This window comes from Chionomys nivalis, chromosome 22, assembly GCF_950005125.1.
Source record: "Chionomys nivalis chromosome 22, mChiNiv1.1, whole genome shotgun sequence".
NCBI lineage: Eukaryota > Metazoa > Chordata > Mammalia > Rodentia > Cricetidae > Chionomys > Chionomys nivalis.
The window spans coordinates 41118133-41188325 of record NC_080107.1 but is presented as its reverse complement, the minus strand read 5'-3'; the positions used below and the strand labels follow the sequence as shown (position 1 = coordinate 41188325).

Here is a 70193-nt window from a genome sequence, read left to right as displayed (position 1 = left end):
CACAAGACAGGAACAAAGGAAGAAATTTTCTTGTCAACTTGTCCTAGGCTTGACAAAAATGTACAAAAATCTAATACAGAAAAGTGTTTTTTAATGAACTCAACTATACAGAGTAACTCTCTCACGTATCAGTAGCTACACAGAGTAAAACTTCATCTACGAAAAACTGCAAACAGAATAACTGTTCCACAAAACAACAACCATTAAGTAAATAAGTCAGAACAAGATGGCTCAGCAGGTAAAGGTGCCTGCTATCAAGTCTGACAGCCTGGGTTTGATCCCTAGAACTCACATGGTGGGAGGAGAGAATCAACTCCTGCAAACTGGCTCCTGACCTCCATACACCATGACACCGTGTAAGAGATTTTTTTAAGTCAAAGTCTGGCTGGGCCGTGGGGGCACACACCTCTAATCCCAGCACTCAGGAGGCAGAGGCAGGTGGATCTCTGTGAGATTCCGCCTGGTCTACAGAGTGAGTTCCAGGACAACCAGGGCTCCACAAAGAAACCCTGTCTCGGAAAACAAAAAAAACCAACCAACAAACAAAAATAAAGTTTGCTGTTTAGCGAACTAGAGAAAGCATTTGGTGACTGCATCACAGAAGGCTGCCTTTTCTCAAATATAAAGAACAGCAACAAACCAACAACAGTGTCAGGGAGTACAGAAAGATAAAGCTATGCAGAGATGCGTCAGAGGAGAGGAGCTGGTTCAAAAAGCTTTGAGGAAAATGCAAATTAAAGCTGTGCTAACATATCAGATTGGCCGGGTCTGCTTCCAAGACCATAGCAGTGGGAGGAGCCAAGGCTCACACACTGTTGCCATGGTGGTGACCTCTGCAAACAGTGATTTGGGGAATTTCCCAGCATTACCCATGCACACTCTTTGACCCCGTCCTAGGAAGGCATCCTGACACAGGGTACACTAGAGGAAAGCTCAGCACATTGCTTAGTAGTGGCTGCACAAGCCACTCTGAAACAGTCCCCAGGCAGATGCAGGAAGGCTGTCTCTGTTTGACACCATCACTGGGGAAAGAGTGGCTGTAAAACCTGCTCCAGGGAGGGCCCACAAAACCCTGTCACCTAGGCTCTTCTTGGGAGGGAAGTTTTTCTGAACCCTTTCTGGAGCACAGGAGCAGGGAAGGGAGCTGGGAAGAAACGGGCTGCTTTCCTTTGGGCTTCAGTCTGGGTCAGAGCTCTGGGTACCGAGTCAGAAGCCGGAAGAATGAAGTTTTTATTCCTTCATCAAGCACTAGTGTGCTGGGTAGACAGAGTTCAGTGCTGACCAAGAGAGCCTTGTCTTCGCAGGCTCGGCAGATGCAAGGACAAGCTACAGGTGACAAGCATTGTGTGCTGCTGTTCTGGACCAGAAGCAGAGAAAGGAACAAAAGGCCAAGGCTGGTGGCTGGTGGGCCCACTCTTCTGCTGGGGAGAGTCTCCTGGTCTGAGCTTCCACACTATATGGGGCAGGCTGAAATGGGGGCCGCACAGCCAGGCTGTCGAGATCATTGTGGCCTGAGCGTCTGCATCCTTAATGTCTCACTGAATGAAGCATTAGTGTCTAGTGAATGTTGCCAAGGCCAATGGGACTGCCTGGGCCTCCATTCTGGGGCCACCCTAGCACTGGCCAGCCCAGCAGTGTACAGCCTTCCCACATTCTGGGTCTCCTCATCACTCATGCCCGCCAGGAGGGAAGATGGAGAAGTTTACACAAGTAGGAGTGACTGAGGCCTGCTGAGCACAGGGGTCCAGGTTCTTCACTGCGCCATCTCCTAGCAACAGTCTGATCTTCCTGTTGCCTTAGTGAGTGCAGGTGTAAAATGGATAGAAGACCCCATCCTGAGAGGGGATCTAGTTTCAACCCAAGGTGTTAAGGGGGCAGGGGAGATGGGGAGGGAGGAAGAAGAACATTCTCATTAGAGATGAGCAGAGAGTTCTCTTGTGTATCTGGCCACGTGGTGTCTGCCTTACCATCTTCCTCTAGTGGACCAGATCAAGGCTCTGCAGCCCACTATGGGTGGGCTGAAGCTCTGGAGGCTGCTCTTTCACCCACTTGGTCCCACAGGATGGTAGGGAGACACCAGATGCCAAAACTTCAGAATCTAAGCGACTATAGGCAACAAGGCCCAATGACCCCAAGGGCACAACCTTGCTTCACTCCAGTACTCCGACTCTTTGTTAACTGGGATCTTGCAGGGTTGGCTGCACATTGATGCTCCTCATTCTTTGTACCCCAAGGCTGGCTCTGCTGATCCCCACTTCAGGGTACAGTTTGAGTGTGGAATTACAGCTTCTGTCTTTACATGTGACACTGGCTACGAGGGTGCATTATTGTGCTCCTGAACCAGACGAGCCAGAGGCCCTGAAATATCAGGCAGAGAGACCCAGAGCCAGTTCTCAGGGAGAGCAGCCAGACTGCTAGACATTGGCCCCAGGCTTGCAGCAGTGGGCAAGGGGCAACAAGAAGAAGGGCCTGGAGGAGCAGCATTCGCGATCGGGAACCTGCATGGGGTGATCAGCGGATAGGGGACAGGCAGGTCACAGAAGTGTGCGAAGGATGAGGCGAGAGTCTTGGGAAGCGGGAGGCCATGCAAGCAGTAAGGAGTTCAGGCTCAGTGTGCCTGCCCCTCTCCGTGACTTTACTCTGCCCTGGGAACAGGTGTTCTGTAGACAGCATAGAGGATAGGGTAAAGAGTGCCAGGTTTTGACCTTTTCTGTCTGGTGCCCAAATTCTCACAGACGACCGACAGTAGCCAGCCTAGACCAGTGCTTGGCTGGATGCCTGCAGTTGCTCTCCTTCTCTCTGTGTAGGGCGGTGCTGGCCTGGCTGACTCCTCTGGGAGCTGAACAGAGGGGGTTATTCTTGCCTGTCTCAAGAGAATGTGACCACTCTACACCCGTGGCAGATAAGAACTCAGATTCTAGTCCCGACCCAGCCATATGCCCCTAGTGTGATGCTTGACCAGTTGGCCCCTACTCTTATGCCGTTTCCTCATTGGCAAGATGGGTTTGGTGGTCGTCTGTGTGTCAAGGCTGAAGTGTGTACTCTGAGCCTGGCTATAGGGAGCAGGCTGGGCGGGCATATGGCCATGGGCTTGCCATAGGTGAGATACTCAGGGCTGGGACAGCAGGTTTTGCTGTCTGTGCATGAGGAAAACCAAGGCATGAAATAGGGACTTTCCAAGGACAGAGCCTGAGAAAGAGGGATAACAGGGTGACCTTAGGGGCTTCAGAAGCCAACTGTAGTATTGAAGAGGAAAGAGGATGAGGGGCAGCAAGGGCTGAAAGAGAGCTGCACCTCCCCCCAGGCATTCATGTTGTCACCAGAGGTCTGAGCAGTCTTGGATACCTCTGGGCCGCGGGTAGAGAGATGGACGCTGATGGCCAATGTGAGGATGCCTGCCATCACAGGCCACAGAGATTGCAGAGTAGCATTGATGGCAAGGGCCTAGGCTGACAGGACATGGCGTTACCATGGCAGGGATCCAACATGGCTACACACCCTACTCTCAAACTCTGGGGCCCAAGGATCCTCCTAGTAGGGTCTGGTCTGCACTTAGAGCTCTCAAGGGCTGTTCTAGGCTTTCTACCCCGACAGGCTGGAAACTCAACAGAGGCAGTGACCTAGAGAGAAAGAGAGCTTCCACTCTCCAAAGTCAGCAGTATGCATGTTGCAGGGGTGTTATAATATGAGCGACAGGGCTGTGTCCCCAGCACCCAGCTGCCCACATGGCTAGCTTATGCCCCAAAATAATTACATGGAAACTGTATTCTTTTGATCACTGCCTGGCCCATTAGTTCCAGCCTCAGGCTAGCTCTTACATATTGATCTAACCCATTTCTAATATTCTGCGTAGTACCACGAGCTGGCTTACCAGGAAAGATCTTAACCTGCATCTGTCTGGAGTGGGAGAATCATGGCGACTCCCTGACTCAGCTTCTTTCTCCCAGGATTCTGTCTGTTTACTCCACCCACCTAAGGGCTGGCCTATAAATGGGCCAAGGCAGTTTCTTTATTAAATGAAAGTAACTCCTCCATCATTTCCCCTTTTTTTGTTTAAACAAAAAAGAAAGCCTTTAACTTTAACATAGTAAAATTACATATAACAAAATGGTTATCAAGCAAGAATTACAGTTACAATATTTATATCTATTTTATCTCTTATCATAACTAAGGAAAGCTATAACTATCTATCCATTCTTCAACTCCATCAAAGACTCCAGAAGGATATAATATTACCTAAGTAAACAAGAAATCCAAAACTCTAGAAATGACAGAGACATCTTACTGCCTGGACAGTCACCCAAAGTTCTTTTGTACTGTTGGGGCATCCATCTTCGGCCTACAGGCCCATAGTATCCAGCAGACACATATTCATGAAGCAGGAAATTCCAAAGACAGTTCAGTCACTATCTGCTGTGTCCTGCAGAATGTCTCGCAGACTCTTTCATGAGTCAGGAACCCCGAAAGACCATCTCACCTTTAGGCAAGTTCAGCAGTCCTCTCTCTGCGGGTTCTTTGTATCCAGTTTATGCATCAGTCCATGCAAGAGCAGTTTCTTGCCCAAATGGCTATCAAACTCCTTAAGGAGCCTCTTCGGTGCCCATCTTCCTCTTGAAGTAGATTGGGCTGCCAGGAGCAGACGTGTCTCATTATCATGAAAAGCCCTAAGTTATTAAAACATTAAATGTCATATTCTGCAGTCTTTGAAAGATATGAAGAATGCCTTTCTAGCTGAAATATATCTCTATATATCTAGAAAATCTAACTAACATGACTACAAGCTTGACAATTATTGATGATTATCCATTAACAACCTATATTTCCTAATTATACATTACATTCTTAAGTGAACTACACAATCACAATACCTTAATCAAGAGCATAAATACATATACATATAACAAAATTGACCTTAAAATCCATACCAATGCAAATTATTCATACCTATATCATATCCCCCTTTAAATGTAAAAGAATATTCATAAACAATATGTGGGAACATGGGCGCAGTTTTTTCTCTCCAAACTGCTTCCTGCTGAATGGGGGCGCTGTATTCAGATCTTTCATGGTGTAACCTGTGTGTCAGGGTCATCTCAGTTGGCAGTTGAGTGAAGTAATTTTCTGAAGGTGTTCACAGCAACCTTTCAGGAGGGCGTGGTCTATCATACCATATTGGGATAGACGCAATCCACAGAGTCTCATCCTCTGTGAAAACAAAAGAAGACCCTCTCCAAAACATCACATCCTTAGACCCATATTCTGAAATCATAATACCCTTATATCCATTTTGGTTTAGCTTGGCAGCCCATATAATGAAATGTCTCTCTGCAATTAGCTCCTTTATAGTCAAAAATTTTAAAGAAAACACAATAATACAAAGAATCCAGACTCTCTGTGAATTTTCCATTTTTACGTGGCTTATTTTTCTTTATTTCTTTTAATCTACAACTATCTGTACTCTGTCTCTTTAAAAACTTTACCCTTTTTTTAAACCATTAACTTTATTTCTATATTTGTTTTTTCTCTCTCTCAAGCCTACGTACAGTCACCAACACTGTGGTCTTTTATGTCTGAATCTGTTTTATTGTGAATCTGTAATTTTTTTACTATCCAGGAGCATTTCTTAAAATGTTAAGCACTTCTTAAAAACTTAAGTTGCACCATGTAGGGGTGATACGGTACCGCCTATGTCCTGCCCAGTTGAAACCTTAACTGCGCTGTTATTATGGTAATTATGGTAGTTCCTGCCTGAGACCAGCACAGTTCAGCATGGCGGAGCTGAGCAGCTCCTGCCTCAGAGCCATTTGGTGCCCCTGAGCCACACACAGTTCCAGGCACACAGCAGTCCACATTGCCATCAAGCAAGCTGTAGCACTTTACTCCAAATGCTCCATTCAAAAACTCTGTCTCCCGCAGGAGCCAGACAGAGATTGCAATGGCGGCACAGCCGAGAAAGCCGGCATTTTAAAACAGCCAGTTTTTTCCTGCTGCTGAGTCAGGACAATTTCTTTGCGGCACGAAACCCACAAACAGCAAAAAACTGTCTTAAATTGTCTCTCTCTCCTTTTAAGCCCTCTCAGGTTTTATGTGGAGTTCATTAGCACGTTGGGTGCCACTCTGTTGTAATATGAGCGGCAGGGCTGTGTCCCCGGCACCCAGCCGCCCACATGGCTAGCTTATGCCCCAAAATAATTACACGGAAACTGTATTCTTTTGATCACTGCCTGGCCCATTAGTTCCAGCCTCTTATTGGCTAGCTCTTACATATTGATCTAACCCATTTCTAATATTCTGCGTAGTACCACGAACTGGCTTACCAGGAAAGATCTTAACCTGCGTCTGTCTGGAGTGGGAGAATCATGGCGACTCCCTGACTCGGCTTCTTTCTCCCAGCATTCTGTCTGTTTACTCCACCCACCTAAGGGCTGGCCTATAAATGGGCCAAGGCAGTTTCTTTATTAAATGAAAGTAACTCCTCCATCACAGGGGCTCCCTCCCTAGGGGCCCTGGACTCCAGAGAGTCACAGACTATAGCACTGATGGCTTCCATGTATGCTGTTAAGGGCCCTTAGGGCATGGGTGGTGATGGTGGAGGGCACCTCTGTGTTAGTAGTGTCCCAGTGCATCTAGGGCTCTGACTCTGGCTTTCCAAGCCTTCCCTCTTTCTCCCCTGGCTGGTCCCAGCTCCCTGGACCTACCTGGGGACAGTAAGGGGAAAAGTGGCCTGGTGCTGGAGGAAGGGACCACAAAGATAGGAAGAGGCTGAAATCCAGGGTCAGACTCAGCCTGGATCCACCAGATCCGTGCCCCTATCTCTTCGACAAACTGTGACCCATTTAGGGTTTATGTCCTAGACCTGGTCCTGCTGTCCCTGTCTCCGAACATACCCTGGGAAGCACAAGTCTTTGATTTCCAGAACAGGACCCAAACCTTCTCTACACACAGACCTGCGCTTCAGAAGGAGAAACTGAGTCAGGATTCTCACATGCACAGGCACTCTGCAGGTAGACACACACACACACAGGATACCCCACCAGAGCTTTTGACTCACCTACTCCTGAGGGCTTCCTTCCTAACACGTGACCTGGGTTGACCTCAACCTCAGCACCCTCCGTGGTAAGTAAAATTTCTGTAGCACGGAAGCTGCCTTTGTCCCACACTGAACACCCAGCATGGTCACCAGGCCAGCTACTCATCGAATTTTATCACCACCCAAGAGACCAAGTTCTCTTATCCCCTGCCCAGCAGCTATCTGTCCCAGGTGATTTTTCTACCCTGGACATATCACGTGAAGTTCGTACAGCCTAAGGCCCTGGCAGTGGCTTCTCTGAGTCTAGTCTAGCACTCCAGACCAATTTGTTGGATCCTGCACCAAAGCTTTGTTCCCTTCCTTGTTCCTTCTCCATTCCTCTGCATTCCTCTGTCCCTGTGTGTAGGTGACCTAGAATGTGGAATGGTCTCCTCTGCCCTGGTGCCCTAGTTGCCCCACACAGCTGGGAGAGGAGGCAAGTACCCCTCCAATTCTCTGGTGAGAAGGCCCCGGGCTAGGAGGTAACTGAGAATTTACTGAAGTCACTGAGAGCTTTCCCTGTAGAGGATGTTGGAGAGGCTCCTCTGACACTCCAGGTAGCGACTGAATAACCAGCAGTATGTCTGATGTGACATTGAGCAAGGATATCGATACTTTCTCTTAGGAAATAAATGCAGGAGTCCTCCCCCCCACCCCCACATCACCTGTGCAGCCTGGCAGCCTGGGGGAGGCTAACCCAGCAAGGAAAGGAGATAACTACCCACTTAGCCTAGTAATTGCTCCTGAAGAACAGAGGTGATTAATGGTGAGAATAACACGTCGCCCCTGCTGATGGCTGGACACCACTGGGTACAGCCTGTTTTCACAGAAGCCTGATCATCTTCCCGTTGCTTTAAACCATCCCTGAAACCGGAACGCACTGAAGCCTGGTGCAGCTGCTCCCCAGATGACCCCCAAGCTCCCCTGATCATCCTCTTTCAAACCAGGGACACTCTGGGCTGGCCTCCAGGATACTGGAGCTCTCAGGAGAAATGTTGATTCCCAGCTCTGTGGATTAGGCAGAGGTCAGGATGACAGATCTAGGGGGGTTCTGGGCCCCCACAGGACACCTGTAAGCTCTACACCTTGGGTACCTCATAGGGTCTGGTGGAGGCGCAGACCATTTCTCCAGAATGTCTTTTAGAGAGGTCAAAGTTATAGAAAGCCCAAAGCATCCTTAGAATCTCTGAGCCAGTGGTTCTCAACCTTCCTATTGGATACTTTAATATAGTTCCTCATGTTCTGGTGACCCCCAACCATAAAATTATTTTCATTGCTACTTCATAACTGTAATTTTGCTACTGTTATGAATCATAGTGTAAATATCTGTGTATTCTGATGGTCTTGGGCTACCTTTGTGACAGGATAGTTCAACCCCCGCCTGGGTCATGGCCTACAGGTTGAGAACCACTGCTCTGAGCTGTGCCAAAGTAGCTGCTGGTTTGTCCCTATCTTTGTCTCTGTGATGACTCAGTTCCACCACTCTTTTGTTTTGTTTTGTTTTTTTTCAAGACAGGGTCTCACTATGTAGCTCTGGCTGTCCTGGAACTGACTAAGTATACCTGCTGGCCTTGAACTCACAGAGATCCTCCTGCCTCTGCCTCCTGTGTGACACTATGCCTGGCTTAATTTTCCCCATTCTTAAAACAAGCCTCACAGGGTGATAATAATGTATCAGGAAAAATAGGAAGCTGCTTTTCTCAATCCAGGGTCTGAAGCCCACCAGTGAATGTAAGTAAGGGTTAATCATGTCTAGCCATGAAAACATCCTAGCCATGAAACCACCAACCCAACTCAGGCCCATAACATGGGGCCAGAACAGACACTGAACCTACCTCTGGGACTGGCTGTTTGAGATGAAGAATTCCTCCTCTGCCCACCTTGGCTAGGAGAAAGGAGGTGGAAATGGGTGAGCTATCTTGGAGTTGCTCAAGATAGCCATCAAGGCCTGCCAAACCCTGCTGCCTCTGGCCAAGGCAGTGGTCCCTGGTGTAGTAGTCCCCAGGCTGTGTCTGTCGTTCCTTCAGGCCGCTGGTCTTCAGGTGTTCAGGACCTTGTCCCCACCTTCCTCGTTCCTAGTCTGATTTCCACAGCTGTGGGGATACCATCACACTCCTGGCCGCCCCCAACCCACCTTTGGAATCTGCTTGCCTCTACTCTCAGGAACTGTCAGGCTGCTGCCTAGACATTTGGATGCCATGTTTCTCAGCTAATACACAGGGAACAGTAGAGTCAGACAAGGAGGGCTAGAGGACTGGGGGATATGTGGGAGTAGTTCAGGATACCTCCCCCCCCCCCGCCCCCATCTCCACCGGCTTCCTCCCCCTGAAGCACATCTGGCTCTGCATTCCCCAGGAACTGGGACAAGTCCTAGGGATGTCTCTACCCAAGGGATGAGGATTGGCTGATCCAGGTGGTACAGCACTGCCCTCTGCCCTGCCGCCCACTCACCCCAGCCCACTCAGTGACCCAGAGACAGACCCGGAATTCAGCCAGAGCAGACAGGCTGCAGCTTCCCACCCGAATAGCTGGTGGGTGGTGGCCTCCCTCCTGTGCGTTCAGGCGCAAGCTGGAATGCAGCCTCCATCGCTCTCCTTGGCTGGAGCAACACACAGAGCTCAACTTTCTGCCTGCCTCCATCCTGCCTCTTCCCATCCAAGCCCATGACTGTGAGCGTTTCCCACGCCGTCGGACTTTCCGTGGTTCCCCGGGCGTCACTGGTTACTGTCAGCAGTCCACTGCTTAGTTGGCTGGCGCCGCCCCGCTCCACACATTTGGTCCCCTTCCAGGTCTGGGGTTATAAATAACACCTCCGGGGGTCCCCGCAGCAGCCAGCTTTCTGGCTCCCACGATGCTTCCTGAGGAAGAACTCCCAGAGGTGGAACCCACAGGTCATGGTGTTTGGGCTTCTAATGCCTCTCGCTACCCACGGTCGCTGGAGTGGATCTGGGAACCGGCTGGGTGGAAGACGCAAACTGCAGCGGGGACCTCAGCTGCTCAGGACCGACAATCTCCTCTGTCTTTGTACTGTCAGCTTGCACAATTCTGAGGAGTTCTCACGCTACCAGACCCATATGACAGGCTCATATTTTTTTGGTGGACAATTTGAGTCTTCAGGGTCTGCTTAAAATATCCCAGGCAGGGCTTTTTGTTTGTTTAGTGGGGCTGCTGAAGATGTAACTCAGGGCCTTGGTCTTACTAGGCAAGCGCTCTACCGCTGGGACCCAGCCCTGACCCTCCTGGAGCTGTTTTCATCCAGAACAAGCTCTAATCAGAGACAGACAGACATCTACCACCAAACTCAGAGTAACCTTGGTGACCTTCCCCTACAGTGTGGGCCTCAGTTTCCCCACACGACTCTAGTGGAGGGGGGCAGGCTGGGGCAGGCTTGACTAGAGTCCCAGCATATGCTGAAGGAGTCATACTGGAGCTAAATGGAGGGGCGTGTGTACTGAGAGGCCAGGCCCCGGAGCCTCAGGGTGATGGCCAGGAACCCTGGTTCTGTCTGTGAATTGAGCTGGCCCTGCTCTGCAGCCCAGGCTGTGGACTCCTGAGACACCCACAGCAGAGCTGTTGTGATGGCCTGACAGCTGGCACAGCCAGGTAGCGGACAGAGCACAGGGAAGTCACTGTTTCCTGCCGACTTCACAAGCTCTGTGATGCCTCTGGCCTGCTCCTTCCTTTCTCTAGAACCTCCAGCCTCTGTGGGGTTTCCTGTTTACTGTGTCTCAGAGGACAGGCTGGATCTGAATGGTCAGGGCTGGTTATGGGAGTCCATGATCATCTCATTCCCAGGTCACAGCGCTGCCGGGCATAGGGCTGGCAGAGGTAGGCTCATCTCTCACCTACTCTACCCTGGACCCTGGCTTAGCGGCCCAGTCCTCTTCAGCGACCCAGCCCAGCTTGGCTGCCCCTTCTATAGGAAGCTATTCCCAAGCTTGAGGAGGCAAAGGAGCAGTCTGCCATGGGCACTTCCCACCCAAGCCTACATCCTAGCTACCTGTGCAGGTCTCTGAGCAATGTGACTCCCAGGCTGGTGCTCACAGCCAGGAACTTGAGCAGAGCCTCGCCAGGGAACTGTGAGATCCCCACACTGACACATGCCTCAGACTGTTGGCTCAGTTGCAGATGTTAAGGAAGCAGGGGCTAGGAAGGGGAGGGGACTGTCTCCTACCTGTCCCAGGACTGCTCAATAGCAAACTGCAGGTGAGTAGGTGGGGGGCGGGGAGAGGCCACCCAGAGGTCAGGAAAAGGGTCAGTGAACTAGGAAGGACCAACTGCAATGCCAGCCTTCCCCTGTTAATTACCACATGTCCGGCTCACATTCAGGCAATGTTTCCCAAGCAGGCATGGTCAGATAACACGGCTGAAATAATCTGAATTTTCTTAAGGATAACCTCGATTTTTGGATTCTTTTGCCTCTATCTCTCAAGAGCTAGAAGTGCAGGCATGTGCTACCACAGCCAATTTATAGTTTATACAACGCAGTGGACAGGGGCCTTTGTGCTTCCTAGGCAAGCAAGCTCTCCACCCTCTACCCACTGAGGCCCAGCCTATGCTTTTAACCACATTGTCTTTATTTGTTTACATGTTTTCTTCCTTCCTTCCTTCCTTCCTTCCTTCCTTCCTTCCTTCCTTCCTTTTGTTTTTTGTTTTTTTTGTTTTTCAAGTCAGGGTTTCTCTGTGTAACAGCCCTGACTATCCTGGAACTAGCTCTGTAGACCAGACTGGCCTCAAACTCACAGAGCTCCACCTGCCTCTGTCTCCCGAGTGCTGAGATTAAAGGCATGAGCCATGACCATCAGGCTTGTTTTGTTTTTAAGACAGGGTTTCTCTGTATAATGGCCCTGACTGTCCTAGAACTCACTCTGTAGACCAGGCTGGCCTCTAACTCCATCTGCCTCTGTCTCTGCCTCTGAATGTTGGGACTAAGTGTGTGCTCCACCATGCCAGGCAAACAAATGTATTGAGATTTATAATCTTGACCCACCCATGGGAGAGTGCAGGAGAAAGAAAGGATGCACCCTATTTCCATGGGCATTTATCGAGTGTCCACAAAGTCTGACTCCTGGAAGAACAGGCCTGGAACCCAGGCTTCTCCTGTCTGTGAGGTGGGGGACAATCTCCAACACTCCCTTTTCTACTCAGGTTAACTTAACTGAGCCTGGCTCCTGGGAAAATTCTTCCTTACCACAGCCAAAGGAAACAAGACACTCCTGAAAACAGTGACCCCTTCCTGAGATGGACAAAAACGAGGGGCTGGCAGTTAGGGACCCAAAGGACTTCCCCAGAGCTGGCTTGCTGTGTACCCTAGGCAAGCGTGACTGCATTCGCAGAAGCAGGGCATCCTGGAACTCACTGTCCTTAGAATAACATGACGCTACAGATCGTTAACCTTACAGTCAGCGTGGCGGAACCCCAGGTCACACTCATTCCCTGCTGGTCACTGTCCACATCTGGATCGGATCCCATTGTCTGTCTCCCAGCCTCCATCCAAACAATCCAACTGGGTCTTCCTATCACCATACTCTGCTCACCTCTCGCCTCGTCTGTCACAGGGCCCTGGGACCGTCCCTCTGCTCTGAGCTCTGAACTGATGCTGTCTAAAAGTCTCAGCTAAGCAGGGACAGGTGGTAGAAAGTCACCCCAGGGCAGGCTCTCCCCATGCCCCAGAGGAAGCTTTCTTCTTCTAAGAGCAAACAAAACCTGCAGTCTGGCTGTGGGGCCCCCAGCACCTCTGACCCCATGGTGAGGACTGGAGTCCTCCCAAGCGCCTGTGTGCGGAAACACCTGTTGGCCCTAGAACGCTGGCAGCAGACACAACTCGGCATGTGGGAGAGCACTGGGTGGCCGTTTCCCTAAGGAGCCATCAACCACAGCCACAACTATAGCTGGTTGGATTGAGGAAGTGGGCAAGGGACGGGTGGGTAAATGTCTTTAACCGGAGAGCTGGATGCCACTTGGCCAGGTGTTAAGGGGGTGCATGGCCCTGAGACAGGCATTATGGCAGACCCCGGGACTGGCCTCAGTAGCCTGGCAAGGAAGGGAGTGGACACAATGTTCTTGTGACAGACTTAGGGCCATGGCCCTTCCCACATACACTGACTGATCAGTGGCTCTGAAAAACAGGCTCTGAGACCATCCTGGTCCTCATGCTGGCCACCGTGACCCCTCTTGGCCATAGTCTGAATAGAGAGGCAGAGAAGGGGGGCATTGTAGGCCCCCCATCTCAGCTGTCCACTAAAAATACTGACCGCAGATGTATCAGGGCAGTACACAGAGAGTCCAGTTATCCCACTTACCCCACGGTGCCAAAAGCAGGTCCATTCCATGACGGGAAGCCCGAGGCACAAAGCAGGACTGCCCTCTGCTTGCTAGACCCCAGTCTGAGGGCCCGTAGCCAGGACTTGCTTCTAAACCTGAAGCCAGCTCCTCAACTCCTTAGTAGGCACTGGACTTTTGAAGGCTTTGGGGGGAGAACTCAGACTGAATCCTTCTGCCTCTGCTTCCCGAGTGCTGGGTTTACAACAGTGTGTGTGGTTTATAGGGGGCTGGGGTTCAAACCCTAGGACTTCGCACGCTAGGCAAACACTCTGCTGAGTTACGTCTCTAGCTCAGAGGTATTTCTTGGAAACAAATCAGCTTTTTACTCAAAAGTAAATGTAAATTCAAGTTTGTTTTTTGTTTGGTTTGCTGGGGTTTTTTTGTTTTTTGTTTTGTTTTGTTTTTTATTGTTGTTTTGTTTTGAGATAGGGAGATAGGGTTTCTCTACGTAACAGCCCTGGCAGTCCTGGAACTCATTCTGTAGACCAGGCTGGCCTTGAACTCAGAGATTTGCTTGCTGCCTCTTGCCTCCCAAGTGCTGGGACACCATTGCCTGGTGTAAATTCAGTTTTTAAAAACCCATTATTTTTAATCCCAGCACTCGGGAGGCAGAGGCAGGTGGATTTCTGTGAGTTTGAGGCCAGCCTGGTCTACAAGAGCTAGTTCCAGGACAGGAACAAAAACCACAGAGAAACCCTGTTTCAAAAAACCAAACCAAACCAAAACAAAACCATTATTTATATTTAATATTTATATTTAATTTTTGTCCTTATGTTTACCTGCACACGTGTCTGTGTGTGTGTGTGTGTGTACACCATGCTTATAGCACATATGGAAACCAGTAGAAGATGTAATATCCCATGGAACTGTTGTGAGCCTCCACAGAGGTGCTGGGACCTGAACCTGGGTCCTCTGCAAGAGCAGGAAGTATTCTCAACTGCTGAGTCAGTTTTGAAAATGTGGGTGCAGAGTCATAAGAGTGGGAACTACCGGGGCATCAGCTGGGCTTCGTAGAGATGATCTACAGCCCCAAGATCCTGGTCCTGTCCATATTTTCTGTAGACAAGCTCCCTTGGGAGTCCTCTCTCTGTTTCTAGGATGTCTAGCTACCCCAGGAGGTCAAGCAGAGACATTTGTAGACACACACACACACACACACACGTATGCAACCAGTTAACACAAACTTGTTCCCCCACCATCACCTAAACTGTCTTTCTCACAGAGAGGAGAGGTGGAAATGGAGGCCTAAAGGGCCTGGGCCCTTCCTTCTCTGGTTTAGTTCCCACCTTCAAAGCCACCTCAGGATATTTGTGACCTAAACTAGTCCTGTCTGGCTGTCTTGTTTCCTTGGGTAAGGTTGGTCAGAGCAAGACAACAGTTAAAGATGCAGTCTGCCATTTAGTTCCTTCTGTATCATCAGAAAACCGCCCTGGTGGGTGGTTAACAGACACTAAGACATTACCAGGCCTCAGGTACAGAAGACACAGGTGCCTAGCATCTTTAGGAAGGCCCAGCTCCCTTCCATTGACCCACTCTCCTGCCAGCCTTGGACAAAGCTGTGACAGTCAAGAGCTACCCTTGTCAGCATGAAAATGTATCTGCTTCCAGGATAGCATGTTACCAGGACCTTCGTGGCCTAAAACCATGAAAATGTATGATTCTAGATTCTGGAGACTATGGTATCATTCATTCATTCATTCATTCATCACTCATTTCTTCACTGAGGCAGGGTTCCTTATAGCCGAGCCTGGTCTCCATTTTTCTGTAAAATCAAAGATGAGAGTCAACTATTGATTCTCTTGCCTCCATTCCAAGTGCTGGGATTATGGTTGAGCCAATAGCCTTGATGGAGGTGTGGCAGAGCCTCGCCGCCTACAGGGTGCTCCCTGCAGGATCCGGTGTCCCTCTCCCTTCAGTGTGTGTCTTCATTGCTCCTCTCCCTCTTCTCATACAGTGCCAGCCTCAGCAGAGGACCATGCCGATATGTAAGGACCTTATTTTAATTGATCACATCCACAAATCTTCGAAATAGAGCTACACAATTCCAGGGGAGCCTAGCAACCTATCTTGGAGGGACATACTTCCACTCCTAACACCCCATGAGCTACAACAAGGGACAATGCAGGAACTGGCTTCCGGTGGGAAGAACCAAAGTAGAACTAGGGAGGGTGGCCTCGTGGGGTCATACCATATGGCCCAGTCTGGCCTGGCTGGAGTTTCTCATGCACTTATTGCTTTCAGTCCCTTCAAACCTGAAGGTCCATCCCACAGATGCTCAGATGGGCCCAGGACAGCAGAGAACTGTTTGCACCCTTTCCCACACCTTCTTGGTTCTTCATTCACACATCACTTCTTTAGGGCCTCATACCCCAAATGGCTGCTGGTACTCCACCTCTCCCACCCCCACTCTCTGACCTGCCGGCCTGTCTGTGGCTCCCATACCTTGTTCGGGTTCCCTAGGCTCTGGTGTTCCCCACAGCAATACAAAATCCAGCAAGCTCTCTCTCTCTGTCCCCTCCCCACCCCCACAAGTTCTTGCAGCTTCACGGGCTCCCACGCTCTGGAGGTGGAGTGTAGGGGGTCTCCGTACAGACAGCATTTGCTTTGCATCACTGTTCCCCAGAAGAAGCTCTAGGGCTGGCTGTTCTAAGTTTGCAGCAGATGTTGCCGCGACTGAACTCAGGACCCCCAGCTTTGAGGGAAGGAGGTCAGATGCTCCCAGGAGTGTAGGCTCTGAGGACCAGAGGATTCGATCAGGTCAAATTCTCTGCAGCAGGCTACCTTCCCATTGTCCCCAAGTGTCACCCTAGCTTAGGGAAACTTACCAGCCAGCTTGATGTCATCAAGGAATGACTCAAGGACCCCCACCCCCCCAATACACTGTACTTCACTAGAAAGGTCCTGGGCTGTCACAGCCCCCCTTCCCGCCCCCACATTCTGCTGATGGGAAGCAGCATTCTTTTCATGGGTGAGAACAGAACAGTGGAAAGACCAATAAATTCTAAGAGGCCCCTGAGACTGCCAGTCCACAGGGATGCTCAGAAGCGCTGTCAGCACCCAGCCTGGCACAACGGGCGCACGGCACGTGCTCACCAGCCTTGAGTCCTGGCCCCACATGCATAGCCCTGATACCCTGGTTCCCAGGGTTTCCCTGTCCCTTGGAAGGACTTGCCTGTCACTGGGAGCCCCTGGGAATTTCAAGCCCTACTGCAGTCTCTTGGCTCTGCCCCCTCCACCCCGGCGATAATTCCTCTGATTTATATGTGGCAAAGACCTCAGAGCCTCAGCGGTGAGCACCAGGAGATGCTGAGAAAGCTCAAGCTCTCCGTCCAGCTCCAGGCCACAAGGAATGGTCCGTCTCTACTGATTTTTAGTATTCCACCAGTGAGATAGATGTTCCCCGTGATAAGCAGCTTAAGCTCTTGAACCCCCTTCCTGGGTCCTGTCCCAGAAGCACCAAGCATGCTTGCACATTTGACTGGCATCGCCACAGAGGTGCCTGTTTTTATTTAAATGGCCCTGAGCAAGGCTGACTAAACTAACATTCCCACGCCAACCCTCGGCAGTGCCTCTGGTTTGGGGTAATTTTTTTCCCCTCAGCTGTCAAGGCAAAAATATAGAAGAATTCTGGTATTACTTAAAGATTTGTTGAGGTTTTTTTTACCCCTTCTCTCTAGAGACCCAAAAATAGCTCACAGATGTGCTGTACCCGCTATTGTTCAAGCTCTTGTTACTTTACCACCAGAACTCCCAGCCTTCCCTGTAACCCAAACCGTGATTTCCAGGTCCATTTTCTGTTAAAGAGGGGGCTGTGGGGGAAGCGAGCCTAGAGGACGGAAGTTCTAAACATGTCTAAATGTGTCTGCAGCAAATTCCAGGAAACGCAGGCCAGTGAGAAGCCAACTCGTGTGTGGGAGGGGGTCTCTAGGATCATAGCCAGGGCAAGAGTGGGCAGGGAATGGGTTCAGGACCTCACGAATTTCTGCTGGGGCAGGAGTCTTGACTCCGAAACCCACCGGGTCCCAGAAAAACTAAAGTGGACTCTTTTTCTTTTATTATTTTTTTTTAAAAGCAACTTTCCTGCTATTTTTATCACCAAAAAGGAAGAGAGGAAAGAAAAGGAAGGAAGAAGAGTGAAAGAAAGGGAAGGAAAAAGGAGGGAAAAGAGAACGAGTTGACTTTTGCAGTGACTCAGCCTCTAGGCTGAGCTGGTACCGAGCCCGAAGGGTGGAGCTTCACAGTTTCGTCCCCTGGGGCCTTTTCTTTTTGGAGAAAGTTCTGAGCTGGAGTGGGCAGGGGGCCAGGCAGGGTGGAGGCTCCCCTCCTCCCAGCACTGCAGGGGTTCTTGGGCCCCGGGATCCTGAGACTCTAAAGATGTGTGGGCAGACACTGAGGCCTGGCCGGGCTCCACAACCCTACACAGGATAAGCAAAGGTAGTATGGTGACAGCTTCCTGTGGGCCCAGCCCCTGCCCAGAGGTACAATTTCTGGGTTCAGCCTTACAATCCTGCTGGGATTCCCCCTCCATTAAGCTCCCCTGATTTGAGTGAGCAAATGTCTCAGTGTACCCTAACCCACATGACGCCACAGCCAGGCACTGTTTCCCCGGGGATCTTGAAGTGACTACTGATCACCAAGGGATCCCATTCTAGGCTTTGTGAACACCTGAAGAAAACTCAGGGCCTGGGTAAACTTCAGTGAGACCTCCTCAGACTATGCCCACACCCACCCAACCGCCTCCACCACCTGCTAAATTTCAGGAGTCTATAGGTTGTTCTCTGAACAATTTGGGAACTCCTGGGAACAGGCAAATGGCCTCCATCAGAGGGTAGAGTACAGGTCATCAGGCCTAAGTCTATCTCTGCTATGGCAGTGGTAAACCAGCTTGGTAGTCCAGGCCTGCAGTCTGCGTGCGCCTCATGTGGGCCTTAGCAGCTCACCTGCTGGGGAGCTACTAGGTACCTGTCTCAGGGACTTGCCCGGGCAGCACACTCTTAGGCCTCCCCACAGTAGGGGAGCAGCAGGACCTGCCTCTGGGGTGCTTTTCCTTCTTCTTAGGCTTTTAGAGCAGCAGGAAGCCATAGGCAGGCTCCCAGCTACATGCAGGAGCCATTGACCTTGTAGATGGGCTCAAGGAGGTACTGGACTCTTGTCGAAGGGCTGGTCAGTGTATCGGTGGTTCTTCAATATGCCAGACACACCAAGAGACCGCCGAATTGTCTCTGCTGGCCTCTGTACTCTCCTTTCAGCCTCCCTTAGTGATGGGTCAATTATCAAATGTTCCTGAGCATTTGGTTCTGGGACCCAGCAGGGCCTGGCCCTTCCTCAGAGAGCCAAGCAGAAGACAAGGTATCACAAAGGCTTAGCTGGCAAAGGTCTAGGGACGGAGGCCCAGAACCCGGAGGGCATCTTCCAAGACAGGGGGCTTAGACTGTGCTTTCCCATTGGTAGCGCTGAGATAACCAAAGCCAGTCACAGGGGAGCCAGCCCCGGCCTGCCCATCTGGAACAACAGTTCCAGCCACTGAAAGCATGTGGAGAGATGTTCAAACTTCTAGAAAATGTTCAAAGCCGTGTTTAAGCGCAAAACATAGACAGGAATCTACAGATCACTTAGTAGGGGGAAACCGGAAAACGAGGCCTAGAGGCCTGAGAGACCTACAGTGAGCAGGTCAATTGGTAGCTGATTCAGAATCCAGGGATCTAGTTCAGAGGCTGATAGATATGGCGGGGCCGCAGCCTGGCTGTGGTGGATGCAGAGGTAGCAAGAAGCACCCTCTGGGCTGGGTGCTTCTTGGGTCTCTAAGCCCAAGTAATGTAAACAGATGGATTCCAGGGATGGAGATCTGGAATATTCTCATAGCTGTCTGTTCTGCTGGCACTCCACTCGAGACAGGACACTCACCACCACAGACCACCGCTGAGCTCAGCCCTTCTTTCCCCCTTCTCCATCCTGTCTCCTTTGTCACTCCAACCAGGCGACACCATGAAAACAACATAACGCACGCCCTGAGCTGGCTTGACCTGGAATTATTCCCCTAGGGACATCTCTGAGCCTCTCCTGAGAACTAGAGAGCCTCATTCTGCCGGCACCCACACTGCCGGGTCCTGCAGGGTACAAGTGCCAAGGTGAGACCCTGCAGGAGGGAAAGGCACCTGAAACCCAGGCTTGGGAGGTCTAATCCTGGTGCTCCTGGGCCTCTGCTGCCCATCATACCCTCAAGAAGACCTGGTCTCTCCAGGACAACCAGGCCATGCTGGTGTGTATTCTGAAGCAGGTGGTTACAATGTTCCAGGCCTCCATGCTACCCAGCACCTGAGGCTACATTACAATGTTCCAAGTCTAGAGGCCACACAGCACCTGAGGCCCAAGATGCTCCCATAGAGGACTGTGGGTTGACCAGATGTGCTTTAGAAGGGTCTAGAGTCTGGCCTGGGAACCTTTCTGGTTTACCTACAGACAACCTGCTCCAAGAAGTGCTGGCAGTCTTTAGGATGCCCTGCGGTCCTGACACCGCTCAGACAGGCATTCTGAGGAAAGAAGGGGGCGGAGCCAATGCAGGCTTAAGTGGCCTCTCTGGACTGATAGTGTGAGGTGGACTCCAAGAGAAGAGATGGCTGCTAGCCACTCTGCCTCTCCATTCCTCACTCCAGGCTCTAGCCTTACCTGACTGGGAAAATTACTCTGGCTCCCATTATAAGCTGGGACAGGGAGCTAAAAGTGTCTTCCCACTTTGGTGGCCTTCCTCTTCCCTACTTCCATTTGGCTTCTGGGAGATCTCTCTCCTGCCTGGCCAGGCTTTGGTTTTCTTACTCTCTAATCCCTTTTCCTGGTAGACGGGGAAGAGGAGGCCCAGTATCTCCAGCCTCCTGTGTAAAACAGCTTCACACCCACTTGCTAAGGGCTCAGCCCCAGCCCTGCCCCCACCCTGGCCTTTTCTCTGGTCCAGCTGTTTGAGTGTTCTATAGCTAAGGATATGCATCTCTCCTGCCTGTGTGCTTGGCCTTCATCTATAAAGAGAGTCGGTGAGTGCCTGGTGTACAGCCATACTCATTGCTGGACAAAGACAGTAAAAGAGACACAGGCACCCATGGACGGACAGGAGGGCAGGTAAGGAGATGCTGCCAGACCAGTGCACTCCTCCCCAGACTCCAGAAGGCTGAGACTTTCTTTGTATCCAAGCCAGGCTGGGTGGCCCCTGCAGCAAGGCTGGGATATAGTTGCCACACACGGCAGCAGCCGGAGGCCTTCAGGGCCCATCTCAGAAGAGGCACTTGCAGAGGCTTGAGTCTGTGAACTCTGCACAGTTAGCCAGCCCTTCCTTCTATGGAAACTGCTCTCTGGGGCCGCAGATCTGTTATATAAATATTTCTGCAGCATTGGGCGCCTTTTCTCCTGGGTACTGACCCCATATTGCTACCCCCCACCACCCCCAGGCTTGAGGCCAGCTTTTGAGAGGAGCAGGGAAAGGGGCTGAACAAGCTGTCTGCATTGGCCCTTTAGAATGTCCTCTACAAACAGGTGTGTCAAGGGAGATGGGTAGGGCTGCAGGAGAAATGAGCCCACTTCTGTCTCCCTAGGCAAGGGCTGCCTTCCAAATTCTGGACTCCCAAATTCCTTTGTTTTTCCTGACTCAGGATTCTCCTGGCAGCTTCCAGTCAGCATTTAAGGCCCTTTTAGGCATCCCCCTGCTCTGGGAGCGAACCTTCTAGGACAATATAAGCTGGGGCTGTATCCTGTGTTGCACTCACCATCCTGTTTTGGGATGGGAGGTGTTGTCCGGTCCAGATTCCACTGAACTTTGATTGCATAGGGACAAGGAAAGCATTTTGGATGCCCAGAGTTAGCCAGTTTGGCACAAGATGCCCAAGTCCAGCACCGAGATGGAGAGATAACTGATCAAAGAGAACCACATGAGAATCGCTGCGAGAGTATAGTCATTGTACTGGGGTTCTGCACTTTCCCGGGTCACCATAGTTGGGCAGAGCGAGAAACCAAAGAGTGACCGTGGAACGTCTAGACGCGGGTTCCTTCTGGGGAGCGAGAGCACAATTTGTTCAGCAAGGCACTGGCCGTTTGGGGGAGTTCCCTTGGCGAGCCCCGAGCTCCCTTCTATAGAGGCTGCGGGAGCGAAGTCTTTATCCTTTAAGGTCAAGCGTTCCGGAAGTCACGGCTAGGAGTGCCTGACCTCAGACATCCAGTTGCCTAAAGCCGAGACCAAACGGCTCCCAGGAGTGGGGCCCCAGACGCACCCAACGCCGTCAGGGCGCGACTTCTAAACTCCCGCTCCAGGAGTCCCCCAAACTTGACCTCAGTTGCTTCTGCCCACGGCCCCAGACCTAGCTCTGGGACAGACCTGGTTCCCGGGGCAGTTTCGGCTTTTCCTACTCGGCCAGAATCTTCTCGGCTATTGAAATGCAAATCCTGGCCAAATGTCCCCCAAGGGAGGCGACTCACGAAGCCTGATCCTTCCGCAGCCCAGCTCAAACTTTTGGTCTCTGTAAACTTTCGAACAAGAAGTAGTCCCTAACCGCCGGTTCCCTGCACCCCTCCACGCTTCCTTGTCTTGCAGACCATAGGATCCTAGATCGGGACGTTCTCCCTAGCCCGAGAAGGCGCTGAGCCCACCAGGGCGCAGGGAGGGACAGGGCCAACGAAGGGTTTCTGAGTGCTCAGGAACCGGGGGCGGAGCGCGGTGGGATGGGGCGGGGCAGGGGCGGGTCCCCTCGGGGGCGGAGCGCACGCCAGTCCTGAACCTCACTAGTGCCTCGGCCGCGGGAGGGAGCGCAGGGGCGTGGGGCGCAGGGCGCGGGCGCTGAGCGCGGGTGCGAGCGCTGTGAAGGAACGAGCCGGGGTGCTTAGTAGAGCTGGGGAGACCCTGAGAACCCAGCGTCGCCCACCCACCAGGAAAGAGAGGGCATCAGTGGGTGGACGCCCGCGGGCCCGCTGGTGGTGCGCGTACGTCTGATCCCCGCCGGCCACCGCAAGAGGCCGCCGCCCCGGCAGCGGGCAGCCGGCGAGCAGGCATGCCGCGGCTTCTGGCGCCCTTGCTTTGCCTAACACTGCTGCCCGCGCTCGCCGCAAGAGGTAGGCGCCTGCGAGCCCGCAACTTCGCGCACCCTTCGGAAACTTCGGCTGCGCCCTGCGCGCGCCGTGGGTGGATGGGAGTGAGAGCACCAACTACCAAAGTTGGTAGCCGGAGCTGGCGGATGGACATGGGGACCTGGCGTCCTTGCGTGTGGGGGGGTCCTTCTCTTCAGCCCCCCCTTTCGGGTAGACTCGCTTTACCCAGAGATCCCTAAGTCGTTGGAAGCTCAGTGTGGGGCTCTGCGGCTCCGGGGCCCGGGGCCCTGGAGACTCAACCCTGGCTCGCTCTTGGGCAGCCGCGCCTGGGGCTCGCCGCGGGGGCGGACAGGCTGCGTGCGCCTGCTACTTTTCGATTTGAATCGAATCGGTTTTGGTTTCCTGTTGCTTCTTGGGACCATTATTTTCTTTCTTCTTCGCCTCTGGCCCGTGCTGGGGCGGATGTTGGGGCTCTGTGCTCGCCTTGCTTAGCGCTGGGTGGGGGAGATGTGTCCTGGATTCCCAGTCCCGGATTTTGGGACCGCTGTCCCCTAGCGGGACTCAAACTTTCGAAGACAGGCAATGTACTGGCGGCTTGCTGCCTAGGGTGGGGAGTGGGACAGACTCACTTTGGAAGTTTGGGACCCCTGCGCGAGCAAAGACTGGAACCTGGGGGCGGGGGCGCTTATTTGCCTTCTGGCATCACTGAACGGGGACTTCTGAGGAGTCTTGTAGTGACCAACTACATACGTCTCCCAGTAATTGGAGGGGAAAACTGCCTGCCCTTTTCTTAAGAGTGGGGTTTTATGTATCACTCCAGCTCGGCCCCCACGTCGGGGCTTAATTTCTGGCGCTTCTTAAGATTATGGTGGGAGGGGCTTGATTAAGATTCCCCCCTTCCCGAGAATAGGGTGGAATTCCTTCCAAGTGCGGGCTCTAAGACCCCCTCCTTGGATGCGGCGGGGGCTGCCCCTGGAGATGCCTGCGAACAGGTATTGGGTGTCGGAGGAGGCGGGGCAGGTCTCCGGGTGCGGCCCCGCTGCCCCAGGAGGCGGCCCTGGCGCGACAATGGGCCGCTCTGATTCCCGGGCCGGCGCTTTGTTGGAGGGCGGGGTGGCGGGCTCCGCAGCTGTCGCTTTTTCCCACGATCGGGGGAGCTGAGTGTGGCCGCCCCCTCCCTCCTACTGCCCCCTCGTATTTTGTGTTTGAACCGAGGCAAGAGTGGAGGCTGGTCGGGGGCTTTGCAGAACTTCTTAATCCACACCCACTTTTGGCTGGGTGTGTAAGAAGTTTGGGAGAATGTCCCAAGTCACTCAGTTCTTTCTATTGCTTTCCACTTCGACCCGCTGTGACTGGGGCTGTACACCTGCCACCTAGCCAGCTTATTCCTTTTCCATTTATTTCAGACTAAAACCGTGTGAGCCGAACCCCGATCCCGAAGGGTTGCCCAAAGTCCCCACTCCCATCTCCCGACTTCCAATAACTCTAGCACACAGCACCATGGCAGTAGTCTCCTTCCACAGCCAGGACCACGAGGAGTCGGCTGCCCAGATCCCAGACTGACCTCTCTCTTCTGACCCTTCCCCAGGCTTGAGATGCTCCCAGCCAAGTGGGACCTGCCTGAATGGAGGGAGGTGCGAAGTGGCCAACGGCACCGAAGCCTGTGTGTGAGTACCGCCCCTGAGGGGACCTGTTGCTTTTGTCAGAGCAGAGCCCCTTCCTTCTGGGGACAGAACACTGGGCCATTGTCTTCGGAAGACAGCCCAGAGGCTGAGTGCGGTCACGTGCTGACTTTTATTGGACAAAGTCTGGCAATTACTTAATCACCAGCAATTATGCCGCGTGTGGAGCTACTCTGGCCCCTGGAGGTTGGCACACTCCTTCATGGGCCCCCTCAGGCTCCTGGGAATCCATGGTACCCTAATTCTTATTTAAAATGCTTGAGAAACAGTTATTTTTGATGGGCAGTCTGGATTACTTACTGAGTCTGAGCCCCCACCCCCTATCACCTGGGAGCCCTCTTCTAGGCAGGAGAACACTAGGTAGGAAATTACCCTTTTTTTGTTTTGTTTTGTTTGTTTCTAGTTTTTGCTTTCTTGAGACAAGGTCCCACTAAGTAGCTCTGGCTGTCCTGGAACTCATAATGTAGAGACCTTTAATTCAGAGATCTGCCTGCCTCTGCCTCCCAAGTACGAGCCACCATGAGCCAGTGGAAAATGCCTATTTTAAGACAAGAGTCACCCACCCCTCCTTGCTTCTTGGGTTCAAGGTGAGGTTGGGAGAAGTTGGAATGGTCCTTGTTGGCACTGCTGCCTGGGTGGTGGGTGTGGGTAAGTGCTGGAGTCTGGTTTCTGTCCTGGCAGCTGCAGCCCTACCTCCCTACTCTATGCCAGAGCTCCGCAGCCTCAGGTTCTCAGCTGTGAAATGGGTGTGACTGGGGGTGGGGTGGGAAGGTCTGTTCTGAGCCGGGAAATCCTCTGGACCAGCCTGCCAGGGTAAGTCTCCACTGGGGCTAGGGCCAGTGCCCTTCAACTTGAGCTTCTCCCTGATGAGACCAGCGAGGTGCTGGAGGCCCAGGCCTCCCCTGGAGGCTGCAGACAGAAACGGCTCCAGCCTGCGTGGCGCGCCCTCATTCCATCTGCTGAAGGGCCCATTCCCTTGACAACGGGTGCTACTGCCTACAGTACCCAGCCTGTGGGCTGCAGCCCCACCTCCCTGGCCGGCCCGCCCTGTACTGAAGCCAATTAAGCAGGTCTGTGAGCAGTTTATTGGACAAAGCCGATTGTGCCTCTGTCCGACACTAATGAATGCACACTACTTTTTTTTTTTTTTTGCTTTTTTGGGGGGCCCCTTTCTCCCCCTGCAGAAGCCTCACGGACGCTTGATGCCCTAAATCTTATTTCCTTCCATTCAGAGGCCGACAGCTGGGATTCAGTAGAAGGGCAGCGGCTATTGTTGGGAGGCCATTAATGCTGTGTGATTAATTATGCGTGGCTTCCCAGAATGCACAACCCCCTTCCCCGCCACTATGCTCCTTGCTCTGCCTGCCTGCCTGCCTCACTGGCAGGGCAGGACTGAAAGGCTTCTTATGCTTACTTCTTACTTCAGACAGAGGAAGGTGGGGGTAGTTTCTTCTTAGCCCCACCAGGCAATGGGCACAGCCTGGCCTGCTACATGCCAGTCACTTGTGCCGCGCTATCTGGTGGAGTTGTGCGTGGGGTCCAGTCTGCTTGCTGCAACCCCAATAGCTTGTATCTTGTTATTTGTGTGAAGACCTTTCAAGCTGAAGGCAAACGGGAGCTGTCCTTTCTCTCCCACCTCCCAAACTTGGAGAAGCTGCTTGCAAGTCCCTTGCAGTACAAGCCAGGCCACGGAAAAGATCTTTGGTGCCAGGCCTTCTGTCTTGCGCTGGATCCTAAGGTCCTTCCTCCTTGGCGGAAAACTGGCCTCAGTTTGGCTCAGAGTTCCACGGAGTTCTGTCCACAGAGGCCCCATTGTGCTCACTTTGTAAGTCCAATGAGATGAGATAGATATACTTACTCACTTCTGGGCAACAGAGCGGGAGGCCAAGGCTACAGCTAGACCTGGCTTGTGATGCACAAGTCTGGACTCACTGTGCGGTTTAGGGGACTTTGCAGTCAGTTTATGGAGGGGCCCAGCTCACGGTCTGGGCATGGGTGCTTGAGGACACCTCCCCTCCCCTATTCCTTGGTGACTTTTACCTTCCCACTCCTGTCCACTTCTTCAGATGGCCACAGGAGGCCTACCCAAGCACAGAGGGTCCACTTCTCCTGGCTGAGGAAAGGAAGCCTCCTCTTTTCCTCAAGGGCAAGCTTGGAGCCTGTAGGCCTCTGTCACACCTAGCCATGACCTCGAGTGGTTTTTGACGTCTGGTGCTGCCTACTCCAAGGAAGGCCTGAGAATGAAACTGTAGGTGGTGAATTAGTACCTTGTAAATTATCTCTTCTACCCAAACAGAGAAATTTCCCCAGAAACTTCTGGACAGGGAGTTTCAGGACTTAGGATTGGAAAGTAAATCCTTTTGGTATCAAGAGCCTTCTGGAAAGGTCCAGTACCCCTGAGGTCTAGCTAGCCAGTGATCATATGGGAAAGGCCTGGGGTTACATCCTGTAGACTGAGCACAGTCTAGGCAGCTGTTGTGTGCTGTGGGGTATCAGAGACCCTTTGGGGAAGTTTGGGACTCACTGTGGCTTCCTTGTAGATCCAATGTGTGCTGAGGAGGAAGGCTGAACAAGAGCTGTCATTTGAAGTGGGGTGAGGAGGAGGTACCTATACACTTGGGTAAACATGAATTCACTGATCAAAAAGAGGGTGTAGACTCTGAGCTGAGGGAGCATAAGAATAGTGTTAGGGCGACTAAGAGACCCCCGTCACTGGGGGCAAAGTCCAATGTGATGAGGGCATCTTTCGAATGCATTTAGAAATCTGATGAGCTAGCCAGAGAAGCTTGGGCTGATGGATGATAATCTTGGGGTGCCTACAGTTGAGAAATGACTTCATCCACGCCATCTTTAAATCGGGGCAGATGCAGGGTTGATGTATTGGTGGTGCCTCAGGACTGAGTAGGAGCTGTGAGTGGTGAACACTGTAGAATATCGGGGTCCTTTGCATGCTGTCCTGGTGAGCTCATGGGGCTGCTTTCCAAGGGCCTCGTTCTCCTATAGTAAGTTGGTTAATGAATGAATTCGCCATCCCAAAAGTACTGTCTGGTGGGCCTGTTTGGATTTGATTCTGAGGATTCTAACCTGGGACGTGGCTACAGTTGTCAGCTCCTTTGGTTTCCTTTTTCGGACTTTCTCTGTTTGTGCTATCACAGCAGGCATATGTACGGAGGTCAGAGGACAACTTTTACGAGTCAGCTTGAGATCTGGGGATCGAACTCAGGCAGTCAGGCTTATATAGTAACTGCCTTTTCCCTCTGCACCGTCTCGCTGCTCCTTCAGACACCTTAAAGCAACTCCTGTTTCCTGAGCTCTACTCCAGGTGTAGCCCAGAGCTGGCCGGGACCACTCAGGATTAAGAGAGTCACCCAGCATGTGTGTGACGTATAGCAGGTGGGCCTGCCCCACCGTGGCCTGCCAGGACTCTCAGTGGATCAGTCAGACCAGTCATGCTTGGCCCTGGAGAGTCTCAGCTGATGCCGTGTTATGGTCACATCCCCGGCCCATCACTTCCCGCCTGTTTGGTGAGGAAACGGGTGAGGCAGGAAGTGATTGGTGGGCTGAGGAGGGACCCAGCATAATGTCATGTGTCTTCCGTCATCTGGCCTTGCTATGGTTCCGTTGAGTCACTTGCCATCTCGGTTTGGTCCCATCCTCCCCAGGAGGAGAGCCGAGGCTGTCTCAGCCCTGCTTGTCTGTACTGTGCCTTGTCTGGCCTTCAAGGACAGGAGGTTAGAAAAACAGGTGAAAAACAGCCTCCCAGCCTCACTTGTCATGGAACCTGTGGGGAGCCGTCCAGGTACTGGGACACCTGAGTAGAGGCGGGGTGTTCCGTGAAGGAAAGTGTCTGTGTGGGCAGCCCTGCCTCTGGCCAGCAGCCAACAGCTTTTCCACTGAAGGAATAATAATAATGCTAAAAAGGAGAGAGAGACCGAGAGCAAGCTGTGACCTCAGCAGGAAGAGGGTGGGGTAGGGCAGACAGGAGAGTCCTCTTTCAAGGAGCTGAGCGTGGTGTAGATAAGCAGGGCGGGCAGCTGCAGTCCCCAAAAACTGGGTGGTAGAGGGGTTTCCGCAGGGTTTCATGGCCAGTGTCAAAGATGGAAACTCCACAGGGGAAGAAGATGTCTCTGGTCCTCATCCCTGCCCCCTGTGGTAGGGTAGTGCACTGGTGTTCAGAAGGCCCAGATGGCAGTGGCAGCCTGGGCTGAGGGGTTGGCCCCTATCGTGTGCGGAGGGACATGCTTGGTCTCAGCTATAAATAGTGAGAGGATGTGGCTTCACAGGCAAGTGGAGTCCACGCTGCTTTCCTGAAAAACGTGAAGGTAGCAGCCGTTGCAGAGCTGCTGTGATCAGCCCCGGAAACTTGGTGGCAGTGAACCGGGTTTTCCCTGAAGGCCTGGCCCACCCTGTGTGTTTCATCTCCAGTTTATAGGTGGGAAAAACTGAAGCTAAGGGTGAAGGGGGGGGGTGGAGGACCCAAGGCCAGCTTGCATCAGCTTTCACCTTCATGTGCAGGCGTATCCAGAACTTTCCAGGCCTTTCCCAGAGGCCGAGGGGAATCATCACCAGCTTTAACGAGCGGCTGGCTTCAGGGCATCGTTGTGACTACGTCAGGACGTGTCTGATCCCCCTTGTTTCCCAGGCAGGGCACACCCTGGCACCTGCCGACTGGAAGACACAGACCAGCTGGCTGTGGTAAACTGTTCTCAGGTCTCAGTTTACCCCCGTGCAAGGGAGGGCCCCATAACCTCTTTTCTGCTGTATCTAGGCTGGGCTCAGGGATAACCTACAGGTGTAAGAATGGCTGTGGCAGGTAGCATTACCTAGGACTGAAAAGTAGCCGTGTGGCAGGGCCAGTTCTGCAAGCTGGGGCGTATTTTGGCCTCAGGCTGGGGACACCCCTACTGGAGAAGAGAGTGATTGTCAGGGTGGGAGGGCAGTGGATGTCTTTCTTGTGGCCTCACCCTACCCTCTCTTGCTGACCCAGAGCCCGGGGTTCTGAGGACTGATTTAGGAGATGGGGCTTTGGGGTGGCGGATTTACACGCTTTGTAAAATGCGCCATTTGAGCTATGGAAAGTACACAAAACAGCATGCTTAGTAGAGGCGTAGGTTGCACAACCGGCACACCTATCCAGTTCCAGGCTTGTAATCACCCAGAGGCAACCACTTGCCAGCCCCTCTCTCCTCCCTGGCACCCACTGAGCTGCCCTCTGACCCTGAACCTTTGCTGTTCCATTTCCTGTGAATGAAGTTACCCAGTCTGTGACCACTGAGTGCTGCTTTCTGAACATGGAAGATGTCAGGGTCTCTCTGTGCCACTGTGAATGCCAGCTCAGCCTTCCTCTTAGCTTCTGGTACCGTCAGGATGAACCCTGTTCTGAGTCCTGATGAGTCCTAAAGGGACCAGAATGTACGTCTCTGGGCCTATGTTGCCATCTGGGGCTATAGGGGAGTGGGGCCTAGCATGCTGCCATGTGAGTCTGATAATGGCCTACAGTACCCAAGGCCCCACATTTCCCAGTGTGCATGGCAGACTCTCAGCCACCTCATCTTGCTTTCCCACGGCCATCTAGCCGCTTGGCCTCTTACAACCTGAAGAGAGACCTAGTGAGGTCAGTGTGCCCAGTGCAGGCCAATGGAGGCAGTGGATTTTTGCTGAGCGCTTAGTATGTGCTGGACCCTAGGATTTAGGGCAGGCAAGGCAGCCACCCTACTTAGGCACCCAGCTATGAGATGGGAAACCAGGGTAGGTAGGCTGCTGGGGTCAAACTTAGTCTTCAAAGGGTGAAGCTTGGGGAATACCTTGTCTGAGTGTGCTAGGCCTTCCGTAGCTTTGGGTGAGGCCCACTGCAGGGTGGCATCTATGGTACCCTGGGTGGACCTGCAGGCAGAGGAGCCTTAGCCAGCGGGGGCAGTGTGCAGTGTGTTGGGGACTGCAGGGAGGGAAGCTCTGGCCCTGCCTCCCATTGGCCTATGCTGTGGTTTCCCCTCCATGGACTGGGACCTTTGAGAGGACCTGCCAGTCACTCACAAGAACTTTCTGTTCCCTAGGAGGGGAACCAAACTCTGTAAGAGGAAAGAGCTCGGTGCTTACCTTAGACGTAGAGACTACCCCCTCAGCTGCCCCTGGGGCTCAGAGAGCTGTAATATCTCCTGCAGGACTGTCTCCCTAGCAAGCACAAGTGGGAGTTTGACCATCCAGACCTCTAAGTGTCGCCAGTGCAGGGGAGAGGAGTGATTGAATGGACTTGGAATTTGAGGGCTGCTTTCTCGTGTCCCTGAGACCTACAGGATTCTAGAAGTAGAAGCCTCTTCCCCTAGGACCTCACATCTGGACCGTGCCTTTCTGTTACATCTCTTCCCTCCAGCAACTCCTGGGCCAGAAGTGCTCTGGATAGGTGGTCCTCCCACCTTCCCCCTGTGCTCCTGTAGTGTATACTCTAGAATGAATTAGCTAGACTAATTATTTTCTTCCTGCCTCCCCCTTTTTAAAGCAGTTTCTTTATATGGTACCCACCAGGTGAGTTTCATCCACTCCTGGGGCACAGGTAGGGTATGACTGTCACCCGTTGTGGAACGAGGCCAAATGCTGGTTGCAGCCTTGCCCTAGCAGGCAGATAGAAAGGGTTGTCATTGGACTTGTGTTGGCTTATCCTACAACCTGGCTGGGTGTCCCTGGTGCGACTGAAGTGCTTAAAGTGCTTGTCCTTCTGATCTAAGTAAATGAGCCCCTTGTCATCTGTCGACACTGCTAATTTGCTGAACAAATTCTACTACAGGTAACGCCAGAGGCCAGTCTGCCCCCAAGCCCTAGCACAGACCTGATGAGGCAGAGCCCACCACAAGCGCTGTCAGTCTTGTGTGAGCAGCCCTGCCCCGTGCAACTATCTGAGGACTTGAGAGGTGGCCACATCTACCGCCAAGAGTCCTTAGGCCTGAGCAGGGGGACAAAGAGCTGTCTTCCCAAGATGATACCCAGGCACTGAGGCCGTAGTTTGGCTCTGGGCCTCCTGCCTTAGCACCACATGTGGGTCACCCTGTATGAATCACAGCCCAGCCACAGGGAGGCCAGGGAGCCGCAGGCAGCATGGAGGCCACTGGCTTTCCTAGAGAAACATCTGTGTTTAATCAAGTTCAGGAAGAAAGCTGGGCGGCAGCCCGCTCCCTGGAGCAGGTTTTCCCACGGCCCAGAATCACGCGTGTATGACCCTGTGTGTGTGTGAGTGTGTGTGTGTGTGTGCTCATGTGCGTGAGGGTACGTAGGGATGGGAGGAGACAGAGTTGACAGCGGCTTTCTTTCCTTCACTGTGCTCCACCTCCATTTTTTGTGGAGGGTCTCTCACTGAATCTGAAGCTCATCAGTTCAGTCAGCCAGATGGTCACTCATCTTCAGGGGTCCTTCTCCTATCTTCTCTTCTTGGAAGGCTGGGGCTACACTGCAGGAACATGCCATCACACCCACATTTTTACCTGGGTTCTGGGGATTTGAACTTAGGTCCTTGTGCTTGCACAGCACGTGCTTTGCCTACTGATTCAATGTTTTGTGTGTTTGTGTGTGTTCATATATGTATTGTGTGTGTGTTTGGCATGTGTGTGGAGGTCAGAGGTCAACACTGTGTGTCTTCTATTGCACTCCATCTTATTTTTGAGCTCACTGATTCAGCTAGACTGGATAGTCAACAAGTTCCAAGGAGCCTCCTGCCTCCTCCTCCCCAGTGCTAGTACGCCACCATTCTTGGCTGATATGGGTGCTGAGAATTGACCTTAAGTTGTCATGCTTGCTCAGCAAACACTTCCCGAACAGAGCCAGTGCCCCAGTGTCTCGCAGGTGGAGCTGTTGGTGTGCAGTGTCCCCTACTGTAGACCATGTATCCATAGGCCAGATCCCAGAGAGACCCCAGGGGAAGCAGCTCACACTCCGGGCTCCCAGGGCTGTTGCTCTGCTTAGGAGAAATGTGGGTGGTAGACTCTGGAAAGATCACCCAGGCCTGAAGAGCAGCAGCTTGGGCCTCAGGCTTGGGGACCTGCCTCCTACCATTTCCTCTCAGTTTTGGTTCTTAGTGAGCGGAAACAGCACAGTTACTGGAAATGAGAGGTTTGAGTGAAAGCGGGGCTTCCAGGGTTTGTGCTTTGCCCTGAGGTGGCTGGGGTAGGGGCAGGCGCTGCCTGTGTGCCTACCCGCTGCTGCGCCACGGACCTCTGTTTCTTGTCTGGGTCTGGTGGATCATGACTTCTAGGGGTCCCGTGATGTGGGGCTTTCCTCCCTTCCTTCCTCTTCTCAGGGTCAGACGAGGACGACCTCAACTCTGTCTCAGAGCCTGACAATCGAGACCAGGTGGGGCTGTCAGCAGGGACTGTGATATGACAAGTCAGGCCGTGGCTGTATTCTGTCTTCATGGCCCAGAGTCTGGCCCAGTCCGTGGTGTTGGCAACTGAGTTAAGCTAGGCGGTCTAGTCAGATGGACTGGAGCAGGCCTGGGCTAGGTGGGTTGCCCTAGGTTGCTAAGACCTGGCTCACAGTTTTCAGAAACCATGGTGCAGGCTGGACACCCCCCCCCCCGCCCACCCACGTACTCTGGACTTGGCCTCTAAGCCAGCATGTACCCTTCTAGCATCCTGTTCCGTTAGCCTGTGTCTGGTCAAAGCTCAGAATGAGGATGTTTCCTTCACAGTGGGGCCTGAAGCTACATTCTCACACTTCCTTTTCATCAGACAGGACCATCTCCTTGGGGTGAGTGGAGGATCCCATGGGGCTTCTGATGCTAAAGGTGCTGGCTGGCCTCGCTGCTGTGTAATGGACATTGTTGTCTTTGGGGTTTTTGAGGTCTCACTTTGAGATCCCCGTGTGTTATCATGAGGCTACAGAAAGTGCCAGGTTGACCTTGAACTGCTCTGACTTAATGGAGCATGTTCTTTTTATTTTGTTCAACCCCGACTAAGGCTTTGAGGGTTCACAGGATGTCAGTGAACTGATGTTTGAGAATAGGCCAGGCAGGCTGGTGTGATGGCTCAGCCATTAAAGGCTAGGCTCACAACCAAAATATAAGAGAAAAGGCCAGGCATGGGGTATCAGTGTCCACAGGAATTGAGTGTCCAGAACCTGCAAGCCCAAAACTTGCCCTAGCCCAGCTGAACTGGGACACCTCAGATCCCATACAGATTCCTCCCAGAGCGCCCGCTCTTCCCTGGACCCCTTCTAGAGCAGAGTACACGCAAGTGACTCTCCCTGTCTTCTAGAGTTTACTGTGTCCTGAGACGGAATGAGAGTTTCTCGTGGAGGGCCGGTACACTGTGAGACTTTCTGTGATCAGGATTGGGATTAGGCCTAGCCGTCCGCTGGGGTGTGGGGACCTCCCTGGCAGGGGAGCTCTTTCTTGTTGGAAAACATTTGGCTGGGGTGGGAGCTGCTGAGTTTTGAAGGGTGGTGGTGACCTCTGGGGACCCCACCAAAGCTGCAGTCTGCACTTCAGCCGGTCATCTGAAGGATTCACTGAAGCAGGTTTCCTGGGAGCTCCGGGAAGAATGCAGCCCAGGCCTGTCTCTCTTTGTCTGCCCAGCAGCCAGTGGCTCTGCCCCAGTGGGTAGCTGGACATGGGTATCATTGCCATGTCTTCAGTGCCCACGGTTGGGAAGGATGGCCACAGGGATGGCATGAGACGACCCTTCTACAGGGAGGTCTTGAGGGGTTTGGGGAAGCTAGGATTTTTGAGGTTTCCCTTGCAGTGGCAAGTACCTCTCAGTTCCTGGGTGTCTCCCTAAGAGCCCTGCCCCCTTCCTACCAGTTTTCTTGCAACCAGACTCCACCTCCTTTCTTTCTGGGAGATCAGGTGATCAAGCCACAATCTAGACTGAGGGATGAGGCAGCTTGGGGCACGGGGCACCTCTGCCTCTTTCCCTAGAAGCCTCTGCTAGTCTGTTCTGCCTGTGACTGTTCTCTGAGCCAAGGCTGCTTTGCCAGGGGTGCCAGGAATTAAGTACTATAGAACTGTGCATGTGTGTGCAGAGCCTGCTGGACCTTTGTCTTCCCATCTGTAAAATGGACCTAGCTACCTCTAAGACTGGAGCAAGGGTCTAGTGAGGTGAAGCTTCTACATTCCAAGGACCAGTTTAGCCAAGAGGGAGTGTGTCCTCTCTTTTGGACCTGGGGAGGAAAACAGGGTAGCCCCTGAGCAGCCCCCTCACCGTCTTTATATTTACTTAGGGAAGCAGAGATGGGCAGGGGCATAGAGTTCAGTGCGGGGTGTCTGGCTTCTCCTCACTCTGGACAGAGCCTGTAGTTGTTGCCTGTGGCTCTCCCTGGCCTGTCTTGATACTGCTGCACACACAGAGGCTTGTCCCTGTGAGTCCCCAGGACCACTCAGAATGGGTGGCAGGCATTGTGGATTGCCAAAGGAAGACAAATTCCTGGCCTTTGCCTGAAACTTGAGGCTCTCTGTGTTTTGGGAAGATCAAGCAGGAAACTGTCCTCAGTGGAAGCAGGAGCTTAAGCAGGTGTTTTTCACACCCTAGCAGTGACCTCTGCTTCCTGGTGACCCCAGTTTGCCGGGTGATGCTTTCACCAATGGTAGAAGGGGCAGGTTGGGTGGAGTCTCCCACCCTTGATCCCATGGGTCTCCACTTCCCACAGATCAACTCCAGGAAATTTTTGATTGCCCCTCCCCCAGGAGGCTTTTGGTCCCCTCAAAGGGGCCTTCACAGGCAGCAGCCAGGGGCATTGTTTTCCCTGTAGTGGGAAAGGTGGCTTCCCTGGAGGGCAGGTTCCAACCTCAACTGTCTCCCACACAAAGGGCTTCCCTGCGCCAGGCCAGGAAGCGGGTGCTTTTCCTGAGCTTCCTTTTCCAGCATATTTTAAACCACCCAAGGATGCAACTGGGGGGGAAAGATTTGAAGACAAAAGCGCTGAGCATGCTGGGAGTGGCTCTCTGAGCTGGAAAGCCTGGGCCCTGGCCTCAGTCCTGGCTGGCACCTGTAGCCACCTGCAGACACGCCACACCTGCCCCAGCCCTGACCCACTTTCCCCCTCTGTCCAGGCAGCTTGAGCAGCAGCTGATGTTTGGGGCAGGAGAGTCTACCTACCCACGGCCCTTACCTCTTATCTTTCTGCTTCTGTGTCCACCAGTGGGTGACAGGGCCTCGGGGGCAGGGAGGAGACCACAGTTCAGTTTTCCCGCCTGCCACCCCTGCCGGGACAGGTGCAGCCTCAAGTGCGGGCTATAAGTAGCAGTGTTGCTGCTCCCATTAGGGGCAAGGCTATCAGTGCCCTGGGCTACGTGGGTACCCACATGCTTGTACAACTCATCCAGCCAGGGTGGGAAAGGAAACTTGGTTGTGGGTATGAAGGCAAGAGACCGTGAGGATGAAGGGGGCTGTTCCCATCCTTGTGTTCTAAATGATTTTCAGATAAGTGTTTGGATTCAGGCAGGTTTGGTAGGAAGCTGGAGTCTTGTGTGTTCTTTGCACTGAGGGCTGTGGGGAAGTGAAGGGATAGGGCTGTAGTTTGTAGGGGTCTCCTGTCTTTTGGACAAGGGAGAGTACCCGAGAGTCAGGAGGTCACTGAGCTCAGCCTTCTGTGAGTACCTTCCTTCTGCAAGGCACTGGGATTTGGGGGGACTTGGATTGGCCTGTGTTCAGGGAAGAGCTGAGGTCCCAGAACCTCTCTCCTGCTCCCAGAAGCCTTTGCCAAGCATGGGGCTGGAATTGTTGACCCTATGAAAACCCTACAGGGTGGGCTGTTTGAGTGAGAGGTGGTCCTGATTTGGACCCACTGTGGGAAGGTCAGCAGGCAGGCAGCCATCCTCACTGTGTTTCAGCTGAACAGACCAAAGTCAGGCTCGGGGAGGGATCTACATTTCTACACGGAACCGTCCCTGAGGTGCAAGAGCATGGCCACCACTTGTTGAGTGAGAGCTTGCAGAACAAGGGTCTTGGCTATATTTGGGTAGCTCTAGACACAGGCAAAAAAGACTAAAGTCAAGACAGGGGCTCCTTCCACCACCACCACCCGGTGCCAGACACTCTCAGTAGTGTGAGCGACTGAGGTATGCAGCACTTCTCTGGGTGGGGTGGCCACCCTCTGGGTAGGGAGGTGTACATTCTGGGCCCAGGGCTTCAGATGCTTCCCTGCGGGCCCCTGGCCCCAGAGAAGAGTAAGCAGGGATCTTGGTGCTCAGATAGGGATCTATGGTGCCTTCCAGTCCTCAGATGGGTATTCTTACCTGGGCAATGAATGTACCCCCCAAGGGACAGGACCACACCTTTGTGAATCAAACCAGCGCGAGAGTCCCTCAGCATCTTGGGTCTGCTGGTGCCTGCTGCAAGGGTCCACCTTCAACAACCACCCTGTCCCATGCATACACCCACACCCACACACAGAGCTCTTCTGTGAAACTGAGGCTACAGTTGAGTGTAGCAGCTAAAGCAGAGATGGGAGGGTCCCACAAGCCCCACCCCCTACTAGAAGTGCTTTCTCTCACCCAAAGGTTTCTCTGGACGCTAGGTTCTTGGAAGCCAATGAAGGGTGCCCCAGCACTGAGACCCCCACTCAGCCATCTGAGCTCTAATAGACCCTCTACTCCTATCCCCAGCTTTGCTTGACCATAAACCCATCAAGAGCAAGAGCTAAGAAACTCCTACCACAGCCCCTCTGCCCCCTCCTCATTTTGGGGTGGAGGAGCCGTCTTCTGTCCCCTGGGGGTGGCAGATGGCCGCGTAGTTTGGAAAGGAAAACAGCACAATTTAGAATTAGTCCCGGGTGAGAGGCCACAGCAACATCTGCCTCCGGATGCTTTGGGGAGTCGCATTTCTATGGAGCAGCGGCGCAGCCAGGGAGGTGGGAGGCAGCGCAGTGGAAATACTGAAGCCGCCAACAAAGCTGCAGGCAGCAGTTGGGGGGTGACAGGCACAGGGGCCACTTGTACTCCTCTGCATCTGCGGAAGCCCGCCCCTTCCTGGGCCCCAGCCTGCCTGCCGCTCACCTGCAGCCAGCCACGGTGGCACAGGTCACACCTCAGGCCTTGGAGTGTGCTGCCTAGAAGAGGTGAGGTGGAGAAGTAGGTGCCCTGAGGAGACCTCAAGAAGGAAGTAAGGAGAGGGTGCACCTGCCATGGCCAGGTTCCCGCTGCGGGAAGCCTTGCGTGCCAGAGCATTGCAGAGTGCAGGCAGCTCTACTCTTGCTGACAGATCAGGCTCCTGCCCTGAGGAAGTCCTACCTTTCAGTCCTGGGAGGGTCCTTCTGCTACACGGATAGGAGGTGACTCTGGGGAAGCAGAGGGGACATCCTGGGTCACTCAGGGAGGCTCTGGTCTGGTGCTCAGGGACTCCCCAGTGAGCGAGGCCACTGTCCGGTACAGCCTCCCATGCAGGGCTCAGGTGCCTCTTTGTTGCTCACATCCTCCTGTCAGCGCTGAGGACCAAATAGCCAGCGATAGTGGGGACTGTGGCATGGCTGCAACCCAGCTGTGGCCGTGGCTGCAAGGCCCCTTTTACCATCTCAGGGGCATCTGGGTGCTGTGAGGACAGAATGTGACTAGGTGGTAGAGAGTGAGACAGGAAGGGCACAGACAGAGAAGGGCCTTTGGCCTGCCCCCTTTCCTTCCCCAGCTGACCCTGAGATAGACCCTGCCATCTGGTGCCAGGCATCTAAGGGACAGTTCCATCCAGGTACTTGCTGGTCTTCCAGCTGTAGTACGTTGGTGGTGGATGGTGGCCTCACCCTGGTAGGCCCAGCCAGGCAACATGCCTGCACTATGGTGTCCCCAAGCCTAGGGTGGCTTATCGGGTGGACAATGGGCCTTCTCAGCCACTGCATTCCCCCACGGAGGAGCTTCCCTGGCCACCAACTTCCCAGCTCCTGCCCCACCCGCTGGGGTTGGCATCTGGCCGCGCCCAGCAGGAGCAGCTGTCCCCTCCACAGACGCACCTGCTCCCTGCTGCCCTTTGTCCATGCTGCCGGCGCCTGATTTATTGGCCATATTTTCCCCCTTGCTGGTCCAGCAGAACCCAGCCGCGCTGACAAGTGTATATCCCGTTTAGGCGGGTTTCCCCCAGTCCTGCCATGGTGGTTCCTTTTCAGGGTGCTGTAGGGAATACAGCCCATGGCTGGGGGTGGGGGAGAAGAGGGGTGTGAGCAGGTCTGAAGCCTTTGGCTACGTTCAGTGTCTTTACCTTAAGAAACCTAACTGGGGTTTGCTTAAGGGCTATAGACCCAGAATGGCATTGGGCTTACCCCATTTTCTCACCCAGGGAAATCTTCCCGCTTCTTGAAGCCTTGGTCTCGCTGGCCAAGAGCTCCCCCCCCCACTTCCCTAGTCTGCAGGGATGGGTGGACGGCAGCTCCATGGCTTTGAAGATGAAGCTCCCTCTGTCCCTCAACACCCCCTCCCCCGCAGCTTCACCAGTGGCTAGGAAAGAAAAAAAAACCTTTTCTCCAAGTGGGCTGAGGCCAACTCTGCCCGACAAAGGGGCATTGATCCAGAGAGGAGGGCTGCTTCTAGGGGCCAGCCTCAGCCTGCAGATCCCAGGCTCCCAGGGGCCTCTCCAGCTGACTGGTAACTGGATCCATGAGTAGCAAAGGCAATGCCTGCCTCCTTGCCTCCCCAAGTGTGCTTCTGCCAGAGACTAGGTGCCGCAGAGAAACAGGTGTGGATCTCAGCGGCAGGGCACACTGGTGGGAGGTACCCTCCAAGGCTACCCCATGCAAGAGAAGCCAGATGGCCCCCCCAGCACTTACACCAAACACACACTTCCCAATTTGTGCGGGAACTCTTGCAAAGGCTTGAGTTAACTCCCCGGGGGAGGGGGGGTGGTGGAGGAGGGTGATTTGTTTTCTTTAAGCCAGTTGGTTTGAGACTTTTGGCTTCTGGCAACAGATGGTCGCCGGAGTGGCCATTTTGTGTCCTCCATACCCAAGCCGTGGACACAGATGAAAGGCTTCAAGCAGACAGATGCCTCTCAGTATTCTGCAGAGATACCTGACCCCAGGCCCCACGCTGCCTCCAGCAGCTCTTAGTGGGAAGGTCTCTCCTGGGGCCAACTCTCACACAGAGGTTTGGTTATAAATAGCCGTTCAGAAGCAAGTGGAGACTAACAGGCTAGCATGGGAGGTAGGGATTGGGGCAAGTTATGGCCTCAGCTTTGGGTGCTTGGGGATCAAGGAGCAGTCTCTATGTTGGTGGGCAACCTCTGGAAAGCAGGATGCCTGTTGGCAGGGGCTGTGTCCACCCAGAACCTGGCTGTGACCCTGCCGTGGGACTGCTTTGTCAGCCAGCACGTTCTGCCTCACAGCCTTTACCTCTGGGAAGAGCTTGGCCTGGCTGCTCCCAGAGCCTTCTCTGGGAGTGTGGGACCTGAAGGCGGGGCAGGAGTAGGGTCGGGGAATTTATGGCCCAGGCTCTGGGAGCAAGGCAGGCAGGTGGCTAAGGAGGCTCCTGTGGCTGGGGTGGTGGTGGACCTTGAGCTTGTCCCTTCAGGGAACCAGTGAGTTTAGGCACGAAGACAGGAAGCCCCCACTTGTACGGAGATGGGGCAGGCTCTCAGCCCACCAGAGTGCCCACAGTGAGCTGAGGAGAGCTATCCTTCGCTGCATTGTGTCCTCAGAGACTGGTAGTGGTGGTGGTGGTGCTGCTGCTGGATGAGTGGCACAGAGAACTTGTGTCTGGAAATTTAATTTGTCCCCCTGAGGGAGTGTCATTGCTGCCAGGGGTATGCTATGAGGAACCTGTGTCTGGGAGCTGAGCTGTAGAGAGTGGGCACCGGCCTGCATCCTGGCATAGCCCCCCTGGCTATGGGGCAGGAACTGAATAGGAAGAAAGCACATACACTCTCCAGTCTGCTCCGCTTCCCGCGTTTACTGTGCTATTGATGTTTGAAAATCGAAGGAACCGTGAACTCTTTTATTACCCAGATGATGCATATTCATGACAGAAGCTGGGAGAGAAAAAGCAGATCAGCCTCCCAAATGAGAGTTTCACGGAGTGCCCCCACCCCCACCCCTGGGGGCTCTGCTGGGCCTGCAGGGGCCCCTTCTCCATGGCTCAACTCTATACTCACAAGTAGAGACCCATGGGTTTGAAATCTGCCTGGTTTGAAATTCAAGCTGGTCTTGTCTCTCCAGCCTGGCCCCAATTAACAGTTGCTATTATTTCTTTTTATTGAGGTGAAGTTCACTGACTATGTGAAAGTAGCCGCTTTAAAGTGAGTGCCTCTGAGGTACTGGTGCGTGCTCCAGAGGTTTCATCACCTCGGAAACCTCTGCCCACCGAGCAGCCACTGCTCCTCCCTTCTAGAGCCTGATTCCAGTTGCACCTGCTACCCAGGGTGGGAAGAGCTGTGGCCAACAGAAAAGAAGGCTGGGGTGCTAACTGCCCTGTGTGTCTGTCAACAGCTGCAGCGGGGCCTTTGTGGGCCAACGATGCCAGGACCCCAATCCGTGCCTGAGCACACCCTGCAAGAATGCCGGGACATGCCATGTTGTGGACCGTGGTGGCACTGTGGATTACGCCTGCAGCTGTCCCCTGGGTTTCTCTGGGCCCCTCTGCCTGACACCTCTGGACAATGCCTGCCTAGCCAACCCCTGCCGCAATGGGGGCACCTGTGACCTGGTCACTCTCACAGAATACAAGTGCCGCTGCCCCCCAGGATGGTCAGGTAAGGGCTGTGAGAAGGCTGTGAACCTCATGGCTGGGACCCTTAGACTAGCCCAGACTACCCTACTATATATATATATATTGACTTGAGATAATCTAGTATGCCAAACTTTCTCCGAGATAAGCAGAGATCTGCTATCCTGAAAACTCTTGGGGTTCCTCAGGAACTCTGGTCCTTTCCAGCCCTGAACTCTGATATTTGGCTGCCAGAGCCCCAAACCCTCTGTTTCTGTGAGCAGAGGGGGAGTCCTCATGCAGCGCTGGTCTCACCCTCTCCCTGCTCGGATACTTTCGGCTGCCATTGGTTAGATATGTGGGGTCCAGGAGACAGCTAGTACAAATTTGGGGCTACCCATTCCTACTCCTGTCTCTGTCCTTGGGTGGTCACTTGATCTCTTGTAATCCTCAGGCCTCTGTGTATAGAAAGATGTCTACATTTTGCATCAGGTACTAAGAAACACCCCTAGTTGGTGCCTCCATGATGTTCAAATTTGCCATGGAATCATAAGGGAGGCCCTGGCTACAGCTGACCCTCTTGCTTCCCCGCTCCAGGAAAGTCATGTCAGCAAGCCGACCCGTGTGCCTCCAACCCTTGTGCCAATGGTGGCCAGTGCCTACCCTTTGAGTCTTCGTACATCTGTGGCTGCCCTCCTGGCTTCCATGGCCCCACCTGCAGGCAAGATGTTAACGAGTGCAGCCAGAACCCCGGGCTGTGTCGCCACGGAGGCACCTGCCACAATGAGTTCGGCTCCTACCGCTGTGCCTGCCGTGCCACCCATACTGGTCCCCACTGTGAACTGCCCTACGTGCCCTGCAGCCCCTCACCCTGCCAGAATGGGGGCACCTGCCGCCCTACGGGAGACACCACCCACGAGTGTGCCTGCCTGCCAGGTAGGTCCCATATCAATATACTGGCCTCTAGCCTGGATGTCCACACCCATGAGTGTCCTGCTGTCAAGTCAGAGGGGTACAGAAAAGGCATCATACCTTTTGTGGGGGGAGAGCACAGAGTAAGTTTAGAGAAGGCCGGCCACAGAGAGCCTGGCGATCAGGGCATGGTTCTCGGGATCAGGTGCCCATGAAGGAAGCCTCAGGTGTAGTGGAAGAGCATGTTAAGATAGGGGTATCAAAGCCAGGTGGCACTCTCAATGGCACTATACACTTCAGATCCCATTGGTCCATTTCCATCTGGGCCATCTGCTGAGATCCATCAGCTGGGTGCGTGAGCCCCAAGCCTTCTTTCTGCTAAGGGTGCCTTCCCCTGGTATTTCCTTCATCCTGGAACTCCCCTGATCCTGGCTGCCTAACACCCTGTCTATACCCTGAGCCTCTTAGGGCTGGGGCCAACCTGCCTGTAAAGCCAGCTCGTGAGCTGCCTGGCATCTGCGTGTGAGTCTGTATGTCGGAGGATCAACCTGTCATGGGCAGTCCCTGGGGTTTCCCCTGTCTCAGGGGATGGAAGTTGGCTAGTAGGGCCTTGAGGACCTGAGGGGCAGAGAATTGCTCTTTACTTCCTTGGCAGTGTTTGTCCTTCTGGGCCTGCTCTTTCTGCAGGGGTGGGGCCTTTCTGCTAAGATGGTAACTCAAAGGTTTGAGACCTCCTCTCATACCAGGAGGTTGAGAATGGGCTCAGGAAATCGGAATAGGTTTGGTTGCTGGAGGTAACCTCAGGCCACCCCACCCCCTTTGCAACTTTGGGGCCACGCTACCCCCTGAAAAAAGGGAAGTTCCCTTCTGCTCCGAGCTTGCAGAGCCAGCCTCAAGAGTCTGCGTGCAGACTCTGGCTTGTGCATTTCCTGAAAGTCATTGGGCAAGCTTGGAGGTAACAGACAGCTGCCTACACATTCTGTGGCCAGCTAGGCTTTCTGGAGGGCTGGAACAGAATCTTCATGCTCAGTAGGGCCCCAGAGCTCTGGGTTCAGATCCTCCTTGGTGGCCACATCAGACCTCAGGTGTTAGAACCTGTGTGGAGAGGCCGTGCTGCTAGGTCTGTCTTGGGGGCTGGAAGAAAACGGCTTTGTCCAAGGAGCAGCTTATACACGGTGCTGGCACTGATCCACCTTAGGCAGGGTGGGGTGGGTCAACTCAGGGTGTTGGGAGGTGGGCAGGAGGGAAGGAAGGGCTGGGTGGGTCCTCCTTACCCTGACTGGTGGGTCTTAGAGGTTGATGTGTTAGTGGCTGGGTCACCCTTAAAAGCAGGACACCCTGAAAAAGCGTGGAGGCTTTCAGAGTAAGAAGAGGTGAGAATTGTTTGCCCAAGTTGCTGAAGGGACTCACTCAGTCAGGGCTCAGTTATACCCACCCTTTGGGCTCTCAGGTAGCCCTGTACCAGGTTCCCTGAGGGGCACATGACCAAAGGAGATCTACGGCACTAAGGTCCGGACTGAACTCAGCCCTGGGAGCTCTGGCTAGGGATTAAAGTGACTCTGGCTCCTGGGTACCTTGCTGGGTCCCACCTGGCTCCCTTGTGCTATCACAGGCACTGTTTCCCTAGAGGATGCTGTATAGAGGAGGCTCAAGCCAGGCTGCATGTTGGACTTAAGCTCTCTTGTCCTCTCCCGAACTGAGATCATTCTGCACTGCTCAGGGCGCCTCCAGGCTCAGTTCTAGCCTGGAAACCTAGCTTGCATTAGAATAAAGCCCTGCACAGGCAGGGAGTCAGGGTGTTTGGTCTCGCTGACCCCTAGGAGGGCGCTAGACTCCCGGTTGGCTCTTCCCCCTCCCAGACAAGCATTTGTTCTTCACTTTGGCTTTTCCCAGCCTCCAGCTTTTTGCTGTGGTGCAAGGTGCTGGGGTGGAGGGGGAATCTTTGAGGAGGAGCCAAACAGGTGGGTTCTCCAAGGGCAAGAGGGGTTCAAAGGCATCCCTAGAGAGGGTGTTAATTAGTAACCGGCTGCAGGTTTGGCTGTTGCCAGACTCGCCTTTCTGGGTTGATCATTGAACCGGCGGGAGTTGAGGAGATTAATAGCTAACTGGCTGCTGAGGAGGCCCTCATGAAGGCCACGCTGCAGGCCACACCTCGGGGCCCAGCCCCAGGCTAGAGGAGCTGCTTTAGCCTGTGGAGGAGAGGCAGGTGCCCTCACTGTGTTCTAGGGAAAATAACTCACAGGTCCTGATTTGGCAGTCCTGCCTGGGTCCCACGCCCAGGCCCTAGTTTCAACTCCAGCAGTTTTAAGTATTTGTGCCTACCCCACTGATAGAGAACCCCAATGTGCAGTTTCCAGAAACACTGTTAGTAGTTTTATAGCAGAACCTTCTGGAACACTATGTTTCTGGATCCTTGTCTGTTTAGCCAGCTCTTTACACAGTGACTGTCTAGAAGGGAGCTGTCACCTGTCATCTGGACACGGGAGCAGGGAGATCATGGAGGGATAGATAGATACCTTGTCCTGAGTAGTACACTGGGCCCACCTAGAAACTGAAGACACTGGTGCCCAGCGGGGCTTCTCAGCTAACCCCTAAGGTCAGGTTGACCTGCTGGCCTCTGTCCTACAGGCTTTACAGGCCAGAACTGTGAAGAAAACGTGGATGATTGTCCGGGAAACAACTGCAAGAATGGGGGTGCGTGCGTGGATGGCGTGAATACCTATAATTGCCGCTGCCCACCGGAGTGGACAGGTGTGTACGTGGAATGTCCGTGGGACAGCCTTCTACTCATCTAACTGCACGCAGTGGATTGGTAGGGAGGTCCGAGCTCTGTTCCATGCCTGGGAAGCCCAGGCTGGGAGACCCAGGATGACAGCTCCTGGGCCTCCACTAAGAGTCAGCACAGCTCAGCATCTTGTGGGCTATTAGCACATATCCAAAATCAGGTCCCCAGCACTGAGCCAGACAGAAATCTAGCATTCTGGGCAAGCTACCCAGGGATGAACACAAAGCTGTCCTCAGGGGGATCACTAATGTTGATGATAAATTAATGATAAACCAGGACTGATGGCCCTTTGGGCTGGAGAATGGGGTGAGGCATGCTGGCTGCATAAGTCAGTTAGGAAGACTTCCTGGAGAGAGTGGCTTACAGTCCCACAGCCTAGGTCAGGGAGCTCAACACGTAGCATCTAATGAGGTGGATGGTCCTGTGGTCCTCCCAGGTCAGTCTGCACAAAGGATGCTCAGCACGTAGCATCCCCTGAGGCTGATGGTCCTGTGGTCCTCCCAGGTCAGTCTGCACAGAGGATGCTCATATATAGCATCCCCTGAGGCTGATGGTCCTGTGGTCCTCCCAGGTCAGTACTGCACAGAGGATGTGGATGAGTGTCAGCTGATGCCCAATGCCTGCCAGAATGGTGGAACCTGCCACAATACACATGGCGGCTTCAACTGCGTGTGTGTCAATGGCTGGACCGGGGAAGACTGCAGTGAGAACATCGATGACTGTGCCAGTGCCGCCTGTTTCCAGGGTGCCACCTGCCACGACCGCGTGGCCTCCTTCTATTGCGAATGTCCACATGGGCGCACGGGTGAGTGAGCCCGGAGTCTCTGAGGAGAAGGCAAGCTTGGTTGGCTTGTCAACCTTGGCTGCACACACCTGGGGCACTGCGAGTGAGGTGGCAGGGACCGGCTTCACTCAGACAGAGCTACAGGCCTGGGCACGTGGCTCAGCTGGTAGAGTGCTTGCCTGGCATGCACAAGGCCCTGGATTCAACTCTCAGTGCCACATAAGCTGTGTGGGTGGTGGTGGCATATGCCTATCAGTCTAACACTCAGGGAAGAGTGGATCAAAAGTTCAAGGTCTTCTTTAGCTATATAGCAAACTTGAGTCCATCCTGGAATACGAGAGAGACCCTGTCTCAGAAAAGTACAACCAACCAAAAGACAAGACAAAACAAAACAAAACAAAAAAAGCAGATAAAGCTGTGGCTCTTGTGACCATGTGGACCTTGACAAGATACTTGCAGTGATCCAAGCATTATGGGATGTTATGGGATGCTTGAGTGAGTCACAGAGATTCATTTCAGGGTGTTGGGTGAGGATGAGCCAGCTGCAACAGCCAGTCAGTAGGGAAGAGCAATGAGCACTCATCACGGCTGCCCTGTCTAGGTCTGCTGTGCCACCTCAACGATGCGTGCATCAGCAACCCCTGCAACGAGGGATCCAACTGTGACACCAACCCTGTCAATGGCAAGGCCATCTGCACTTGCCCCTCCGGGTACACGGGGCCAGCCTGCAGCCAGGACGTGGATGAATGTGCTCTGGGTAGGTGCAGGTGACCTGTCCTGGAGAACCACCAGTTTGATGACGTGGGCTGGGGCATTGCAGATGATCTGGAGGCCAGAAGGCCAGATCAACCCTCATCTGTGCCTCCCCCACCAGGTGCCAACCCCTGTGAGCATGCAGGCAAGTGCCTCAACACACTGGGCTCCTTTGAGTGCCAGTGTCTACAGGGCTACACGGGACCCCGCTGTGAGATTGATGTCAATGAGTGCATCTCCAACCCGTGTCAGAATGATGCCACCTGCCTGGACCAGATTGGGGAGTTCCAGTGTATATGTATGCCGGGTATGTTTCTGCTGCCTCCCGCCCTGGGGGCTGCCAAGAGCAGGGAGCCGGAGACTGAGTCAAGGCTGGATAGCTTTGAGTAAGACTTCTGTCAGGGTTGGCGGGCAGCACATGGAAAACTGAGACCAGGTGAACAGGACAAAGCAGAGCAGATACAGACCCGAACCCCAGTGGGCTGGCATACTAGGACTGTATGAGGGAGGGTCACTTCTGTCCCATATCTTCAGTTGGGGGAGGGCTCTAGTAGGGCCTACTGAAGCCATCCTCAGTGTCACCATCTCCCGTCCACAGGTTATGAGGGTGTGTACTGTGAGATCAACACGGACGAGTGTGCCAGCAGCCCCTGCCTGCACAATGGCCACTGCATTGACAAGATCAACGAGTTCCTGTGTCAGTGCCCCAAAGGTGAGGCCACCTGCTTACCATAGGACCTGCGTCCTCTTGGTCTCCCAGACTACTTTGAGGGAGGACTTTGCATTGTGAGTTGAGCAGGATGTTTTCAGGTCTTCCTCAAAGGTGAAGGCAGTAGGCAATTGAGTCCATGCTGAGATGTAGGGAGTCTGGCACCTGAAAACCTTTACTGAAGGAGGGAAGGATGATGAACTGCAGGGCCTTTGAGATAGGAGGGCCCACATGCCTGGCTCTCCCCATGTCCGCTTCTTGATGGTCATGGGGAGTGAGGACATAGCATGGGGATTTGACCTAATAGAGATAGGAAGGACTTGGAGGAACTGAGATGGAGGCTGCCTTGCCTACTCCAGGACTGGGCAAGGCCTTGGGCCTTCTGAGATGTAAATCAGCTATCCTAGACATGGTTGAGCCAGGGGAGCCCCATTCACAGCCTAGCGCAGCTGTAACCATAGCAACCAGAGGCGGTTTGGGGAAAAAGGACCCTCTGTTGGGCCAGGGAGGCAGCCACTGAGCAGTGCTGAACAGGGATCTCTGATCAGAGGGGCAGGGTGTAAGGGGCAGGATACAAGAGGCAGGTAGAAGCTTTCAGGTCATCTGTACCTAGAGCCAAAGCACCCTCTGGGGAGCCCATGTAGGCAGGCATTCAGCTAACGCTAAGGTTTGTGGGTAGCAACCAAGGGGCTAAGATGCGGTCAGATGTAACCATCTCCTCTTCCCTGGCCACAGGCTTCAGCGGGCACCTGTGCCAGTATGATGTGGATGAGTGTGCCAGCACACCTTGCAAGAATGGTGCCAAGTGCCTGGATGGGCCCAACACCTACACCTGCGTGTGCACAGAAGGTACAAGAGGCAGTACGGGATCTCTGGGGCTAGATGGTAGGAAGAGGACAGGAGACTAAGGAGGCCTTAGTCTGGGGCCATCTGATCTGAGGATCAGGAACTTTACTCAGTTTTGACTCCAGGCAGGAGTAATAAGGATATCCCAGGGTAGATGACACCTCTACATCCATCAGTGACCCCGGGATGGCTCAGTGGTTTCCCAATGTGTGTCCACCTAAGTGTTGAGGGAGTAACTGGCCCTGAAGCTCACTTGTGCCCACCCTTCTTGTGATCTAGGTTACACGGGGACCCACTGCGAGGTGGACATCGATGAATGTGACCCTGACCCCTGTCACTATGGTTCCTGCAAGGATGGTGTGGCCACCTTTACCTGCCTCTGCCAGCCAGGCTACACGGGCCATCACTGTGAGACCAACATTAATGAGTGCCACAGCCAGCCATGCCGCCACGGGGGCACCTGCCAAGACCGTGACAACTCCTACCTCTGCTTATGCCTCAAGGGAACCACAGGTGACTGGCCAGAGCCGGCAGTGGGTGGAAAAGGGCGAGGCTAAGCTTGGAAGCTAGCTGACCCATGTGTCACATGACCCTAGGACCCAACTGCGAGATCAACTTGGATGACTGTGCCAGCAACCCCTGCGACTCAGGCACCTGTCTGGACAAGATTGACGGCTACGAGTGTGCCTGCGAGCCAGGCTACACAGGTGAATGGCTGAAGTCAGAGGTCAAGGTCAACCGTAGAGTTAGATGAGTCAGGTCTGGGAGGATCTCTGGAGTTAGCAGATGGATGGCATAAGCCTGGGTGCCCACGACCCTGGGGGGACAGCAGAAGAGAATGGGTCTCAAGACTATAGTAAAGCTGGTCTGAAGAATGGCTCGGTTGATGAGATGTTGGTCTACCAGGCATGAAGCCCTGGGTTCGGTCCTACAACCACATATACCAGACGCACTGGAGTATGTTTGTAACCCTAGCACTCTGACATCGAAAGCGAGAAGATGAGAAGTTCAGGTCATCCTCAGCTACCTAATGGGTCTGTAGCTAGGTTGGAATACACGAGACCCCAAGCTACTGGCGCTACAGTCCTGTGGCTTGTTGCTACATAAAGCAGTTTACCATAGCTCAGAATTTCACAGATGAGCATGGGGAAACTGAGGCCCAGAAAGGGAGGGAGGAGTGGGCTCCGGGTGGCAGGCCTGGTATCTGAGTCCCTCCGCACCCACAGGGAGCATGTGCAATGTCAACATTGACGAGTGTGCAGGCAGCCCCTGCCACAATGGGGGTACCTGTGAGGATGGCATCGCTGGCTTCACCTGCCGCTGCCCTGAAGGCTACCATGATCCCACGTGTCTGTCCGAGGTCAACGAGTGCAACAGTAACCCCTGCATCCACGGGGTTTGCCGGGATGGCCTCAACGGGTACGGCAGGCTGGCATGGGAGGTATCAGCTCGAAGCCTGGGGTAGACACAGGCTGGGTGGATGTGTGCTCCAATGGTCTTGAGGTCAGCCCCCAGCATCTTCCCAGTATCCCTGCTCCGGGTCCTCATTGGCCACCATCAGCTGAAGATACAGCCACAAGTACCCTAAACACACTGTGGCTGAAGCAGTTTTCTGACACTTATGATAAGGACAGCAGCCCTTTGTCCGGTGCAGGGTGGAGGGGACATGGATGGGTGAATGGACTCTTAAAACTTTATTGAAACCATTAAAGTTTTACACGGAAGGTCAGTACTTTGTCACATTCACATTGTCCCAGTCTGGAACCCTTGCCTGGTTTTGGGCAAGGTGGTTATTTCCAGCTCACATTAAGAGTGTCCCTGTAGACGATGGGCTCTGAGCCCGGGCTGCAGCTCAGTCTTCTGCGTAGGTACAAGTGTGAATGTGCCCCTGGGTGGAGTGGAACAAACTGTGACATCAACAACAACGAGTGTGAGTCGAACCCTTGTGTCAACGGTGGCACCTGCAAAGACATGACCAGTGGCTACGTGTGCACCTGCCGAGAAGGCTTCAGTGGTGAGTGCGGTGGGTGGCATGGCAGGGGACCCAGTGGGGTCCCCTGGGTGACCTGGAGCTGGCAATACAGCCCATAGCATCTTCTTCTTGGTTCACCTGATACACAGTCTCAGGCTGGGCCTCTGACTCTCTAGAGTAAATGCATAGGGGAGAGGTGCAGGCCCACCCACTCTTGCTCCTCTTCTTACAGGCCCTAACTGCCAAACCAACATCAACGAGTGTGCCTCCAACCCCTGCCTGAACCAGGGGACCTGCATTGATGATGTCGCTGGGTACAAGTGCAACTGCCCTCTACCCTATACAGGTATAAGCAGCCAAGGGGTGTAATGGGCTCTGGTGGTAGCTAGTGGGGCTGAGAGTATTGGGATCACCAGGCATTTTAGAAGGTTCTGCTTCTTGCTGAGAACCTTAGGTCCTGCAGCGCTTGGGCCTGGGTCTAGGCATAGGGTCTCTATAGAGGATGCCTGGAAGGACTCAGATACCAGGGTGTGTATGTCCGGGTGTTTATCTGGCAGGCTCGGAGTGAGATGTGCACTGGACTCCTCCAGGGAAAGTCTAGAGGGCCAGTAGACAGTGCATAGATTACTGTGTTTCTGAGGGGCCTGGCTGCTGTCCTCTGCCGGCTGGGCCTGAGATGCCTTTGATGGCAGCTTCTTTGTGTGAGGGGACAAGGAGCTCTCTGTTCAGATGAACAGAAGCAGCTCCTGCCATGGGCACTGCCTGAGGAATTGCGAGAAGTGGACCCCCTACAGGAGAGATGAGCAAAGCAATGAACATGAAAACCATGGCCACATTGCCCCCCCACCCTCTCAGCTCCTGATCCTGCTACCACTGGGTACTGGTGGCTTCACGCTGCTGGTCTCTGGACATCCCAAGTGGGTCTCTGAAGGTGAAGGGGAGGGTCCCTCTTATGATGCCTGGCAGCTAGTGACCAGGATGCTGGGGTTTTTTTTCTTTTTTTTTTTTTTTTTTTTTGACAAAAGTTAAAGGGCCTGGATTTTGTCTCCTGTGTTGGTCAGTGAGGAAACTGTCAGCAGCTGGGCGAACCCCGTGTTCCTCTAGGTCTTGTTGCTATCGGGGCTGGCGGGAGGAGTCAAGCCATGCTGACCTGCTTCCTGCTGGCCTGCTTCCTGCTTCCCTTTGCACAATTGTCGGAAACTCTGTCAAAGTTCCTGTCTGCACAGGTCACCGTGGAAACCGATAGAGATAGGGGCCCTGGAGACTCACACCAGCAGGCTAGGGACATGGTGGGAGACAAGGAAGATAAGGCTTCCTTGCTCAGCTGTGGAGCCAACCATAGCCATAAACAGGAAAGCTAGCCTGGATTACAAGGAGAGTGGGTGCACATGGCTCCCCCAGGCGGTTATCGGATTCACTGCCGTGACATGAGGCTGCATCCCTTGCTCCCCAACAAGTAGGATGTGCTTGGAGTAGCCGCAATGGCTTCTGGGACCTAAAGCCTTAGGATTGGCTGCAGGCAGGGCTTTTCCTGGAATGGGAACAGGCCAGGGTTCACGAGGCTCAACCACCTGTTGTAGGATGGGTCTTGTTTTGAGGTTTTCTGGTTGAGCAAGACCCAGGCTTCATCTTGGAGAGTTTGAGAGACAAGAGGTGGCTTCAAGGGCTAGGTAGGCAGCTCATGGAGGAAGAGTGCTGGCTGTGGAAACTTGAGACCCGAGTTACATGAAAACAGGGTGTGACTAAATGCCCATTACCCCAACATTTGGGAGCAGAGACTGATGTATCCTCGGAGCTCACTGGCTGGCCAGCATAGCTGAATTGACAGTCTTCCAGTTCATTGAGACTTGGTCTTCAAGGACTAAAGTGCAGAACTGAGAGATGACATCTGACTTCCGTCTCTGTCTGTATACACACTCATACCCCACATGCACATACCATACGCTTAAAAAGAAAGTGACTTCAGAGAGAGACTTGATTCTGCTGTGTCTCTAACTTCCTGTCTATAATTATTACTCCTCCCAGGATCAGAGTCTGGCTGGCCAATCATACAGGGTCCCCATATCGCCCCCCTCAATGAGAACTGCTATGGATCATGCCCACTGGGTCCAACTACGTATCTTTCTCCTTAGGAGCCACATGTGAAGTGGTACTGGCCCCGTGTGCCGCCAGCCCCTGCAAAAACAGCGGGGTGTGCAAGGAGTCTGAGGACTATGAGAATTTTTCCTGTGTCTGTCCCACAGGCTGGCAGGGTAAGGCTTGCCTGGTTCCACCAGACTGGGGCAGTGGTGGCGGGTGGGAAGTCAAGAGCCCCGGCCAGCTCTAGGGCAGGGGGGAGTAGGCTCCAGTCTCTAGAGTTGAGCCCATAGGTACTGAGCCACCTGCTCTGGGAAGCTCCAAAAGCAGGAGGTGACCCTGGGTGGTCCTTCTCATCCTGACTCTGTAGCTTACTGTTCCCCAGAGGTCAGGAAGTAGCATTTCAGATAGAAAGACCAGCTAGGGCAGAGGCTCAGAGGGCAGGAGCAGGGTAGCCAACTGGATCTTGTCCTAACAGGTCAAACCTGTGAGATTGACATCAATGAGTGTGTGAAGAGTCCGTGTCGCCACGGGGCCTCCTGCCAGAACACCAATGGCAGTTACCGCTGCCTCTGCCAGGCTGGCTACACAGGTCGCAACTGTGAGAGTGACATCGATGACTGCCGGCCCAGTAAGTGGTACCCAGCTCTGTCCACCCGACGTTTCAGCATCTGTCCCTTAGACACACATGGCAGTGAGCTGCCGAATCTGAAATGGGACATTAGTCCCGGCATCCAGTGACAGCCAGTGATGTCAGCTTCAGAGTTGTGGGTAGCTGTGCCCTCAGCTCAGGGCACAGACTGCCTTGCCTAGAAGGAGACAGGTCAAATGCTAGGGACAGACCAAGAGGTGGCTGTTGGGCACCACTGCGTGCTCCACATGGGCCGAGCAATGCGGCTCCAAAAGGCTTTGCAGCTAGATTGCCCAACCCAATTGAATGACGTGGAACAGAGGCGCCGGGTGCTTCACGATGATGGCATGGGCCTAACTAAATAATCTTGACACTTGGCCCTTGTCAGGATCCACTAAGTTGTGCAGGGCTCTGGGGTTGCCCCCATCCTGAGTCAAAGCTAAGACTCAGAGATTGAGGGTCTGCCGGGCACCATCAGGGTATGTGTAGGAAGATGAGTTTCCCCATGACTGGTCTGCGAAGATGGTGAATTCTTGTCTCTCCACTACCTTGGGCCTGGGGGAAGGGAGGTATGTGGAGCAGAGCCCAGGCTCAGAGCTGGGATCAGCCTGGAGTGAGTGGCCCCACTGACTGGTGTTCCCAGAGGCTTGCTGTGAGCCCTGGCCACCCTAAGGCTCATCCTTCTGTCCCTTCAGACCCATGTCACAATGGGGGTTCCTGCACTGATGGCATCAACACAGCCTTCTGCGACTGCCTGCCTGGCTTCCAGGGCGCCTTCTGTGAGGAGGATATCAACGAATGTGCCAGCAATCCCTGCCGAAATGGTGCCAACTGCACCGACTGCGTCGACAGTTACACGTGCACCTGCCCCGCGGGCTTCAACGGCATCCACTGCGAGAATAACACACCTGACTGCACCGAGAGGTGGGTCCCACCAGCCTGGGCTGAGGCAGGGAGAGGAATGGATGGTGGGGGACACACGGGGACTCACAGCATGGCACCTCAAGCAAGTGTCTTGCCAGACCCAGTGGGCATTCAGCCCTAATTGAGTTGAGTCCAGCATTGTTCATTATACTACGGTGTCCCTCCTAAAAGGGCCATTGTGACCTCCAGTGACTTAGAACAAGGAAGTTTATCCAGAGGAATTGGTGAGCCAGCCTCCTACTAAACAGGAGCTCTATAATCCATCTTATTTCCCCCTTTGCCCTGATTGCCAGGAAGCTTAATGTTAAATGTCAATCTCACACCTGGTTGTCATGTGTTTCCTATAGTATTCTGATTTTGCCCTTGATTTTTTTTTTTTCTTTTTAACCGTCATGTACCTGTGTGCTGTAAAATCTCGGGTCGTGATGCGAGTGTTGTAGCCAGGCTAGCATGGCGTTGACTTCTCCAGGCAAGGACCTTAGCACACTCCCTCACTCCCCTCTGCTCCTGTCTACCTCCGCAGCTCCTGCTTTAATGGTGGCACCTGTGTGGATGGCATCAACTCCTTCACCTGTCTGTGTCCACCTGGCTTCACAGGCAGCTACTGCCAGTATGACGTCAATGAGTGTGACTCACGGCCCTGTCTGCACGGTGGCACCTGCCAAGACAGCTATGGTACCTATAAGTGCACCTGCCCGCAGGGCTACACTGGCCTCAACTGCCAGGTGAGCCGAGGTTGCAGAGTATGACCCCGAGGGCCTAGGACTCTCCACTGCCCGTTGCCCAGCTCTTGGCCATGCTGCCTTCAGAGGGCCAGGGACACAGGAGCAGAGAGGGCTCCCAGGTGTCATCATGGGTTTATGGGGCCAGAGTGAACCCACCATTCTCTGGGAAAATGCCAAGATGGGTGTATCTAAGGGAGAGAGTAGGTGGGGATGCCAGGCTCTTGCTTCTATGGAATCCATTATATGGCCATTTATCTAAAGCAGCCTGGGGGCATGCTCCCTTCTGGTGGAGGATGTCCAAGGGAAGGCAGTAGACACCCTGATTTTGCAGAGGGCCTTAAAGGAGAGCAAGGGAGACATGGTGTTCCATGCGTGCCCAGAGTGCTCCCAGGGCAGGTGTCTGTGAACCCGGTGCCTGGGAGTTCTTAGGTGACATTCTCTCTGAACTGATGTAAGAGGAGGTGAGGGAGGAACAGAATGTCCCCATCCAGTGGGTCTCACCTGTGGGTCACAACCCCCGCAGGGGTTGCATTTTAGATCTCCTGCATATCGGATATTTACATTACAGTCTGCAACAGTAGCAAGATCACAGTGATGCAGGAGCAATGAAATTATTTTATGGTTGGGGTCACCACAACATGAGGAACTGTACTAAAGGGTCCCAGCCTTAGGAAGGCTGAGAACCGCTGCACTACTCAGAGCTGGCCAGGACCAGGGCAAGACGGAGTTCCTGGCAGTCAGAGTGGGTGGGGGAAGAGGTTGACAACTGTCTGTGTCCTCAGAACCTTGTACGTTGGTGCGACTCGGCTCCCTGCAAGAACGGTGGCAAGTGCTGGCAGACCAACACGCAGTACCACTGTGAGTGCCGGAGCGGCTGGACTGGCTTCAATTGCGACGTGCTCAGTGTGTCCTGCGAGGTGGCTGCACAGAAGCGAGGTAATTGGCCCAGCCCGTCTGTCCTTGCCCTGGCTCGGCCCAGGCCAGGCCTACCAGGTCAGGAGGATGTGGGCAGTAGTTGTCCTGGAAGTCGCGACCCAAGTCCCAGCTCCTTTTCATCTGGTCCCCACAGGCATCGACGTCACCCTCCTGTGCCAGCACGGAGGCCTCTGTGTGGATGAGGAAGACAAGCATTACTGCCACTGCCAGGCGGGCTACACTGGCAGCTACTGTGAGGATGAGGTGGACGAGTGCTCACCTAACCCGTGCCAGAATGGAGCCACCTGCACTGACTACCTGGGTGGCTTTTCCTGCAAGGTGTGGGCCGTCTTGAAGTGGGGGGCGGCGTGGGGTAGGGGTTATTGGCATGAGTGTTGCCGCAGGAGGGCTTTGGAGCTGGGACCTGGTGTATCATGGCCGACTGAGCCCAGTGTCTTGTTCGAGCAAGGTGTCACACACCTGGGCAGGATCCATTCACATTGCAGATGTGCTGGAGGAGGAGGTGCAAGTAGTGGCCTGGGGTACTCTTCCTAGAGAGCAATATGCTACCCAACTCCTGCTCCAAGACCTCACCCCTGTGGGACCAGGTGTTGTCCGCTCCCCACCTTGGACAGTGACTTTTAATTTACCGAGGTCCTACCTAGGGTCTGCTGGGTAGAGCCCCCATTCAGACTGCCAGTGTAGGCCTGAGTATGTACCCTGACTCCAACCAAGCTGTGGCGTGTGCCATTTCTACAGTGTGTGGCTGGCTATCACGGAGCTAACTGTTCTGAGGAGATCAACGAGTGTCTGTCCCAGCCCTGCCAAAACGGGGGGACCTGCATCGATCTGACCAACACCTACAAGTGCTCCTGCCCCAGGGGTACACAGGGTAAGAATGGGGACCTGGGTAGGGTGACGAGGATGCAGCCAGAACTCATTCCATATCGCCTTGTGGGACCAGTCTTAGTAGGAAGATGGACGGCACTGACGCTGTGCCACTTTCTTTCCTAACTGCTGTGCTGGACCACATAGGACAGAGTACAGCCAGTACAGTCCCCTGATAATATCCCTGGTCACTCTGCAGGTGTACACTGTGAGATCAATGTTGATGACTGCCATCCCCACCTTGACCCTGCCACTCGAAGCCCCAAGTGCTTCAACAATGGCACCTGTGTGGACCAGGTGGGTGGCTATAGCTGCACCTGCCCACCAGGCTTCGTCGGGGAGCGGTGTGAGGGCGATGTCAATGAGTGTCTCTCCAACCCCTGTGACCCGCATGGCACCCAGGACTGCGTGCAGCGGGTTAACGACTTCCACTGCGAGTGCCGGGCTGGCCACACTGGTGCGTGCCTTGGGCAGGTGGGCCGAATGGGGCAGTGCCTTGGGTAGTGGCAGCGGGGAATGCTCCTTACCTACTGTCTTCTCACCCAGGACGCCGCTGTGAGTCAGTCATCAATGGCTGCAGGGGCAAACCGTGCAAGAATGGGGGTGTCTGTGCCGTGGCCTCCAACACTGCCCGCGGATTCATCTGCAGGTGCCCTGCGGTAGGTGCCCCTGGCCCTGTGCAGCTGCTAGAGTGCTGTGTCTGAGGGTGCCAGAACCCCTGAATCTTACATTGGATGGACCTGTCCCTTACCCACCCTCATCCAGAGTAGTTTAGCCTGAAGGCTTCTAATCGAGGCTAGGGACCAAGAACCATACTCCCTTATGCTCACTCTCCCAGCTCATTCATAAAACTTGAGTGGGCATAACACATACATGCCTGTAATTCTAGTCCTCTGGGGCTGAGGCTGAAAGATTGCCCTGCATTCAAGGCTACCTTAGGCTACAGAGCAAGACCCTCTTTAAAGAAGTTTATTTCCTGCTCTGCTGAATTGAGCATCTAGGTCCTCACATATGCTAGGCAAATGTTCCGGCACTGGGCCCCAGCCCAGCCTCTTGTTTTTAAATAGATGTTCATTTTAAAGCAGTTTTAGGTTTGCATGAGAACTTATTAGGAGAACCAGGTCCCCACCCTACCTGCCGTCTCCTATGGTGACCACCTTGCATGGAAGGTGTTGTGGGTCACACTCAGAGCTGGCACTGGTGTGCAGTGTTTGCTCTGGGTGTTAACCCCTCAGGGATTCACACATACAGTGGACCAGTGTCAGCCTGGTTTTTCATGACTCTAAAAACTCCTAGGGTTCTACCCACTCAGCTATCGCTCTGTTTCAAAGCCCTTGGCAATCCTGACCTTCCTGTGGCGAGGATGTTTCAAGGGTCTTGTTACTGGGGAAAGGCCACAGACACCTTTCATAGGTCATGGGATGTGGCTAGGCCTAGGCTGGGATGCATGGTGTCCCTGAATCCTCGCACCCTGATCCAATGCGCCATCCTCTCTCTCCACCACAGGGTTTTGAGGGCGCCACGTGTGAGAATGATGCCCGCACCTGTGGCAGTCTGCGCTGCCTCAATGGTGGTACATGTATCTCAGGCCCCCGCAGTCCCACCTGCCTCTGCTTGGGCTCCTTCACTGGTCCTGAGTGCCAGTTTCCGGCCAGCAGCCCCTGTGTGGGTAGCAACCCCTGCTACAATCAGGGCACCTGTGAGCCCACATCCGAGAGTCCTTTCTACCGCTGCCTGTGCCCTGCCAAATTCAACGGGCTGCTGTGCCACATCCTAGACTACAGCTTCACGGGTGGTGCTGGGCGAGACATTCCCCCGCCACCGATTGAGGAGGACTGTGAGCTGCCCGAGTGCCAGGTGGACGCAGGCAACAAGGTCTGCAACCTCCAGTGCAACAACCACGCATGTGGCTGGGATGGTGGCGACTGTTCCCTCAACTTCAACGACCCTTGGAAGAACTGCACACAGTCCCTGCAGTGCTGGAAGTATTTCAGTGACGGCCACTGTGACAGCCAGTGCAACTCACCTGGCTGCCTCTTTGATGGCTTCGACTGCCAGCAAACCGAGGGGCAGTGCAAGTAAGTAAGGCTGGGTTGCTTCAGAGTCCCAGGGCTCAGCAGATAGCTGGGAGAGGAAGGACCAAATACCGGGAATCCGGGGGCCAATGTCTACCCCTGCTCTTAGTGGATATCAAGCACGTTTCCCAGGTCTGGGCTGGTCAGGGTGGGTGTGAGACCCACAGACTGGGATAAGACTGAGTGTGTCCCATATCCCTCAGTCCCCTGTATGACCAGTATTGCAAGGACCACTTCAGTGACGGCCATTGCGACCAGGGCTGCAACAGCGCCGAGTGTGAGTGGGACGGACTGGACTGCGCAGAACACGTGCCCGAGCAACTGGCAGCCGGCACGTTGGTGTTGGTGGTGCTGCTTCCCCCTGAGCAGCTACGCAACAACTCCTTCCACTTCCTGCGGGAACTCAGCCACGTCTTGCACACCAATGTGGTCTTCAAGCGTGATGCGCAAGGCCAGCAGATGATCTTCCCCTACTATGGCCGCGAGGAGGAGCTGCGCAAGCACCCAATCAAGCGCTCCGCCGTAGGTTGGACCACCTCTTCGCTGCTTCCCGGCACCAGTGGGGGCCGCCAACGCAGGGAGCTGGACCCCATGGACATCCGCGGGTGAGTGAGCACCAGATCCAGCCGCCATGGGCTATTTCCTACGTCCCGGGGCCCTGTTGCCAGCTCAGTCCTGGAGGTGAACTCTGGGGAGATAGTATTCACCCCGACTTATGGTCAAAAGGGATCTGCAGTGCTGAGGTCATCCCTCTTCAGGCACCTGGCAGGCTTTACTCTTTGCCAAGCTTGAGGTTTTGAGGCCCCACTATGTACCAGGTGATTAATCGGGACCAACCTAATTAAAGCCTCCAGGGTGTTCCCTGGAGCCAAGTCATCCTAGACCAAGCCTGCACCTCAGTCTCTACAGCCCCCTTACCCGCACTGCAGAGGAGGCAGGTGGGGAATGAAGAGGGCGTTGTTGCTGAACATTGACAGCTGAAGACCCAAGGGTGGCAGTGAGTGAGGGCATCTCATGGATGCTTCACGAAGCCACCTGGGGATGAGCAGAGAAGCACCAACCAGGCCAAGTTATGCCGCCCCCACACCCTGCATTTGAGGGTCCCAGAATGGCACCTTAGTGTCTCCTGACCCCAGTGTTCTTAGTCCTGATTTCCTTGGCATGGAACTGCAGTAGAGGTCAGAAATGTATTGTCACCTGGAGGCTGTATTAAAATCCTGTGTTTGAGGGGCCAGAGCCGGAGAGTGGGTAACCCAGCTGGCACGAGAGTCTCACCTCTCTGGCATCCCATCATGCTGTTGCCTCAAGCCACTCCCTGGGGAGTTCTGAGGGATAACCCACAATTGCATCCCTGCACTTCTGTGGGGCACCATGTACTGCTTTCAAGAGGGCCATGGGTGCCTGAGGACATTCTCTTCTCTGAGTTGAAGCAAAGGGGTGCTGTGGTACCTAAGGGGCAAGGCTGAAAGACATGTTGGGCAGGAGGATGAGCCCCTGCTAAGTGCTGAAAACGGGGGCTGCAGGGAGATCGTCCAGTCACAGGGCTATTGTTGTCAGACATGTTCTCTGGGTCAGGGTGATAGGTGTGCAGGCAGCATGCTAGGCTGTGTCTGATCTCAACGCGATGTGTGTGTTCCCAGCTCCATTGTCTACCTGGAGATCGACAACCGGCAGTGTATCCAGTCATACTCGGAATGCTTCCAGAGTGCCACCGACGTGGCCGCCTTCCTGGGCGCCCTGGCTTCACTGGGCAACCTCAATATCCCCTACAAGATCGAGGCTGTAAAGAGTGAGTGGTCATGGTTGGAAGGAAGGCTTGGTTTGGTAGTTAAGGACGCTGGCTGAGAACTGACAGAGAACCCCGGTTCAAATCTCACAATCCACATGGTATCTTATAACTCTCTGTAACTCCAGTCCCAGGGGATCTGACACCTCCTGACCTCCGCAGGCACTAGGCATGCTCAGGGTTCACAGATGTACATGCAGGCAAAACATACACACATTTAAAAAAAAAATTTAAGTGAGCGTCCCAGTCCCCAGCCCTGCTTCTTCAGGGATGGGTTGCTGGAGTCTGTCTGGGAGGGGCACAGCCTGTCTCTCACTCCTTGTGCCAACTGCCCTCCAGAGCTCAGGGAGTGCTTTTCTGGAATTTTCCTGATGGCCTTCCCTCCCTGTGGATGGTAACAGCCATGGATAAAGCTTAGTTGTACACATATACCAGAAAGTGTGGGGGAGCTTTTTTGTCTCCCCATTCTTTACCCCTGATTTTTCTTTGTTGGGTATTATTTCAAAATCATTACAGTTTTTTTTTTTTTAAGAGAGAGAGAGAATTGATCGGTGTCATGTGAAGTGTTGAAGTTTGTATCTTGAAAATCCCCCTAAATCCTTTGTCTTAACAGCTCAATGCTAGCGCAGCGATTTGAAGTTCGCTAATCCTCCTCCTCGAAAGGGGAGAAGTGAGCACTGTCTCCAGACAGATCGGCTGGTGCAGGAGAGAATTTAGTGATAGTTTGCAATTCTGATTAATCACGTAGAAAATGACCTTATTTTGGGGGGTGGGATGGAGGAGAGTGGGTGAGGAGGAACTGGCCGTGGAGCCAGTCCGCCGCCCCCCGCCGGCCCACAACATCACCACGCCTGACGTGGGGTGCTTGCCTGCTGCCCCTGCCCGCAGGTGAGACGGTGGAGCCTCCGGTGCCCCCGCAGCTGCACCTCATGTACGTGGCAGCCGCCGCCTTCGTGCTCCTGTTCTTTGTGGGCTGTGGGGTACTGCTGTCCCGCAAGCGCCGGCGGCAGCATGGCCAGCTCTGGTTCCCCGAGGGCTTCAAAGTGTCAGAGGCCAGCAAGAAGAAGCGAAGAGAGCCCCTCGGCGAGGACTCTGTCGGCCTCAAGTGAGTGGACACTGTTCCCACTGTGTGTGGGGGGTGAGTGAGTAGCAGGGTGGGTAGGGGGGGATGATTACCTCCTGCAAGCCCATGGGCCCATTGCTCCCTGTCCTCACTCTGAGCCCACCTGCATGTAGAGGATGTCCATAGGTACTGTGGCTACAGGGCACTCCCTGGAGCCCCTGCTCAGTCTCCGCACCCCCTTACCCAGGCCCCTGAAGAATGCCTCCGATGGTGCCCTGATGGATGACAATCAGAATGAGTGGGGGGACGAAGATCTGGAGACCAAGAAGTTCCGGGTAAGTCCAGCAGGCTCCGAGGCTTCCCTGGGCGGCACTTCCCACCTAGTCCCTGAGTGATGAGGCTCTGCTTACTCTGTCCAAATTCAGTTTGAGGAACCAGTGGTTCTTCCTGACCTGGATGATCAGACTGACCACCGACAGTGGACCCAGCAGCACCTGGATGCCGCCGACTTACGCATGTCTGCCATGGCCCCAACACCGCCTCAGGGTGAGGTGGATGCTGACTGCATGGATGTTAATGTCCGAGGACCAGGTAAGGCCACTGGAGACACACACACACTAGCGTAGACTTAGAGGCCAGCACACACACACATACATACATGCACACACACACACACACACACACACACACACACTAGCATAGACTTAGAGGCCAGTAGGACTTGAGAAGGGTTGACTTGTTGAATAGCTCTGCCTAGCAGCACCGCTGCCCCCACAGTATACTTTTTCATGAAATGCTGCTTTGCAATACATCCAAGTGTTGATTTTTTTCCCTTTGTTTTTTGAAGCTGGGCCACAAATATGATTCTTCTGTCTCAGTTTCTAGTATGCTGGGTTTATAGGTGTGGCCCCCATGACTGGCTAAAGTGTTGACTTTTTAAATTATATCAATATATGTATGTAAAATATATGTGTGTGTATATATATATTATGTGCATGGTTCTGCTTCTATATATACGTCTGTGTACCATGTGCATGCCTAGTGCCTATGGAAGCCAGAAGAGGCTATTTGATCCCCTGGAACTAGAATTGTAGATTGTTGTGAGCGGCTATATGGGTGCTGAGGATTGAACCCAGGTCTTCTGGAAGAGCGGCCAGTGCTCTGTTTAACTACCTCTTCAGCCCTTATTTTGTTATATTTTAAAGCATTTATTCAAGTACGAGGAGCACACATGTACCATAGTGCACATGTGGGGGTCAGAGGACAGCTTGCATGAGTTGTTTTCTCTCTTTCTGCCATGTGGGTCCCGGGGATCAAACTCAGGTTTATTGGAATGTCAGCAAAGGCCTTTACCCACTGAGCCATCTCATTTGCCCAATAGTGACTTTTTTTTTTTTAATATTTATTTATTTTGTATACAATATTCTGTCTGAGTGTATGTCTGCAGGCCAGAAGAGGACACTAGACCTCATTACAGATGGTTGTGAGCCACCATGTGGTTGCTGGGAATTGAACTCAGGACCTTTGGAAGAGCAGGCAGCGCTCTTAACCACTGAGCCATCTCTCCAGCCCCCAATAGTGACTTTTTAAGTACATTTTTCTTGTCTTTTTCCTGGATGGATCTTCAATGAAGGGTATCCTCTTTGAAGGGCAGGTCAGGAGGTAAAACTGGAGGGGTCTTCATCACCCCATACTACAGATTGGTAGCTATACTAGGGCTCTGTCCTGCAGAAACTCAAGGTAACTTCAACAGCCCCCAGTAGCCATTGTGTGCTGAGAGGTGTGTGTCTGTCCACACAACTGTCCCTTGAACTGAAGGCTGCAGCAGGGCTGCCATGGCCATGGCTGGGTACTGACCCTCCCTGAGGCTGATACCACCCCTTCCATGCCCACCCCTGTCTCTCTCCTCTCTGCAGATGGCTTCACACCCCTCATGATCGCCTCCTGCAGTGGAGGGGGACTTGAGACAGGCAATAGTGAGGAAGAGGAAGATGCGCCTGCTGTCATCTCCGACTTCATCTACCAGGGCGCCAGCTTGCACAACCAGACGGACCGCACAGGGGAGACCGCCCTGCACCTGGCTGCCAGATACTCTCGTTCAGATGCTGCCAAGCGCTTGCTAGAGGCCAGCGCAGATGCTAACATCCAGGACAACATGGGGCGCACCCCACTGCATGCAGCTGTTTCTGCAGATGCTCAGGGTGTCTTCCAGGTAGGCAGCACTACATCCCTGGGGACAGTGGACCTGATCTGGGGCGGTGGTCTGGCTGACATAGGCCCTGCAAGCCCTAATTCCAAGTGTGACTGGGCAAGAACAGCTGGCATTTCAACACTGAAACTGCACATTGAAGAAAGTCCAGGATACAAAGGGCATCAAGCCCCACCTGTGTTCTCTGGGCAAGCTGGCTGAAGGTGGTTCTGGGAAACCTACAGAGTGCAGCAGGGCTTCCGTACCCTCAGTAAGACCCTTCTGTCTACAGGCTATGGCCTGACTTGAGGCCCCTGGACCAGTGCTATAGCCTTGCAGCCTAGTCCCACCCCCTTCAGCTGTGGCTGCAGGCATAGCCCATGGCGGCAGGAAGAGAGTTTTAGAGGCCGCTGGTCCTGGCCTTTGCCTGGAAGCCTGAAGCCAGCCAGGGTAGATTTAGAGATTTAGTTGTCTGGGTCTCCAGGGACCATCCCTAGTAAATACTCCTGCATGCTGCCAGCCGTTGACCCCGGCTACCAGGTCCCATCCTCTAGGCTGCCCTGGAGCAGGCTCCAATGGGGCATAGACCTGACGTCAAAAAGCTTGCCATTTCATCATGTCTTAACTCGAGCTACATACTGTCAGTCTGCAGAGGACATTAAACCAGACAGGGCAGTGCACACCTGTTATCCCAGCACTCTAGAATCTGAGAGGATTGTGAGCACAAGGCTAGCCTGATCATTAAAGAAAGACCCTGTTTCAAAATAGCAAAGAGAGGCTGACATCAGCCACAGGGTAAGATGAGCCCATGACAGGCCCACATGGCCTGCTTCGCCTGCACAGATCTGTGTATGACCTGCAGGAATCTAGGCAGTGCTGAGAGTCCTTACTCAGGTCACTATCCCACTCCTCCCACTTGTGACTCAAGCAGGGCAGCTTAGCAGTTCCAAGTATGGCTGTGGACCGTGAGCGGGATTTGCACCCTGGTTCCCCTCCCTTCTTTCCCCCATGCCAGGCAGAAGCTTGACTCCTTTAACCTGCAGACGTTTCTGGTAGCCATGACCATAAGATGAGGCCACAGGTGGTCACAGTGGGTCATCTCTGTCACCAGGGGTTGGGGTAGGAACCCTAGCCCCTCCTGCACATTGACTGTAGCTCCATAACATTCCATCTTCCTCGGGGGTTCATCTGAGTCATGGGAACAGCTGGGCATTGGTTTCTGGATCAGTCTACCTGAATCCATCCCTACCTTCCAGATCCTGCTCCGGAACCGAGCCACAGACCTGGATGCCCGCATGCATGATGGCACGACCCCGCTGATCCTGGCTGCACGCCTGGCCGTGGAGGGCATGCTGGAGGACCTCATTAACTCACATGCAGACGTCAATGCTGTGGACGACCTTGGTAGGCCCAAGCTACAGCCCGGCTATGGAAGACATCAACCACTCCACGATCTGGTCAGCCCTAACCCAATCTCCTCTCTCCTTGTTTCCTTTCCAGGCAAGTCAGCCCTGCACTGGGCAGCGGCAGTGAACAACGTGGATGCTGCAGTTGTCCTCCTGAAGAATGGAGCCAACAAAGACATGCAAAACAACAAGGTGAGCAAGGGGGCTGCCTTAACTGCAGGGGGCAGGATAGGGACTCCCATGCACCCATATGGGGACCACTTAGGGTGTTAGAGTGTCTGGGACACAGCTCCCAAGTGTGGGGGCTGGGGGTTGGGACAACAGCAGATAAAGTAACTCACCTTTGCCGAGGAGATGGGATGAGGCAGCAGCCGATGTCCTATGTCACTGTTACTTGAACCTTGCCTTCTGTTCCACTCTATTCTTGGGGAGTATGGTGACCCTAGGGGTTCATGATTGGCCAAAGGGCTTGGGTGGGGTGGCTCTGTATGGCCCACTACCATCCTCCCTCCGTTGGGATTAAGGAAATCCTAGGCTGCATCTCCCCATCTTGCCTTCCCGATGTCTCTGTTTGTCATTTGTTGAGGGCTAGTTACTGCTTCAGGACTGTTTAGTTGCTCCGAAGTGCCGAGTCCATGCCTCCCTCACCAGCTCCACTGCAGGGCAGGAAATGCAGCAGGCAGCAGGCACTAGGGGCTCTCCCCGGTTTGGGATGGGCCAGTGGTTATCACGAGAATCAGAGCCTGGTAGACGCCTCTCTAGGTTCCTAGGCCTTTCACACCCCTCGCAGAAGTATGGTTATGTCTGCTGGGCTGAGCAGACCTGGAAGGAGCTGAGATGCCACGGCCACTGGCAGCCCTTTGGACAGGTGTCCATTGATTTTCCTGAGTCCCTAAATTGCAGTATTTTGCACCTGCATTTTGAGGAGCGTAAAAGGCATGAGGTTTAGTAGGTTTTTGGCAGTCTGACCCCACACAGAGGAAGCCCTGTGGATTTAGCATGGAGGGTCCCACAGACCTTCTCTGGTATGAGGTGATATATCTAGATTCTCTAAAAAAGGGGCTCAAGTCCAGCCAGGTGTGGTGGCACACGCCTGTAATCCTAGCACTAGGAAGTTGAGGCAAGATGATTTTGAGTTGCAGGCCATCTTGGGTAACATAGGGGGGCCCCACTATAACCCTCCTCTCTCCAAGTCTGGTAGTCTAGGCCTACTGTGAAAAGAGGAAGAGGAACCCCTGCTCCCCTAGCTCCTCCTCCCAGGCCATCCATCATGAATGACTCAGCAGGTCCTATCCCAGGCCCAGCTCCCTCATAGGCCTCCTGTCCATGTCCTGCAGGAGGAGACTCCCCTGTTCCTGGCCGCCCGTGAGGGCAGCTATGAGACCGCCAAAGTGCTGCTGGACCACTTCGCCAACCGGGACATCACAGATCACATGGACCGACTGCCCCGGGACATTGCTCAGGAGCGCATGCACCATGATATCGTGCGGCTGCTGGATGAGTACAACCTGGTGCGCAGTCCGCAGCTGCACAGCACGGCCCTGGGTGGCACGCCCACACTGTCTCCCACACTCTGCTCACCCAATGGCTACCTGGGCAACCTCAAGTCTGCCACCCAGGGCAAAAAGGCCCGCAAGCCCAGCACCAAAGGGCTGGCCTGTGGCAGCAAGGAAGCTAAGGACCTCAAAGCACGGAGGAAGAAGTCCCAGGATGGCAAGGGCTGCCTGTTGGACAGCTCAAGCATGCTGTCGCCTGTGGACTCCCTCGAGTCGCCTCACGGCTACTTGTCAGACGTGGCCTCTCCACCTCTCCTCCCCTCCCCGTTCCAGCAATCTCCATCCATGCCTCTCAGCCACCTGCCTGGTATGCCTGACACCCACCTGGGCATCAGCCACTTGAATGTGGCGGCCAAACCTGAGATGGCAGCGCTGGCAGGAAGCAGCCGGCTGGCCTTTGAGCCGCCGCCCCCACGCCTCTCCCACCTGCCTGTAGCCTCCAGTGCCAGCACAGTGCTGAGTACCAATGGCACAGGGGCTATGAATTTCACTGTGGGTACACCTGCAAGCTTGAATAGCCAATGCGAGTGGCTGCCGCGGCTGCAGAACGGCATGGTGCCCAGCCAGTACAACCCACTGCGATCAGGTGTGGCATCGGGCACGCTGAGCACACAGGCAGCTGGCCTCCAGCATGGCATGATGGCCCCACTACACAGCAGCCTTTCCACCAATACTTTGTCCCCGATGATCTACCAGGGCTTGCCCAACACAAGGCTGGCTACTCAGCCCCATCTGGTGCAGACCCAGCAGGTGCAGCCGCAGAACTTACAAATCCAGCCTCAGAACCTGCAGCCGCCATCACAGCCACACCTCAGTGTGAGCTCAGCAGCCAATGGGCACCTGGGCCGGAGCTTCCTGGGTGGGGAGCACAGCCAGGCGGATGTACAGCCCCTGGGCCCCAGCAGTCTGCCTGTGCACACCATCCTGCCCCAGGAGAGCCAGGCCCTGCCCACATCACTGCCATCCTCGATGGTCCCGCCCATAACCACCACCCAGTTCCTGACCCCTCCTTCCCAACATAGCTACTCATCCTCACCTGTGGACAACACACCCAGCCACCAGCTGCAGGTGCCAGAGCACCCCTTCCTCACCCCATCCCCTGAGTCCCCTGACCAGTGGTCCAGCTCCTCCCCGCATTCCAACATCTCTGATTGGTCCGAGGGCATCTCCAGCCCGCCCACCAGCATGCCGTCCCAGATCACCCACATTCCAGAGGCGTTTAAGTAAACAGCGATGCGGGATGCAGGACCCCAGCTTCCGTTCCCAAGCCCTGTTGGGAGTCGTTTCCAGTGCTCCAGGATGCAGGGGCGACCAAAGGAGCTTTTTTAAAAAAAATGTTTTTATACAAAATAAGAGGACAAGAATTTCCATTTTTTTTTTAGTATTTATTTATGTACTTTTATTTTCCACAGAAACACTGCCTTTTTATTTATATGTATTGTTTTCTATGGCACTAGGGAAAGACCTATCTGTTCCAAGAAAATAAACTAGTTCTCAGAGCCTTGATTTTCCTGGTCAGGGTGAAGTTCCCTGTGTGTTTGTAAAATATGAACAAGGACTCGTGATATGTAAATGCTGTTTATTTATTGATTGCTTCTTTCCAAAATCAAAAGAGAAACCATGACAGAAGGGAAGCTGGAACCTGCCATGGTCAGAAATCCCCATCTACCCAAGATGCCTGCCTCCCTCCAACCACTGCCCCTCCTCCCGGTCTGACCTAGGATTTGTAGATGTGTTTAGAGACAGGCCAAGACCTTCACACCTTGGGCTCAGAGATTAGTTTTGTACCTAAAACAGGAAACAAGTAAAATGATGTGGTTTATACGTTTTTCTAAAACCACCAGTGTGGGTTTAAAGAGATGTCTTGGCATGTGCATAGAGTGTGCTACCCAGTACCAGTCATGAGTCTTCAGGCTTCCGTGTTCCACAGTAGTGTTTATGGGCCTCGGGAGTACTTCCCTCCCCCCTCGCTCTGCCCCACTGTCCCCTTCCTGACGTCTTGAGCCAGTGAGCCTTCAGGATGTGGTGCCTCCTGGGGCCATGTGGAGTAACCCCACCCTATGGAGAAAGATACTGCCTGGACATTTTCCTGTGGGGCCCCAGCATTATCCAAACTCAACTGAGGATGGACTGTCCCTGCGTGGGCCTGGGCTCCCGAGACCTGACTGCTGAAGGGCTCCAGTGTGCATTGTGGATTCGCCAGAGTGGCCTGCACTGAGGAGGCCTCAAGGATATCTGGGCTTTGATCCCCTAACTGCCCTGGGTGGGGACTCTCGCCTTGAGTGTGCTGGAATGTAGGTGGTGCCTGCTTCTGCGAAGTCCGTCCTGGTTCAGGGCGGTGCTCACAACAGATTCTTGCAGTATCAAGTATAAGCCTGTGGCAGAATAAGTACCTGTAAATACATGTTTAAAGGTGGATTTTGTTTAAAAAATCTAAAGGAACAAGTCTGTCCTGTGTCAAGCTGATGAGGAATGTCAGAACGTGGCTCACTGTGACCCAGGCCTCGTGACCTGCAGCTGCCGAACCAGTAGCTCCTAAGAGCACAACTCAGGACGGCCCATGTGCCGTCCACCATGCCCTCTTCCAGACACTGTGTGCTGGAGGCTCGCTCAGGGGCAGGTGCCCACCTCCTCAGGGCAGCTCCTCCTGGCTTCTGGGGGGGCAGTGTCTGTGCCATTCCTAGTAGGTATGACCAGACACATCCTAAGATGTTGATTCTTACCATGTTTTATAAAATAAAGTGTAGTTTACAGAAAAAGGAAACTTAAAAAAAAAAAGTTATCTACATGTAAAACTGTAGGTAATGAAAATGATGTATTTTTTCATTTTTTTTTGTTAACAAATTTGCAATAAAAAAAATGTTGTTGATGGTTGTCCAGATTTTGCTAAACTTCCCGTGTTGTTTGGCTCACTCTGTGGGTGGGTGGCAGAGCAAGGGCCACTCGACACTGAGATAACCGAAATCCAAATCCTCTCATATACAGTAATAACAGAAAGGTTGCTCATAGGGACATACCATTCCTAGAAGCTTGACAGCACAGGACAGCAAGCTGGGAAGACAGCTACCAAAGGAGTTGATGCAGTCCCTTAGGGGGACATGGATTTGATGTCAGCTCCATCCCCATTAGAGGAGGCAATCTTGTATAATGACTATCCTCTGAGCCCAATAACCACTAGCTTCTTCAAGTTCAGCTGTGCCCTCTTGCAAATGGTCATCCCCGCTGAACCTGTTGACTGTTTATATCCCCCCCCCCCAATGGGATGCACAGAACCTTCTGGTGATCCAGTCACTCTGTACTGCCTGTTGTATGCATTCCTGCCCTAATTGTGCATGACCTCAAGGAGGGACTAGAATGTTAGTCTAGGAAGACAAGTGGGAGGTGTCTCCATCTATGCGGCTGTGGGAAAGCCTTAGCCCAGCTGGATACTTTCCAATGTGGATTTTCTTTTTTAATTGGGGAGAAGTAACCACACTCAGAAAGTAATCCTTCACCCATGTTCTTTATGTCAGTCCAGTAAATCCATTGGTGTCCTAGAGTCAACTTTAATGGAATCGTGCTTAGGACTGTCATTAGGACCTTAGGAGGAGGGGTAGGTGTTGTCTCTCCCTGGGAAGGAATTTTAGCAACACTCATCTAGCCAGAGAACCCTTACAGCAGGCAGAAGGGAACATGGGGAGGAACCTTGGGGCAAGCACCAGACCTAAGAGAGGATGGAGAACTGCAGGAACAAGAGTAGGGTAGCAGGTGACAGGATCAGGTGGGTCTGGAAAGTTCTATGATTCTAAGACATTGAGTGCTAGCCACAAAGGCATCCTAGTCCTGAGAAGTCAGCACAGTGTAAGTGTGGATCATCTCTCTTCCTGCCAGGTCCTCTCCACCTGACCCACACCTCGGAGCACCACAGGAGTCTCTAACCAAAGTGACAAGGGGGAGAGTGGCTCCCTCTCAGAGTCTGGCCATCTGAGGACAAGAGTGAATCCATCAAGTTCAGATGTCCTGTCCTGGGCCCAGGGTTGTACATTGTGATAGCAGAGGTTCCAGAAAGTGTGTTCACACCCAGAATTATGATAAGGTGTCTGATTCTTGCCCTCAAGGGAATGTCTGAGCCTGAATTCTGCCCAGAGAACTCCTAGCACCGCTAAACCTCCACCCTGAAATGGAAATGACGATGGAAAGGGCCTCGCAGGCCCATATGCTTATGCTCTCTGTAGCACCACCCACCATGGCATGGCCTGTTCACACTGAAAAGGCTGAGCTCTGGGCACACATTTGGGCTGGGTTTGGAGTGATAGCGTTTGCATTCGCAGGAGCCTTACCTGTGTGAACAAATCTTTAGCCAGTGAGCAAGGGAGTGGGGACGCTCTGCCTGTTGTCTCTCCTGTCTTCAGATTCCCTCTGAAAGATTGCCTTTCCTTCCTGGATCTCTCTAATTTGAGCCATTAATATCCTGGGTCTCCA

General features: G+C 53.6%; 1 protein-coding gene across 1 annotated transcript; it reads left to right on the top strand.

Moving 5' to 3' along the window:
* Positions 1 to 22169: 22169 nt before the first annotated feature.
* Notch1 (notch receptor 1) lies at positions 22170 to 68539 on the top strand. The gene is made up of 34 exons (XM_057754951.1): positions 22170 to 22480; positions 24045 to 24123; positions 40522 to 40784; positions 41336 to 41674; positions 44279 to 44401; positions 45007 to 45240; positions 45821 to 45976; positions 46094 to 46279; positions 46571 to 46684; positions 47417 to 47530; positions 47807 to 48040; positions 48124 to 48234; positions 48754 to 48946; positions 49396 to 49541; positions 49732 to 49845; positions 51632 to 51751; positions 52054 to 52206; positions 52902 to 53130; positions 53654 to 53855; positions 54638 to 54791; positions 54925 to 55109; positions 55530 to 55662; positions 55858 to 56115; positions 56205 to 56317; positions 57165 to 57736; positions 57937 to 58338; positions 59374 to 59522; positions 60408 to 60624; positions 60830 to 60917; positions 61008 to 61173; positions 62499 to 62794; positions 64027 to 64174; positions 64271 to 64368; positions 65514 to 68539. The coding sequence occupies exons 1-34, from the start codon at positions 22420 to 22422 to the stop codon at positions 66957 to 66959; spliced, it is 7596 nt and encodes a 2531-aa protein (XP_057610934.1). The 5' UTR covers positions 22170 to 22419; the 3' UTR covers positions 66960 to 68539.
* Positions 68540 to 70193: the final 1654 nt, after the last annotated feature.

Bases quoted from the DNA above. Each gene is read 5' to 3' on its own strand.
- Notch1 (XM_057754951.1), top strand. From the start codon at position 22,420: ATGCCGCGGCTTCTGGCGCCCTTGCTTTGCCTAACACTGCTGCCCGCG. The intron at 44,402-45,006 runs GTGTGTACGTGG...TGGTCCTCCCAG, and splicing joins CTGCCCACCGGAGTGGACAG to GTCAGTACTGCACAGAGGAT. The intron at 46,685-47,416 runs GTGAGGCCACCT...CCCTGGCCACAG, and splicing joins CCTGTGTCAGTGCCCCAAAG to GCTTCAGCGGGCACCTGTGC.